The sequence below is a fragment of the Rhinolophus ferrumequinum genome, chromosome 4, assembly GCF_004115265.2.
Source record: "Rhinolophus ferrumequinum isolate MPI-CBG mRhiFer1 chromosome 4, mRhiFer1_v1.p, whole genome shotgun sequence".
Lineage (NCBI taxonomy): Eukaryota > Metazoa > Chordata > Mammalia > Chiroptera > Rhinolophidae > Rhinolophus > Rhinolophus ferrumequinum.
The window spans coordinates 34,007,613-34,079,701 of NC_046287.1; positions in this window are offsets into that span (position 1 = coordinate 34,007,613).

Consider the following 72,089-nt stretch of genomic DNA (forward strand, 5'->3'; position numbering starts at 1 on the left):
AGACTTTTTTTTCCCTAAAAGCCTAATATTTTCCCTGAGAAAGAGATAAACCTGGACGTTTGGAGATCTGATAATGGAGGGATTCCTTTTTTAACCCAATTAATCTGTAGCACAGACCTCAAACATATAGTTAGGAGTAGGCTACTTTTAAATTATTTAAAAGAAAACATAATCAGAAAACCAAAGATTGCTAAACATTCAAACAATGCTACTAAAGTAAAGACAGACACCAAACATTAACGATAAATAAATAAATAAAATAAATAAATAAATAATAAAAATATGTAAAGGTATAGATACAATTTAAAGAGTATAACTAAACTTAAACAAAAATAAATTCTCAGTTATGTAATAAACAATATTGAATTTGAGTCATTTAGGAGAAACTGAATCACACTGTGGAAGGAAAAAGAAAAATACCTCAGTGGCTTAAGAAAATGAAGATAGATGTAATTACTTATCATCATCATCATCATCACCATTTAGCATTGCTGTGGTGTTAGTGGTGGTGGTGGTTATAGTAGTAATAGTAGTAATAGTAGTAATAGCAGTAGTAATAGTAGTAGAAGCAGTAGTAGCAGTAGTAGCAGTATTAGTAGTAGTAATATTGCTTGAATGTTCACTCTAGGTACAGATGACTCTCAGCGCCACACAATATGCAAGTCGATAGAGACTCTAGCATATTATAGGTGTACAACCTGTACACACATAATTTTTCAACTGGTGGGTAATGACATTACTGAAAAGCTTTTACATCAGTAATTAAATGCTCAGAAACAAAGGGAAAGCACATTAGTGCTCACTGAACCCGTTGGGCAGCACTAGTCACATGGCATCATCCATCTTCAAAGAAAATGCAAAAGTAGAATCCTTCCATTGATTTGGAAAGGAAGTATTTGAAGTTTCTAACATAAAATTTTAAATATAAATATGATGCAAGCAACTAAGATATCTAAAATCAAGATAGTTCTTATATGTTGTAATTGTGACAGAAGAAAATAATTCAGTTGTGAGATAAGACAGCAAAAATGTAGAAGTCTCACAGATTGCAGAAAAATACTAAAGAGATTACTGTAATAGAAGATAAGTAGGAAATTAGAAATTTCAGAAAGAATAGAAATAAGAGTACACTCATCAAAGAAATAATTCATGGAAAGATTATCTCGAATCAAACAGCCTCATTTTTATTAATAAATGATGACTAGAAAGACACACTCCAAAATATTTCATTGTAAAATATTAGAAGAGTTACTTCGATAGAGGAACAAAATCATTTTCAAAATAATTGAAATGAAAATGAAATGTCATTAGAATTCTCAAATGTAACATTGGATTCTAGAAGATAATTGAGTAATTTCTTCAAATTTCTGAGAAAAATGAACTTAAAATTATAAACTAGCATCATTTTCTTTTAAAAGTATAATAAAGACATTTATATATTGGTGACAAAGAAGTGAAAATTGCCCAACTATCCCTTTTCCTAGGAAGCCACTAGAACTTGAACTATAACAGGATAGGGAATTAATTTTTGTAAAGAGGAAGATACATGATCAAGAAAGAAAAGAAAATTCAGTTCAGTAAAAAGGAAGTCCCACAGCGAGATTCTGCACACAGAGTAGAGTAAATTTAATCTGGCTCAGAGCGGGAACTAGTATGTTAAAGAAAGGAAAGACATCAGCATTAACAGCAATAATAACAGAAAAAAAAAAAAAAGCACCAAATTTTGGTGAAAAACACAGGGAAACTGATATTGAGAATTTAAAACTGTATTTGATCACTCAGAAAAAAAATGCATATAGAAAACATGAATGGACTGTATATAATAATATAAACATCAAATATTTATTTTATCAAGATTATTATAAACATAGATATGGACAGGCTAAATCATGTGAAGAATTTAAAATAGCTAAATATTAAAACACTGCAAAGAGTGTAAATAGGTAAGTTCAGAATAAATAAATTGCTTAGAAATATAGAAGCAAAATAACAGAGAAATAGGTAAAAGAATTGAAGTTAAATAAATCTGTGTTGTGGAAACATGGGACAGGCACTGCTATATTTCATTATAATTTTTAAAATTGTAGATAGATAGCTTTATACAGTTTGGATAGAAATGAGATTATTAAAAAGGCAAAAAATATGTAGACTTAAAACCTACTTTTCTGACAGTTGCCTTCCATGACTCCTAAAATATAAGTTGCTTTCATCTTATGTTTATGTGGTGAATTTTAAATAAAACAAAGATGATATACTATATTAAAATGAATTTTGGGGGTGGTATTCCGCAAAAGATAAGAAATTTGGTAATTGATTTAGAATTGATTTAGAATTAAATCTCAGGTAACTAGGTGGATGAGAGAAAGAATATTCAGAGACTAGTAAGTGAGTTTTATTAATTGTGGACTATGCTTAACTTCCTGCAGTTTTGTTGTTGTTGTTGTTGTTTTGTTTTTTTAAGTACATGGAAGGAATTGATAGGAAGATGATTTAATTGTCAACTGAAACACACAATTTGGTAACTAAAATCCCTAAGGTACTATTTCCTAATCAATAGATTAATACAGGGATTGTCAAAATACAACCACAGGCCAAATCTGTCTCCAATTTTTGTAAATAAATTTTGTTAGAAGAAAGCTATGGTCACTTATTATTTATTGTCTGTGGCAGCTTTCCAGCTACACAGGGCAAGTTGATTGCTTCTTACAGAAAATGTATGGCCCATAGAGCATAAAATATTCAGCATCCTATGCTTTACAGAAAAAGTTTACCAATCTCTAAACTGGCAGACAATAATTACTTTGCTCTATTTTATTTAGGTTGCTGCATTTTCAGATCAATATGAAATAAGTGTATCTGAAAAAAGGATGCCATAAGTATCCTAACATTTTGGTCAAACTGCAGAGTTCACTTGAATTTGTATGTGGTGCCTGGAATTAACATTTCTTACTAAATCTCACAAAATAACAATTACCAGGTGAGATATATATACATATATATATTTTTGAGCAGAAGTTGTTAGATTGTGTTTTGTCTTTGTCTTGACTTCATTTTTTCAAGAACAAAATGAAAAAAAGTTATAACCTATTAAACTTAAACAAAGAAAATCAGTACTGTTTTTTTTAATATAATTATTTTAAATGCCTCCAAAGAGACCAAAAGATTGATAATGTAAAGAGAAAATTTAAAAATATATAGTGAATGTTTACATATTAGCAAACGTGAATTCTAATTGTATATAAAGTGCTCCCAGTGGAATTTTCTTGAAAATACTCTAGTTCTATGAACATGGCCAGCATACATGCAAAAATGCAAATTCTAATATAATGACATATAAATTGGTTATGTTATTATGCATTTGTTGGAAGTCTAAATTTTTTCATCTATAAGTAACTATACTGAAGTGTTCAGTTCACCTTTTTATACCATCAAAGTTATCCCTACCCTAGTGTGAACAGCAAAATGTATGTGTTCAGGAAAATAATTGTGTATGTGTGTGTGTGCGAGAAAGAGAGAGAGAGAGAGAGAGAGAGAGAGAGAGAGAGAGAGAGAGAGAGAGAAAGGGATTGATTTTAACTGTTTGGCTTTGATATAGCTAATCGCTGTCTAAACTCTCAATTGCAGATAAAACTGGTACAACTCATTCAGTGTTATCAGAAAGCAAAATTGAAGATTTACTTATCTCAGTAAAAATGTGAAGCATTACAACAGTCAGCAAAATCAGGCCCCAAACTGTTTGCATCAAAACTCCAAATATTTCAGAAAATTATGTGTCTACTGGATCTCTTGTTTTAGTGTAGAAACAATATAATTGAGTGAGTTTCTAGGATATGACATAATGACATTTACTGGGTGGAGATCTCATCATTACTAATACAAGAGGTGCCATAGTTAGCCATGGCCTCGGTGATATACACTCATCCTGTATGCCATACAGTATTGGAAATAAGGCATTCCTTTTAGCTTCATTCTTATTTTCAACCTACATGTTATTTTCTTCCACTGTCTGTGTCCATTAATTAATATTTCAAAAACTTAAATCATACCAGATATATATGCCTTTTTAGAACTGAGAATATTAATATAGGACTAAAATCTGTTTGGGAAAACTACTGTTGCTGAGTTTGTCCAAGTCTTTTCTCTAATATTATTTAACTTATGTGAAGCATGTTAATTTGTTGACAAAACACACACATTAAGGAAAAAAAGAGGCTATCTTCTTATTTTAAATATTCACTTAATTGATAAAGCATGAAAAGTGCATATAAACATAAGAACTGGTATACAAAATGTGTGTTCTGATTTTATCCCTGATAATATATTTTGGGAAATGAAGAAAAAGTCACGTAGTGAAAAGTTTCAGTTTGAATTTCCAATTCAGCAAGGTAGAAATAATCCAACCAAAGAAATTAGAGATTAGATGCTATACAAAAATAAAAATAAAAAAAAAATCTGTTAATTTCTCTCTAATATACTATCAAGATTTCTATGATGTTCAGAATAATGGATAATTGCTTCATTGGACCTTTAGTAAACTTAATTCATTTAGCTTAAATTCCAAATTAATAATTATTTGAAAAGCATGGTTTGAGAATAAATTTGTTCTATTTTCATTATTTTCACACAAAAAAGATCAACCTGTATCTCCTGAATATATATATATATATATATATATATATATACACACACACACACATATATATATACCCATATATATATATACATATATATATATACATATATATATATGGGTATATATATATATATGTATATATATAACATGTATATATACACACATATATATATGTATATTTCAAATTTAGAAGAGACTAGTCTAATTAAAAAAAACAAAAAGATGATATAAAAGAGTTATGTTTATCCAGGGAGAGAAATGGAAAGGAAAACTGTTCTCTTATTTTTTGGAAATGTTACTGCACATTTAGAATATTTAGTTTGCATTTTTAAGTGGCTTGTTCTGCTTAAATGTGGCATAAGTTTTTGGAAATGTTATTTCACATTTAGAATATAGTAACTACTTAAAAGTATTATGTGTACTATAATTATTTACAAAAGAGATATATGTGAAACATGTTTTAAAACATCTTTTATGTTTTTGTACATGGGTTTATATGGATATTATCACAGATGAAATAGATTGGTAGCAGTTCTGGCCTTAAATTTCAGATTTCTTCTGGAATAAAAAGTATGCTTTCAAAAAATCTTGAAGACAATTTGTTTTGTCCATGTTTTGTCCAAGGGAGATATACATGATGAATTTTGCAATAAAAATGAATTATTGTTTACATAAAATTTGTAGGATCATTCCTATAAATGACAAGATTTCATAGCCTTTGAAAAAATGATCTTAAATTTAAATTCATTTAGGAATGTATTCATTACATATTGAAAGGGTTGTTTTTGACATGTATTCTTCCTACTTCAATTCTACATGGCACTATGTTATGGGAATAAAATACTTTTTTTTTTTTCAGGAAGTTATTATGGTGCTGATATTCATATCAAAGCCTGCTTCCTTAATTTTCTTTTCCTGATACAACTCAGACTTGTTTTTGATAAAAAAGTGATGATCAAATGTGAGGCTATAATAGTGCCATATTATCTCAGTCATCAGGAAGGAAAAAAAATCCTTTCAAAAATATAATGAGATTGAATCTCACATCCTGCCTAGATCCATTTTTGGAAAAAATTGTCCCACTGTGTTTTTACAATGTAAAGCCTTGTGATGTAAAATGTCTCACTAAATTTCACAGGTCTGTATAATATTTTCTCTTGTAAGGCCCCAGACTCTCTGGAAACATAATAGTTAATAGCTATGGCTAATGGTTTTAAATCATAATATTTCATTTTTTAAAAACTAACATTTTATCAATGACAAAAAATACAAATAGGCAGAATATAACGAGTATATATAAATTAAAATACCCATATGTAAAGCTAACTAAATCTGACCCACTATTCTCAAGCATATAGGATATATATACCTTCAATATAATGGCTATTGATAACTGAATGTAGGACATAATAAATAATCTTAATATAAATGGTTTTAGTATTACTAATCCATTAGTAGCTTTCATTAGGTTTGTGTAACACATTTCCATGAGGTGAAGGCCCTGCTGAAAGCATGGCATAGAAGAAGATTTGCTCTGCCTTACCCTTAAGTGTCATTTTAAATTCATTACAATAGCCAGTGTGCTGTACTTGATGTTTGGAACTGGTTTTGTCTTCAACTCAAGTACAAAAAACAGGTTATAATAATAACATATAAAGAAAACAGAAGGGGCAATCGTTGTTACTAGAACAGGATGCCTTTCAATCCAAAAAATATCTAAACAGCACAAACATGAAATAATTCACTTTGCTTGGCACAAGTTGCCCTACACAAAATTGAATTTTAGGTCAACATGTTTAACTGTACATATATCTGTACCTTCGAGGAAGTAAAAACAGATTTTAAATACTATTTGACTAGGTAGAATCTAGTGTCAACTTGGAGATGCTCTATGACATATATGATCATTTGTTTGTCTTTTTGAACACAGTTTCCCATGATTCCATCTCCCAGTTTGTGGTAAATCCACATTTCGTATATTTCAAAGTGCAACCACTGCTTTTCCTCTTTTCTTTCTATTTGAATTTATTATTTTTTGAAGGAATTACAATTTATCATTCGGAGTTAGCAATTATTTAATGGGAGAAATTGATCTTCCAAATCATTAAGTTATAGCCCAAATTCTCAATTGCATTCAATAGTAATTTGATCTCACACATTTATGATCATTCCCTTTTCATCTCTGAACACCAAGATATAAGCCTAAATTAGTTCAAATTCTAAAAAGATCAGATCTTGCTACCATCCACCAGACCAAGCATCCCCAAAACTATCTGGGTATTACCAATATCACTTTAAAAATTTTTATTGAGTCTAAGTAAATTTTAGTTACTTTCAAATAATAACCACTTAAAATGAAATAGATACAGAATTAAGGGTAACATTATCACCAGTTTTACAGGATATGAAAATGATATTTGATACTTTTTGTGTTTTCTCTTTTTGTAGTTCTATTATTGCAACACATTTATTTATCAGTATATCAATTTAACTTACATGTAAATACAAATATTTTTTTAAATTTTAAAATGCATGTTTGCAAAAAACAAATATAATGTATTTCATATATGTGAAATATATTATAAAACATCTTTTATGTTTCTATACATGGGTTTATATGGATATTATCACAGATGAAATAGATTGGTAGCAGTTCTGGCCTTAAACTTCAGATTACTTCTGGAATAAAAAGTATGCTTTTAAAAAACCATGAAATAGATAATTTGTTTTGTCCAAATCCATTAAAAATTATTAGAATATATGCATATGTATTAAATTTAAAACATTCTTAAAAAAACAGAAAATAAGTAAATATAATTCACCATAATATTCAATTATTTTAAAAAATCAATTTAAAAATAATGCATTGAAATATATATTCAGATTTAATAGTTCTCTAAAATTTTAATGCATTAATGTTACAGATAGACATATAGAACTATTAAAATCAGCTCTACAACTTTCTCTAATCATCTTCCAACCCAATATGGTTTCATCGAGTTCATTCCTTGAGTCAATTTTATTTCGAGTTACACCCAAGAATGTTTTTATTAAATTCCATGATATTATTGTGCTAAAATTAGACAAATTACATATTACATTAATCCTAAGTCTCACTGCATGTCAAATGAGATCATACAATCCTTTGGGATAACTGAATTTGCTCGAAAATAATGAATCTGAAAGTTCACATCAGTCCAAAGTCAATTATCCATTCTTCCCTATGATGAGACACTTTTTGAATAATATATAGTTCATTGTTAATTGTAAGAAATTGCTCTCTGAATTTTTAACTTTTTGGCTTTTTATTGAAGAATAAAAATATAGAGAGATTAAAATCATAAATATATTGTTCTGTTATTTGATTATTTATCCTGTGTTATGAAATATGACAAGTATAATAGTTTTCAAAGCAGAGATTATCTTATTTTAAATTTAGTAGAAAAAAAGGAGAAATATATATTTTGTGAATATACATTTATCATTGTGTTCCATAGTCTAACCACTTATATATGTGTTATTTGTTCATTTATTCATTTAAGATTTTTGTTAAAATATAGCTAACATATAATATTATGTTAGTTTCGGGTGTACATCCCAGTTATTCAACAGTACCCACCTGGCACTATACATAGTTATTACCATATTATTGATTATATTCCTTGTCAAAAATTATCTGTCCATATTTATGTGGTTTTATTTCTGGGTTCTCAATTCTATTCCATTGGTCTATGTGTCTGTTTTTCTGCCAATACCATGCTGTTTTGATTATTGTAGCCCTGTAGTACAAGCTAAAGTCAGGGAGTGTGATAAAGAAGCTAAAAACATACAATGGAGGAAAGACAGCCTCTTCAATAAATGGTGCTGGGAGAATTGGATAGCCACGTGCAAAAGAATAAAACTGGACTGTTATCTGTCACCATGTACCAAAATTAATTCAAAATGGATCAAAGACTTAAGCATAAGAGATGACACAATAAACTGCATAGATTATATTCCTTATACTTTAAATACCCAGGACTATATTATAACTACCAATTTGTATTTCTTAATCCCATCACCTTTTTCACCCTGCCCTCAAAACCTCTGCCATCTATCACCCTGATAGACTGAGTACCCATCTGACTCCATACATAGTTATTACAATATTATTGACTATATGCCATATGCCACACCCTGCATCCCCATGATTACTCTGTAACAACTAATTTGTATTTCTTAATCCCTTCTCCTTTTTCACCTCTCCCATAAGACAACCATCAAAATTTTCTCTGCATCTATAAATTTGTTTCTGTTTCACTTGTTTGTTTATTTTGTTCTTTAGATTCCACTTATAGGTGATTGTGTGACATTTGTCTTTCACTTGTCTGACATATAACATGCAGCACGATACCCTCTAGGTCTATCCATGTTGTTGTGATGGCAAGGTTTTTTTATGGCTGAGTAATATTCCATCGCATATATGTACCACCTCTTTATTCATTCATCCATTCAGGGACACCCAGGTTGCCTTCATATCTTGGCCATTGTAAATAATGCTGCAATGAACAGGTGGATGAGTACATCCCCTTGAAGTAGCATTTTGGGCTTCTTTGAATAAATACCCAGAAATGAGATTACTAGGTCCTTCTTTGTCTCTTGTTATAGTCTTTGTTTTAAAGTCTATTTTGTTTGGGATAAGTATTGCTATCTCAGCTTTTTATTTATTTGTTTCCATTTTCATGAAATCTTTTTCATCCCTTTACTTAAAATCTGTGAGTGTCCTTCAATCTCTAGTGAGTCTCTTGTAGGCAGCGTATATAAGAGTCTTGTTTTCTTATGCATTCAATCTCCTATCTTTTGATTGGAGCATTTAATCCATTTACATTAAAAGTAATTGTTGCTAGGTCTGTAGTTATTGCCATTATACATATACATATATATATATATATATATATATATATATATATATATATATATATATGTATGTATATATATTTCCCCCCCATCTTAAAGAAGTCTCTCTAAGATTCCTTGTAATATGAACTCCTTTTTCTTGTCTGGGAAGCTTTTTATCCTTCGATTCTAAATGATAGCATTGCTGGGTAGACTCGTCTCAGTTGTGGGTCCCTGCTTTTCATCACTTTGAATATTCTGTGCCAGTCTCTTCTGGCCTGCAAAGTTGCTATTGAGAAATCACCTGACAGTCTTATGGAAGCTCCCTTGTAGGTAGCTAACTGCTTTTCTCTTGCTGCTTTTTAAGATTGTTTCTCTTTCTTAACGTGTGGCATTTTAATTATGATGTGTCTTGGTGTTCGCCTTTTTGTGTTCATCTCAGTTGGGTGGGGAAGGTTCTCAGAATCTTCAGGGCAAGGTTTTCTATGCTTCAAAAGGTTTTCAATTTTTGAAAGGTTGCTCTTTTTCTCCTCCTTCTGGTACCCCTACAATGTAATGTTGGTAAACTTGATGTTGTCCTAGAGGCCCCTTAAACTGTTCTAATGTTTTACGGATTATTTTTATTATTTATTTATTTTATTATATATTTTTTTTTCTGTTCTGTTTGGGTGGTTTCTGTTACTTTAATTTCTAAATCACTGATTTGACCCTTAGCTTCATCTAATCTACTGTTGTATTCTTCATTTCAGTTAAAAAAGAAAAAGAAAAAAAAATCTATTTTTTTCTTTTTTTTTTTCTTTTTCTTTCTTTCTTTTTTTTTTTTTCTGACTGGTTCTTTTTTTTATGTTTTCTACCTCCATTTTTATGCTTCCTATCTATTTGTTGAAGTTCACCCTAGGATCACTGAGCATCATTATAGCCAGATGTTTGGAACTCTGTGCCTGTTAGATTGCTTGTCTCCATTTTGTTTAGTTATTTTTCTGGAGCTTTGTTCTGTTCTTTCATCTGGAGCATGTTTCTTTGTCTGCCCATTTGGCTGTCTCAGTGTGTTTGTTTCTATGTATTAGGTAGGGCTGCTGTGTCTCCTGGTCTTAGTAGACTAGCCTTATGTGGTAGGTGTGCTGTGGGACTCAGTGGTGTAGCCTTCCTGGTAACAGAGCCAGATACTCCAGATGTGTCCTTTATGTGGGTTTTGTGTGCCTTTCTGGTGTAGATGAGCCCTGGTTGCTGTTTGCATGTCAGTAGGAGAAAATGACCCACAATCTCATTGTTTGTGAGGACTGGCCATGACTACGTGGAGTCGTTGTACAGGGGCTAATCCTACAGATCAGGATATACTTCAGCAGAGCTCTAGTGCTGGTCCAATCCACCCCTTAGGTGTGGCATCCTTGAAGGCAGCTTGGTGAGTTTTTAGGTCCTTCGAAGCTTGCCACGGGGTGCGCCAGCCCAGGGCCCTCTGGGAGGGCACCGTCTGCAGGTCAAGTTCAGCTGTAGCTCATGATTTACCCAGGGCCACCCAGCAGGAGTCACAAAGTAATCCACTGTTGGCCCTGCCTGCACTATGCTTGGAGGTGCCTTGAGAGGCCAAGCCATGACCAAGTCTTGCTGTCACTAATGCCAGCTTAGGGCTGCTCAGTCAGAGACACAGCAAATACTCAACTAGATGCTTTTTGTCTGGGTTCTGTGAACATTTGAGAGACCCTAGGAAAGTCTAGAGCATGAACCAAAGAAGGCAGTTTGTGAAAAAGCCATCAGAAGTGGCTTGGGTGTGCCCAAAAGTTGGGTGGGGCAGGTTCTCAGAATCATCAGGGCAAGTCCAGTTTGAAGGAGACTCAAATATGACAACTGCCTGCATCTGCACACCAGGTAGAGTGATGGCTCAACAAAGAAAAAACATCTTCTGCCAGCTCCTCTGTCTGGGAGAAAGCTGCCCCTCTAGCTCTCGTCTTGAAGCCAGATACTTCAGTTCTCCACCATATATCTCTGTCACCTCTCTAGCTGCTGCCCCAACACTGGAGCTCAGAGCCAGTGATTTGATTGGTGAATAAGCCCGTGCCTGTTGCCTTTAAGAGGAGTACTTGGGTGTACTTATGTAGTATTCTTGACCATTGTCACGCTAATAAATTTTAATTTAATAAATAAATAAATAAATAAAGAGGAGTGTTTGGGACTCCAGCCACTCTCTGTCTCACTCATCCATAATCTCCGCTGGTTTTCACAACAAGAAGTTAGGGTGACTCCTCTCCCTAGCATTGGAACCCTGGGCTTGGGAGCCTGGTGTGGCACTGGGACCCCTTTTCCCTTTGCTGCTGAAATATCGCTCCTGATTTTTTTAATGGTCACACACAGGTCCACTCTACGTCTCTGCGTCTCCTAACAGTCTCGAGGTGGCCCATTCTGCATGTCCTTAGTTGCAGGTTTTCAGTTAAGTAAGATTTCAGGTGATTCTCAATGAAGGTTGTTTTGTACTTTATTTGTAATTTTGATGTGGTGGTGAGAGAAGGCGAGCAAAACATTTACCTACTCTGCTCTCTTGACCAAAACCTCCCATATGTGTTTTTTTTTTCTTTTTTTTTTTTTCCCCAACTACTGTAATGTTAAAATGAGGTCTTCTAGATATATTTAATATACTGGCTATTTTTAAAAGGGTTTTGGGTTTTTATTTGTTTTTTTCTTACATAGTTATTGTTTGGACATCTGATAAATAAATTGTTCTGGCCCCTGGATGATAATTACTAAGAACTGTTGTTGAATTGATCAATTCAACCTTCAAAATAATGCATTTGCTTTTAATAATGAAGACAGTATACCTCAAAAGTGAAATTCCAGGGGAAAAAGAAACAAACAAACAAAATCTAATTTAGGTACTTGAGTAATCTTCAGTTGAGCCATCCTCCTTAATTTTTACATTTGAGGGAAATAAATGAAGAGAGGTTTGTTGATTAGCAATAGGTGCAAAAAAAGTGTGGTGGAAAACAAAGTTGTAAGTTATTTTAAAATACAGAACTTTCAAACAAAATTTAAACAATAAGCATAAGCTTCTCTGTTAATAGTAACTGAACTTCTCAGCACTGGAAGCATACAACCTGAGCTCTGTGTGAAGCTGAAGTGAACTTGAGGAGACACTTCTTGCACCAGGCAAATATTTGTCATAGGTAACCTCAAACATATCTCTAACACAAATGACTCTGTTTTTAGAGTATAGTTGGGGAATCTCTGCCATTAAGAGTAGTTGGAGCTAAAATTAAAAACGAAGGGTGGTGTTCTAATAACTGATTAATTGTATTAGATGTTTTAATATTGTTTCTCAATGCATCTTTTTATTTTTTTTATCCGTAAGGTAAAATGTATTAAATAAGGAAACAAGTTAAATGTGATCAAGTAACAAAGGGGATGATATAGGATGGTTTAGAAAGTTAAAAGATTGTATGTGGGGCATGATGATGGTAAACCTAAGCACCCAAGAAAGGCATTACGAAGGAGGTAGCCTTGGTCTTAACTTAAATCTTAGATGGGAGGACAGGAGGAGACTTAAGAAAAAGGCTTGTAGTAATATCTATTTGAGTACTGAGGAACAATGAAAAATGAGCTTCATGAAAACAGAGATTCTCATAAGAATACTGGATGATAAACAAATTGAATTAATTTTTGTGCAATTCTATTGTGGAGAATATTAAGTGCTAAAGTTAAGGAGTATGATCTAGAGCCATTATTAATTTCAAAAAAGTGAAAAGATATTTTCTTCCTGGTGTAGATCTATCTGCTAAACCAAATCATATTCAGAAGGTCCCTGGGTGAGCTATCAATGCATCATTTTCTTTTAGCTTGGTACTTACAGACTAACCAATTCTTGTCAAGACTTCACCAACCATTGCTTGGAGCTATGTAGAAAGATTGTACACATGGTACTACATTGAAAGAATTACCACGTCACATGCACTAAGGAACTACCTTGATTATGTCCTGACTTATACCCTCTTTTCACAGTACCCAGTAAATCACCTTTTATATTTCAGTAGAAACAATGCCCATATTTCCCTTCAAGCACTATATCCTTTCCAAAACAGACTATAGATGATGCTGTCTTCTAATCATCGAATACAAAACAGTGGCTGTTATTGGTTGAATGTGCATGAAAAACACCCAGTGAGTCTCTTTTAATATTTATGTTCTCATTCTAACCCCAAAAATTCAAATTCAGAAGGTTTGGACTGTGGCCCCAGACTACTGTAATCAAGTTTGCCTGTAGCATGGATTTGGGGGAGACAGAACACTATTTAGTGTATTCAAAATAAAGTATTGAGTACTTTAAATGTCATGTTTAAGGTGCTGTAAAAAAAAACTGTATCTTCAGAATGTCTGAACCTGGGATATATTCAGTAATTCAGCAATTAAATGACCAGATTAAGAAAAGGTTGCTGCCATATACATAATGGCAAGGTTAAACAAAAACAAAAATGGCAAGGAAAACAAAAAAATCTTTGAGATAATCCAAGTTACATTTTGTAAACTACAGCTTGCTTTATGAGGAAAACATTAAACTTACATCATATTACCAACTTCAAATCTCCATGGTAAATTCTATTTTCATAATTTGACTTCAGGAAACTGACAAAGAGGCCAAGAGCCCAAAGCAAACTATAACTTCATAAATGCCGAAATAATAGCTATAAGCACATTTGATCAGAACATACTTCAAAAGTATTACTATAAAATTCAAAAATTTGTTCAAAGATTCAGAATACCATCTGCTGAAGGGTCCAATTAAAATTTATGCATGGTTTCAGAGACTTAATTTTTTTTTCCTCCACACTTATTTATTAGACATCATCCCATGGAAAAATGTGAATCTTCGGTTTAATATAAGAAAATGTTACAAAAATGTGTCAATCATTCATGAAAAGAGTAAAGTTAATTTAAGGGAAAGCACATCTATGTTTAAATATAATAATTGCATTCTCAATTGTTATTTCTTATTTTTGCATATTCTTCAATTAAATTGGAGAAGTCAATCAAAGAGAGTGGTTTGAGATATAGTTTTTAAATGTTAACTTATAAACGTCTACTTTGAGCTTTCAAGCAAATTTTTCTCAAGCTTTACAGGCTCAGGTTGCCAACATTACACCATTATAGTAGATAGGAAATTTGGGATTGGTAGACATGAAAAAAGAGACAAAAAAAGCCTTGAGATGGGAATGAACTACTAAAAGAAAGTTATTATATATATTATAGTATACATTATAGTATAATATAGTGTACATTATATAATGTATAATATATATATATTATATATATATGTACCTATTTATACCTACATATATCTAGCTTGAGGTATAACTATTTATATATCTATCAATCTATATTTGTGTCAATACATAGTCATAGATAAAGATACATACTCACATATACACACACACACACACACACACACTATATATTTGTTTCATATGCAAAAGCATTATTTTTTTGGATTTGACTATAAACCTGATTTCATACCAAACAAACCCTTGTTTTGTTTTGTGTCATTTTTTAGATACTTTCATAAATGCATACATGAGAATTTCAAAAAAAGGGATATTATTTTAGATTGATTAGTTCAAACGAGGGGCCTATAACTCAATAAATTAATTTTAAAAGAGGTACATATTCTAAGGTGTGGTATTGTATTTTGAGTACATATTTAAAAATGGGTGTGTGTGCTATTCCATGGTAATAAAAATAGTTTAACCACATAAAATTTAACCACAGAGTATTAAAGAAACTTTGTTAATAGTTCTATAATTTTTTGCATCGATGTTCATGTACAAATGTATTGTATTTGATTATTAATGTGTGTTTAATTTATATATTATCTTATGTTTCTAATTTCTTTATTTGCCATGAGACTATTTAAAAAAGTAAAGTAGCATGAGGGAAGCTCTTAAAAAATAGGGAGAAAGATGAATCTGATTAGAGATAATCTAAGGGAACATTGTTTGAAATAGTCACAAAGCTTTTGGGAACATTCAAATGCAACTTTGTGCATTTTAAATATGTTTAAATATTACTGCTGTTCCTGGGGAATATGTTTAATGTCGTTAAATGTTTAAAATGCTGAATAATTTTCTTGATTGACTCTCTACTTCTATGAACACATCCATGTTCATCATCTATTTCTTAAAATCAGTATCAAAGGAAAATCAATAGATTGTCCAAACCCCCAATATACTACTTTAATTTGTTAATCATGGATTTTTGCAAAGTAGAAGCCAAGCCCGTTTGAATTACACTCGTGTTTTTCAGTGAAACAGATCCTGATGAAATTCAATGTAAAGTATTTTAACATAACATCTTTAAATACGTGGGTTTTTTGTCTTTTTGATTGTAATTTAATATTTATTTCCATTCATTTGGAAGTAGTTAAACTATTTTATATTTAATAGTTGCATAATTCAGCATCCCTCCAGGCCACTCTCACTTCTGATACAAGTGCAAGTTCAAATGTCCCAAAGATTACCCTCAGTTTTGATAATCTTCTAGAGTCACTGAATTCTTCAAAGCTGTTATAGTTGTGATGGTATATTACAGTGAAAAGATACTGGTGAATATTTGCCACAAGGAGCGATGCATAGGGCAGGGTCCAGGAGATGCCTAAACATGATCTTCTTGTTCATGGGAGCTCCCAGAGCAATCATGCAAACAGTGCTTGCTTCTCCCCACAGTGATACGTGGTAACACATGTGGAGTATAGCCAGACAGGAGAAGTCACCTGAGCCATGAGTCCTGAGATTTTATTGGTATTCAGTCATGAAGATGTGGTAGACAACCTGTATGACCTTTGTATCCAGCCCCCCTAGAAGTCAAGTGAAATTGCATGGTCAAAGCCCCCAGCATAAATTACATGGTTAGCATAGATCACTCAGTTTGTGCTAAGGCTCCAAGGTAAACAAAGTCACTCATCAAGCAGGACATTCTACTGCTTAAAGATCACCTCCCAAGAGCTGAGGGAAATGGCTGAACCTCTCTTTGGCAAGATTAGTCTTTTACTGCATAGAACCTTACTTTTAATTTATTGAATTGCATATTTGTATACATGGCTGCAGAGCTATGTGAAATAAATAAATAAATAAACAAACAAATAAATATACTTACAAGTATTCATTGAAACCAAAGCATCATTATTTTTTCCTAGAAGTTGCTAAATAAGAAAATCTATGGAGAATCTCACCACTATAATGTTAATTATTTTTCTTCCTCATTAGTTTGTAAATAGATCACCATAATAATAATAAAAAAATGTTGGACTAATACACATCAAATTCTTATGTCTTATCACATGAAATTATGCTATGACCTCTTGCCATATAAAGAAACTGACATAAAGAAAAGAAACAAATAAGTAAATACAACTTTAATTTTAAAATTTCACTGTAAGAATTAGCAGACTAGAACTCTTATCCTGGTTCTGTGACTAATTTGTTAGAGGATTTGGGCAAATAGCTTAACCTTTCTAAAACTCAATTAGCACCTCTATAATTAGTGAATAGATTGAACTAGATTTATTTTAAATCCCTTCACTTCCTTCAAAATTTTGCATATTCATACTCACAGAAAAATAATAAGAGACTTATTTGAGACTTACTTAAGCAAAACAAAGATAAAATGAAGTCATTAAAAGAAGCACTCTTCATGTATTAAAAGGACCCAGAGAAATGTCAGAAATTTGATTTATTTCTATGTTCTCATCACTATGGTTGACCTGATTTTTGTTAAAAAATCTTCCTGATAACCCCCAGGTAAATGAAAACATGGACATTTAAAACAAATCCTCATCAAATTAAATCAGATAATTAATAAACTTATTAATTATGTTCAGGGTCAAAAAATAGACCTTTGCTCACAATGCTTGAAAATTATTGATTTGCCTTAATTTTCAGGTTACTTATATGATTCACAACTTCATTTATAGCTACGGTTAACAAGTTAAAATACTCATTCTTTTATTCAACTTAATTTTCCCTAGCATCAATATACTGCTGAAATATCCACTATCAAATCAATACTATTGAAATGTAGACACATAACACTGATTCTCCATTCTTTATACATATTTATGTTCTGTCTACAATCAGTCTTTTTTTTCTTGTAAGTACCTTGAAATGGCCTATTTACCCTGGCCAAGATTTCTCAAGTTAAATATTTATTTCAGCTAAGAAAATGTTTTATTTGGGTATTTCCTCATAGGCCCGATGTTAGTTTCAGTAGCAAACATTTGTTCTTCCAGAAAATGTTTCCAAAACGGACTATTATTTTCAAGTCTTTTGGCAACTGTGTAGTATGGGCAGTAGGTTTAGCCAACTGTCTTTCCATCTGCTACTCCTGCTTCTCTGCAATTTTTTCCAAATTAGTCAGAAACATTTTAGAGATCCCAGTAGCTCCCTGGAAAAAAATCATATTTGGACATTTGTTCTGATAGGGTAAATCAAACATTTACAACAATCCACACTTAGTGAAATCTTACAAAGAGATATTACCCATTACTTTAATGATTTTTAAGTTAGTGAACTTTCTGTAACATTTCGTTTTTAAGTGAATATGTAACCTTTTAAAAAATAATCTGGTAGAAAAAAATTAAATATTCAAGAGACAATTAGTTCTCTCTCTCTCTCTCTCTCTCTCTCTATATATATATATATATATATATATATATATAGATGGATGGATGGATGGATGGATAGATAGATAATTAAGATCGGATATATATATATCCATATATATATATCCGATCTTAAATTAGAAACAGAATTTGGAAGTTAAAAACTTGCTGGCTGAATTTCCTCGTAAAAATCTAAACTGTAGATTAATATAAACTGGTTTGTATTTACTAACAACACAAATATATATTCACAGATACAAAATAAATATTTTTAATTAAAATTTTAACCATTTCTGGAATAGGAAATCTATTATTTTATATATGTTATTTTATATAATTTTATTTGGATGTCTTATTTGACTAGGTTTTTGTATAAATTAATGTAAAATTTAACAAATTTATTCAATCAATCAATTACACCAAAATAATTATATAGGATGAGGTAGGGAAAGTATATTCAGGGTACATTAATTTTTATGTACGTTATAGAAAGAAGGTGGCAAGTACTGGGTGGAAATGGAATTAGTACCCACATTGTTTTTTTCTGGTCTTTTAAAACAATACTCTTAAAGAAATTTTGGCTACTGCTTCAATCTCAAGCATGTCAACAAGACAGCCCTCTTCTGAATCTCTGTCACGTTGTTTCCCACTCTCATATCCCTGGCTCCTTAATTCATTGCTCCACACTTGTATACCACAAATCCACTTTGGTCCCCTTCTTTCTGTGATCTCTCCTCTCTAACTTAACCAAATTCAAAACTCAGTCTCCAAGATCAAAACCCTAACTTGGTCTAGATTCTTAATCCTGAAGTGCCTCAAGTATTTAATTAAGAGATTTTTCTTTTTTTTTATTCTTTTCTTTTTAAGTACTTATTTCCTCCCTTCCTTCTGCCTGCCCTCCCTTCCTTCCTTTTTTCCTCCCTTCCTTCCTTCCTTCCTTCCTTCCTTCCTCCCTCCCTCCCTCCCTCCCTCCCTCCCTCCCTTCCTTCCTTCCTTTTTTCCTTCCTTTTTTCTTTCTTTCCCTCTCTTAAGAGTTAATGTATAACTTCTATGTGGAAGGATTGGTAATATAATTTAGTTTTACAGCCATTGATTTTAGATGGTTTCCATATTAATATGGAGATGCCATACCCTTACTCAATTGTATGAAATAAATATTCTCTTGATATTATTTAAGAGCTCAACAAATATGACACATCTTCTGCATCTGGGTTCTGAGTTAATTGAGAAACAAAATAATAGAATCAGTAGATGGAACATAAAACATCGTCACAATTACTAATAAATCTAGATTAGACTAGAGCATAGTTAGCATAGACTAACTCCTACACCCACTTCTATCAGAACTGGAATAGAAAACTGAGGGAAATTTTATTTCTGTAGACAGGATGCCTTTACCTATCTCCCTGCCTCTCAATGGGTCAGTGGAGAAGGAAAGAGACAAGTTGTCACATTTGTGATTTTTTTTTAATAGATTAGCTCCATCCAACTGATTGGAATAGACAAAGTATAACCTTTTACTAATCTGGTATTTTGAGGAGTAAGAGGGTAGACAAAATGCTAAAATGCCAGAAGTTTAAAGCAATTCCTTCTTTTTTTATAACTCAATAATGGGAAAAACAAATTCCTAGGTTGTCTTCTCTTACCTTCCTGAGCTGCGGTTTTAAATCTGTGATTAACCATTAGTGCAGTTCTGCCTCACAGGGTAAGAGCGTCAGTCTATCAGGGCAATACTGCTTCCACATTCATGAAGAGCTCCTTCTTTCAGCATTGACCTGGGACTACTAGTAAACAAACAAACAAACAAACAAAAATCTGCTAGTGAAAATGTTCCCCCAATGCTCAGAAATGAATCAGAAGAATGCATAAATAAAATTGATTCAATAGGATCTTTTTTACTCCCTATTTGCCTTACCACTTATTTGTAGAAGGTAGTTTCCAAGTTTTGCATCTCAACAACTTGGTCATTTCTTCAAATCCTATACATGGTAAGAATTAATTCTGTCTGGTTCCTTAGTACTGTTATCCCAGAACTCCACTCTTTTTTTCTAAATGACCACAGATTTTATCTCTATTTTAATAGTTATGTGCTTAGAAAGGTTATATCAGGTTATATAATGGTCCAGAATATTGATGACATCCTGTTTATATCTACCTTAAAGGAGGGAAAAAAGTAATGGATAAGTCAAGACTCAAACATTAAAGTAAGCTGCACACATTGTAAACTTTGTCCAAAAATGCTTTTCTGTAGTGAAACACTCTTTAATACGTACTGGCCAGAATTCATTGGCTTCATCTAAGACTGCAAAATTTCTTGCCAAAGATGCCTTTGAAGCAAATTATGACCATATATACTAGATTAGCTCTCCACTCTACCATGTAGATAACTGATATTGCCACAATGAAGAGATCCAGAACTGCCTTTTCTTATTATTCTCATTTTTTTCCTAACCAGCCTCAGCTTTCTAATTAAAGTAGTGTATGTTATGGTTATAACATATGGCAATATGTTGGCGAAATTCATAACTTTACAACTTGGATGACAACAGTCACATGTTCTCCAAACAAGCCCTGGATCTCATTAGAGCATGGACAGTTGATTTCAATTTCCTGAGGCCCCTAAAATGTTATCAACCGCATTCTGCCTATGACTGTACTCAAGATTTTGTTTTCCTATTATTTTTCTTCATTATCCTTCTGTTCTACATATCTATTTCTTAAAAATCTTGAGCATTCACCTGTGCTTTCTCTCTTTCTATGAATTATTATGTTTGTTGTCAAATCCTTCAAATATAAACATATAGTTTAAATGCCAGTAAAAAAAATATATAACTTCTTAGGTTCTGGGTAATTCAGGAGTATCCATTGCTTAGAATTTCCAAATAATTTCCTACTATGAATATTTCACCTATAGCTTGAGACATTCTAATTGTGTCTAATTTCATTGAGGTTTTGATTTTTAATCCATTGTCTGTAATCTTGAATTATTTCTATTCTGGCCCTCCTAAAGCTTGAGTTATTCTGATGATATCTTCTATTTTTCCTAATTTCACAAATTTTATAAATATGTTTTCTCAATGCCCACATCTCTGTCCTCAATAAAAAATAAAAATAAAAAAATAATAAAATTACCTTGAAGATGATCCAGAAAAGTCTAGTGTTAAAGCCAATCATATAGTCCTCCCTTTCATATCTATTCACATCTTGCATAACCATTTGGTAGAGTTATTTTAGTCTTCAAGGAAGGCTAGTCTTGCCCAATGACTCTTACTGTGAAAATAATGTAATTTTAAGAGGAAATTCTGTGGTTACCTACATCCCAGTTTCCTCTGAGAAAGTTGTTGAGTTGCTTTTCTTCAGATCTTTCCATTGCTTTTCCCAGAATTTCTGTTGACTACTGGTAGTTTTCCTTAGATAGAAACACCTATAACCTCTTTCTTGGGTTTATCTTTAGCAGTATACAATTTGAACATATTTTAATTCAGTCTCTCTCTGTCTCTCTGTCTCTCTGTCTCCTCCTCCTCCTCCTCCTCCTCCTCCTCCTTTTACCCCTCCCTCCCTCCCTTTCACTCTCTCCATTTCTATAAATATCCAAAAAATATTAAAAGCTTAAGACTGTTTGAAATAAGATTTTTTTCTCCTTCATCCTTAGGTATTTCTTTAGTACATAATTCATCTATTATCCATCTTCTGTCATGTATAGAACCAAGTTTATTACATAATATGTCATAGTAGGCATATACAGTATTTTGTATTATTTCTCTCTAAGTGATAGTTATATTGCCATGGTAGATATTTCTAGTTTTAATATATATATATTTAATATATATATTATATATATATATATATATTTTAATTTATAAAGATAATCACATATCTGTGAAAGTAATTGTTATCTGTCTCCTCTAAATTCATAAACGTATTTACCACATCCCAGAGAAGTATATCCTTAGAGGAAATAGGAAGGAGATAAGCCATAATATTTTCCTAGTAATAAGACATACTATGGCCTCCTTATGCATTGTAAGCATTAGTCGCAAAATATAATCTAATAGTTTAGAAAAAACCTAAAGTGTAAAACTAATAAATATATCGAATCCTCATTAGGTATACTCAGAAAAACAGAACCAATAGGAGATTATATATATATATATATATATATATATATATATATATATATATATATACACACACACACACATACACATAGCTTCTTAGCTTCCATAATTATATACATCAAGTCCAATAATGAATATATACATCAAGTCCAATAATGAATATATATATATATGAATATATATATATGAATATATATTCATTATTGGACTTGATGTATATAATTATGGAAGCTAAGAAGTTCCAAGGCATGCTGCCTACAAGCTGCAGAACCAGGAAAGCCAAGGGTGAGATTCAGTCTGAATCTGAAGGCCTGAGACACAGGAGCTCTGATGTTTGAGAGCAGGTGAAAATGGAATGTCCCAGTTCAAGAAGAGAGACTTTCCCTGCCTCCAATATTTTAGTCGGTCGGGGCCCTAAATGGACTGGATAATGCCCCCTCACCTTGGTGAGTGTGGATCATCTTTACTCAGTCTACTGATTCAAATGCTCTTCTCCTCCATAAAAACCCTCACAGAAACATACAGAAATTACATCTTACCAGCTATCTGGGCATCCCTAAGCTCAGTCAAGTTAACACACAAAATTAATCACTATGCTAATAGATTTTGTCAACCAAGAAAAACTTTAGAAGAACAAGCAGAGAGCAAGTATCCAGAGTTTTCATAAGCTATTTACACTGTATACAGGGAATAAAACCCACCAATTTCTCTAAATGATACCAGATCACCTCCCTCTATCTTCTCAGTCTACACCTCTCTTTTTCTATTCCCTCCCATAGTTCCTAAAACAATTTGCATCAAGATTCTCTTGGATAATCTTCCAGTATTTCTACAACTTCCCCCCCCCCCAATTTGTAATCTTCATCTGAAGCATCGATTTCATCTCTTTGTAAAAAGTTGGAATGACTTTTTATACCAGTTTCAGTAGTATTACTTCATAAATTAGAAAAATCTTGATACCAGTTTTTTTTAATAAAGTGGATATTAAAATGCTACTTAAGTGTACTGTTTAAATCTTGAGTATCCTTCCTCTCTTGAGTCATTTTTGCTTCTTTTATATGGTAACTTTATTCTAGGACCAGAAATTCAAAATATAACTGAATAATTATGGTCTGTCTTAGATATCTACAGGAAGTAATACTTAAATTCTTAACCTTTGGGATTACTGATATGCCAATTGTCATCTTCACTCTATTTTCTTTTATATTTAAAATATTAAAATGGTTTGTACCATGTCCAGAGTCTCTTTAGAATCATAAATATACTGCAATAGCTTTGGCCATTATTCAACCTCATGTTGAAAAATAAAATTTTGAAGCAGAAAAAATAATTGCTGCTTACTGTGCCTTTAGTTATATATGTGTAAAAAACATATTGAAAAGAAAACTAATAGTACACATTAACACAGCATTCTCCATCTGTTTGTTTTTCAGGCAGTTTTGTTTTTCATAGTATCCATCATTCAAAATGTAGTGGATAATGTAAGTCGAATAATAGCTCTTTTAGAGAAGGTACATAGGTAAACATTTCTATCATGACCTTCTTTCTGGGTTCACTTCTAGTGTACCTGAATCTATATACATATATTCTGCTGAATATATCACAGTCTTGATTAAGTCTGGGGGCACAAGGCGCTCTGAAGTCCTGCTTGAAAATCTGCTCTTAGCACTATATTGTCTGTGTGATGTTCAGAATTCTGTTTCTTCTGAAATTTGCTTGTGATGAAGTAGGTCAGGTCATAGCAAGAAAATACAGACCTCTTAGATGACATACAGCTCTGTAGGATCACAGTGAGAGCCTTTAAATTCTCCTGTGGGCAGTGTTACAGCAGGAAAAATGTGAAGTTATATCAGGAAACTATTCAGTTCTGTGGGACTTTTTGAATCTTGGTGAATATGGTGGAGAAAATCCAATACAATATATAGATGATGTATTATTGAAATGTACATATAAAACCTATATAATTTTACTAACCAATGTCACCCCAATAAATTTAATGAAGAGAAAATGAAATACAGTGGCACACATTTCATAAACGTATATATATTTATATGAATATATGTATATATATGTACGTATATACGTGTGTGCATATATATACATATATATATCCGACATCTGAAAGTAGTAAATGTATGCTGCATATTCCCATTTTTTCGTGGGTCTTAATTTTTTAAAATATTTTTATGGTCATATTTTTAATTTTAGATAATTTCATCAGATTTATGTTCTAGTTTTCTAATTCTTTCTTCAACTGTATATTATCTGCACTTACAAATCAGCCTTCTTAAAATTTTCTCAGCAAGATATGCACAAGAGGTAATTTTAAAGTGAGAACACATAAAGAAATTGGCAGTTCGCCCCGAGGTATGCCATGGAAAAGACCTTATGAGTATTACAACGTGTCCGTTAGGATGAGACACAGCATGCATCACCTCTGCAGAGCTTAGTCAAAGACCAGTTGTTAACCAGTCAGGGTCTGCATAAAACCTCTTGATTATGGGAAAACAAAAGAAAACAACAACAACAACAAAAAGTAAAATAAAAGCAGTCCTGGTGGACACAAAAACAAGATGTAGAAAGACGTCCTGAGAAGGTTTTTAAATGAGATGCTGGGAAATATTTGTCTAAAGGATACGTTTCCGAGCTTTCCTTTGTTGTGAAAAATCTTTTCAGTTTGATGTAGTCCCACGTGTTTTTTTTTTTTTCCTTTTGCTTTCCTTTCCCGAGGGCATATATCAGAAAAAATATTACTAAGAGTAATGTCTGCTAGTTTACTTCCTATATTTTCTTCTAGAAGTTTATGGTTTCGGGTCTTACATTTACATCTTTAATCCATTTTGAATTTATTCTTGTATGTGATGTAAGAAGGTGGTCCAGGTTTCATTTTTTTGCATGTATCTGTCCAGTTTTCACAGAACCTTTTATTAAATAGACTCTCTTTACCCCAGTGTAAATTATTTCTTCCATTGTCATAGATTAAAGGACCATATAGGCATGTGGGGAAGAAAAGCGAGAACACAGTTTCCAGAAGGGACTGATATTAGGAATAAGATACCATTATATCCTTTCCAACAAAGTTACAAAAATAGTTATTTGCCAACTTACCTCCAACAGAAGTCTAAATTACATGGTTTTTCAAAACTACCGTGCTTTACTATTCCCCACTTACTGTATTCATTATAAATTTGGAAAAAAAATTGGAAACTTGAATTAGCCAAAGTTTTGATCTTTAAACTACTCACGGATGTGTATTCTAATTGTATGCATGAAAATATATGTGTATATCCTCTTACATAGTTCATTGAGACTGCTGTAACAGAATACCAAAGACTGGGTGACTTATAAGCAACAGAAATTTATTTATTTCGTTTTGAAGGCTGGGAAGTCCAAGATCAAGGTGCCTGCAGATTTTGTGTCTGGCAAGGACAACTTCTTGATTCATAGACTGCTGTTTTCTTGTGTCCTCACATGGCAGAAGGGGCGAAAGAGATCTCTGGGGTCTCTTTATAAGAATACTATTTCGACTCATAAGGGCTAAGTCAACTCTCCTTATACCATCACATTGGAAGCTAGCATTTCAACATATTAATTTTAGGGGGACAAAAACATTCAGTCTAACACCCATGTATGTTATATGTGTGTGTTATTTTCATGAAGAATTATAATGCACCACATTGTGATAAGAATGCATTGTTATAATATAATATTGATTTTACTAGTAATAATGAAAAGGTTTCAGAATAACTATCAATGAACTTCTATTTTAAAAAAAAATATTATTTATTTTAATGGAAAAAAAATCTCAAGATCCATCCATGTTGTCACAAGTAGTACAATTTCATCTTTTCTTATGGCAGAATAGTATTACATTGTGTATATATAGCACATCTTCTTTATCCAATCTATGGAAGGACACTTTGGTTGTTTCCATGTCTTGGCCACCGTAAATAAAGCTTCACTGAATATTGGAGCACATATATCTTTACAGATAAATGTTTTCAGATTTCATTAGGATTAATTCTATGTGATTCTTAGAATAGCCAAAGATGACTTAGCATATTTTATAATTAATTTATCTTGCTTTGGAACCTACATTTTACTTTGTGATTTCAGAATAATTACAACTCCTATAGTCTATTGTTTTGGTGTAAAAATGGATCATAAAGTGATTGTGTGATAGAAAATAGCTTATACTGTTATATTTCTGCCCAACTGAAACTTCAATTTAATATAGTTTATGCCTTGATTAATGTGCCATCATAGTAGAAGTCACATTGTTAGTGATTTCTGTGTTTGATAACATGAATCATGTTCATAATAAATGTAAACTTTCAGAACATTTTCTATTTGTTATGCCTGGTTAGGTGGGGGACGCTAAGTTGCTTAACCGTGAAATAAATCTTTTCTGTATTTAGTACAAAACTACCTTGAACTAAAGTTGTGATGATAATAATAGTTGTTGAAAGAATATAAATAGTATGATTTGCCTGTCCAGTGATTTAGATGCCATTCTTTCAACAGTCTTTACGTAACATATAAACCTTTTCTAAAAGGTTCCTTGATTCCAGTACTTTGTTTTCAGATTTTTTTCCAAGTTATCCTAAATCACTATATTGATTTTTATTTAAGATTACATTTTATTTGATTTACTTTCTACATTTAAAAATAATTATACCTTCTAATAGAAGTGGGTTATTATTATCATCTCTGGGAAGAGATGGAAAAATGAAAGTCAAAAGCTATGAGATTATCACACTGATAATAGTTTATAGTTGACCCTTGAATGAAATTGTTTTAACTGTGCAAGTCCACTTATATACTTGTACATATTTCAATAAATATGTACATTATTGAAAATGTATTTTATTTTATAATATTCTTAATAATATTTCATTATCTCTATCTTATACTTTATTGTAATAATATATTATATAATATATGTAACATACAAAATGTGTGTTAATCAACTGTTTATGTTATCAGTTAGTCTTCCAGTCAACAGTAGGTAATTAGTGGTCAAGTTTTTAGGGAGTCAAAAGTTATATTTCAACTTTTCACATTTTTGACTGAACTGGGGGTTGGTACTACTAACTTCCTCATTGTCCATGGGTCAACTCATTGTTCTATTCCATTCATTCTATTCTATACTATTCTATTCTATTCTATTCTATTCTATTCTATTCTATTCTATTCTATTCTATTCCATTCCATTCCATTCCATTCCATTCTATTCTAGCCCAGCCCAGCCCAGCCCAGCCCAGCCCATCCTATCCTATCCTATCCTATCCTATCCTATCCTATCCTATCCTATAATTTTATTCCTGGAAAATATTTTGTTCTTTTTTTTGATATTTGTGCATTAAATTTTTTGTGAATTCAGAAAATGTCTTGGTAAAGTTCTTACTTGAATTGGGAAGAAGAAATGGTCAGAAAAGCTGGCCTCTCATAACTCTTCTTCAGTGTCTTTCTACTAAGTTAGTATAAATGATTAAACAAAACCTGGAATGTATCAGCCCTTGCCAATCTAACCGTTCTAGTGCTAGGCAATTCTATTTTGTGTCGTCATATTGTTTATGAACCACTGCTTGCTTGCAATTTTTCACATTCTTCCCCACTTCCAGATGTTCACATGGCCTGTTCACTTTATTTAACCACCATCCTTTCCAATTCACCTAAATCCAGTTTATCCTTACTATTAATTTAGAGTACTTCATCAGATTCCATACTTCAAATATTTTCACCTAGATTTAAAAAAAAAAAAAAAAAAAAAAAACAAGAAAAAGAAAAAGGAATATTCTACCAAGCATATATTATCAAAACACTTCTTCATTCTTCATTCTTTTTTTAATTAAAGTTTATTGGGGAAAAAAAAGATATATTAGAAAATTAGTGACATACAAAAAAAAGTTTATTGGGGACAATTGTTAGTAAAGTTGCATAGATTCAGGTGTACGATTCTGTAACACATCATCTGTATCTCACTTTATGTGTTCACCACCCAGAGTCAGTTCTCCTTCTATCACTATATATTTGACCCCATTTATCCCCTTCTAGAACCTCTCTTCCCCCTTACCCTCTGGTAACCATGAAACTATTGTCTTTGTCTATGAGATTTTATTTCTTCATTTGTTTGTCTGTTCTTTTGTTGTTTTCAGTTTTCAGTGAAATCATATGGTTCTCAGCTTTTTCTGTCTGACTCTTCACTTAGCGTTATAATCTCAAGACCCATCCATGTTGTCAAAAAATGGCACCTCACAGCAGTTAGGATGACTATCATCAATAAGACAAATAACAAGTGTTGGAGAGGCTGTGGAGAACAAAGAACCCTCATACAATTGTTCTTTCTTGCCCATTACTTATAGCAAACATTTTAAAAAAGTTAAAGGATATTTATTTTTCTAATGTTAATCTTCCAACCTGTGGTAGGCAGTATTCTACATGTCTAAGATTCTAAGATAACCCAAGAGTCCCCATCCTAATCTCTCGATTAGGTTATATGATCTGACTCCCTTGACCTTTACTGATTGATTATATGAGTGAGCCAAACCTAATCATGTGAGTTCTTTAAAGTAGAAAGTTTTCTCCAATTGGTCGCAGAGAGATAAATCTAAGATAATTGGAGTGTGAGAGGGCTTTGCATGTCCTTTACTGCTGAGTTTGAGCAGCACAGTGGAGAGGATATGAGGGCTGCCTCTAGAAGCCTAAAGCCACCAACAGGTAGAAGCAAGTAGGATCTCAGTCCCACATCTACAAGAAATACCCGATGCCTCATTAATGTTGTCATTCCCTCCACCTTTTCTCATCTTTGAGACTAAAAAAAGAAAAAAGGAAGGATGAGGGCTATATTTCCTTTTTGATATAGTAGGTGCCAAACATCAAAGTGGCCCATGTTTTAATTAGTCTAGCCTAGTATTAATATTTAAGCAAAAAATAAAGAAAAAGGAAAGCACCTCAGAATATTTAGATGAAATAAAAAGTAGAAAATAATTGGCCTGGCTATAAAACTCTATACTAGTAGGATGAGTTATCACTGCAGTTCAGTAACACATCTACCTGTTTACTTGCTGTGTATTTGAACGCAGCCATGTTACGTGGCCTGATAGATTAATAATTGCATGAGTCCATGAATGATGCTCCTTGGATTTATGCAACACACAACTTGTATACTGTTCATAAATATAGAGGACATATCTTACTTCAATTTCATTAAAAAGTATCAATCTACTCTTTTTGCATTTGCTTTTAGAATATGAGAATGACCTGGATCCCTCTGTTGACAATAAAAATTGAAATACTCATCATTATGAATATTTTTAATACTTGAATTAGAACTGTTTTTGAAAAACAAAATGTCAAAGAAAGCCAAATGATCTTCTGAGTATGTGGTCAGTCTGAAACTGATATAAATTAAGATAGAAAAAAGCTGATTTCTGTACCTGCAGATATCCCAGTCTTAACCACTTTTCCTTCTACATTGCCTCTGTCTCCTCAGTATAAAATATCCTAGTTTCAATTATTTCTTGAAAATTGTTCCCCATTACAAATCTGATAAATTTATTTATGTAAAAGTTTTAGAAAGTGTTATAATTTAATGTGCTTCTTACTGAGGAGCACAGTATTAGTACTAGAAAAAAGAGAGGACATATTCATATTCATATAAAAAGGTGTTCAGATTATACCTGAAATCGCTGAAGAATCCTAGAATAAAAAACAAGTATTTAGTTGAAGTCAATAATATTAGATAAATACTGTAACTAAATTTAAAAACACAGGATCAAGAGATTCATTATGCAGAAGTTAGATTATGAACTATTGGAAAGTAATACTACCTAATTTAGAGCATATGACATAATATTACTTTATGTGAATCATTTCTTCATAATATTGTGTCTATCCAGTCAGTATAGCGTCAAAATGTGATTAAATTTATTTAAGGGAAATATATTTCAGTCAAAATTTAATTTCTAGTTTATATTTCTGGAGAATCTGGTTTTAACATCCATACTCTAATTAAATATGCTATTTTAATAAAATAAAAGTGAACATGAAAAATCTAGTTCTCTAAGCACCAATTTATTAGTTGATTTCACCAGGTTTATTATCAAATTATAGCTGTGAAGAATATATGGGTTTTAGCACTGCCTGTGCCACATTCTAGTTATGTGACCCTGAGCAAGTGACTGAAATTGTCAAGAGATTTCTAAATGTCTAACGTTCAGTTCTTCAAGAGATATGAGTTTTTATTAAAGTTATTTTTAATTATCAAGATGAGCTATACCAAGAAATAGACACAATGGGCTGAATGTGTCAGCTATACCTTTTTAAAGGGCATCCTTATATTTTCTTGAAAAATTATATGATTTACTGAGTGTTAATGAAATCAAATGATGTTCTTCTCTATGTGATGTGTGCTAAATTGATTAAAAATCTAAGAATAAGAAAACCAGAATTAGACGTTATATTTCTCTCCAGACTACTGTCAATTTTGAAGGAAACAATTCATCACAGAGATAAAGAAATGTTCTCTGAAGATTTAATTTAGGGAAGATATGTACTGCATCATATTGTGATGACCCCAGGGAGCTGATAGGAAGATTAGAACTTGCAGATGGAAATAGTACACAAAGCTTTTCTTGGTTTTTCTTTTCACTTTCCAGTAATTTTATATAGATGTATTAAGTAGTAAATGAATGTGTAGCTGTCAAGTTATGCATCTAGTTGGGAACACTGGAGGGGAGGGTAACAATATGGCAATATTTTGAAAACATGACTATTCTTTGTATACATAGTTGAAACTATTTTGCTTTTATCATCATATGAATTCAAAAGTATAGATAAAGGTATTTGAATGAAAGGTCAAGTTTAGGTAAATGATGATGCATCATGGCTCATCCTCACATAGGTGTTCAGGATCCAAAATTGTGTATACAACCTTTTCAGTGTTGCATGCATGTCTATAAATCCTGAGAGAAACAATCATCCCTGAACTGTTAAATGGAATGAACACTATTCTAAGAGTCAAGTGCATGTGAGTTTTAGTACAGCCTATGCCACATTCTAGCTTTGTAACCTTGAGGAAATAATTGAGACTGAGATACAACATTCTAATTTAAAATTTTGAAATAGAGTATACAAATACACGCAAAACCTCACAAGTTGTTTTTTACACTTAGTCATTTTCCATAGTGGGATATTAGGCCCAAAAAACACAGTTTTTACAAACATCTTTATTGAGGTATAATTTACATCAATAACCGTACATAATTCAAGTATACAAGTTAATGGTTTTGACATACATGCATATACATATACCCAAGAAATCATCACTATAATCATGGTCATAAGCATACGCATATCATGAGGTGGAAGGTGAGGGGATTAGAAAGCATAATCAGTAACAACCGGGTTTCCATGGGGATACAAAAGACAATTTGAGGAATATAATCAATAATGTTGTGAAAATTTTATAGGTTATCTGATGGACACTTGTCTTATTAGGGAGACTACCTAATGGACTGTATAGATGTCTGACCTCTGCAGGTACACCTGAAGCGGAATAATAATGAATGTCAACTACAATTTTATATATTATACACACACACACACACACACACACACACACACACACACATATGTTCACACGATTTGGAATACAACATAGGGAATCGAGTCAATGGAATTGTAACAGCTATATATGATGTCAGAGGGATAGCAGATTGGGGGAAGGGAGTTATCACTTTGTGAAGGGTATAAATGTCTAACTATTACATTGTTTTGTACACCTGAAACTAATTTAAAAAAAATATGCATATCTACCATTCCCAAAATTTCCTTGTGCTTTTTTGTAATCTCTCTCTTTCATTCCTAAATAACAACTCCACTCCTAAGCACTTCCTGATCTGCACTGATGCTATAGATTAATTTGTATTTTCAAGAATTTTATGTAAATGGAATCATACAGTATGTGTGCTTTTTGTCTGACTTCTTCATTCAACATAATTATTTTGAGATTCAGCCATGATGTTTCATGTATTTATTTCTGAACAGCACTCCATTGTACGAGTATGACTATAATACAACTTATTGGTCCACTTACCTATAATGGACATTCATGTTGTTTCCGGTGAGTTATAACAAATAAAGATCCTATGATCTTAGCCATTTTAGTGGGGGTGTAGTAATATCTCATTGTGGTTTTAATTTCATTTCCCTAATAATTAATGATGTTGAGCATCTTTTCATGGGCCTATTTCCTATCTATGTATCATCTTGTGAGGGGCTGCTTTTTATTATCCTTGTACACGCTGAAGACATATTATAGTGGCTTGAATATAGTAAGCACAAACAAAATATTTGTGAAGATGAATTGTGCTAGTTTTTTTTAAAATGATGTGTTTTTCATATATTGTCTTTGTTTTTTAAAATAGACATTTTATTTCAGATTTACAGAAAAAATGAGGAGATACTATAGAAACTATACATATACCAACACCTACATTTCTGTACTCTTAACATCTAACGTCAGAATGTTACATTTGTCATGATACATGAATAAGTGTTGATACTATATTTTATTCAGATCATCTCAATTTTTACCAAATGCCATTTTTCCATTTCAGGATTCACAAGATACCAAATTACATTGAATTATCATGTTGTAATAGGCCCCTCTTCCTTGTTGGTATCTCACACTTTCCTTGTTTTTGATAACCTTTACAGTTTTGAGGGGCACTTGACTACAAAGGTTAAACACCAGGTTCATCACATTACGTTATATCAAGAGTATGCACTATCCATATGACTTATCAGTGTTGTTGTGCTGGTTTTTAGAATACATATTATGAGATTTTTTTTTTTTTTACAGACGAGTACTTAATTTTTTTTAATTTACATAATTTAAATTAACAAGCTTAAATTTTCTCACAAGCTTAAATTTAAAAGAAAACTATTAGTCTCATTAAAATTGGTAACTTTCGGGATGAAAAATAATATATCTTCTCACAACAGAGTAAAGTACTTGAATGGCTAGAATATCAATGTACAAACATAGAGTATAATTTTTATATCTTAAATAAGTAACTCAATCTATCAATTATGAGAAGGATACACTAAATTCCATTACTTTAATGAAAATTTGCAATCAGCCCCAAGTGTCCTGTGGGGGACAGATTGTTATAGGTTGCAATGGGAGACACGATGGCATAGTGTAATGCTACGTGGTGCAACAGAAAAGGCACATCTGGAAAACAATTGTCCTAAATGTGAGTTCTATAAAAAACACCAACAAATTAGTTGATCATTAGAAAGATTCAACTCTTGTGAGTCCCGTTTATCCATAAAAATGTGTAGTAATGGCTATGCTGAGATGACTATGAAGTTTTGTTTTGTTTTGTTTTTCATATTATATCCTGTAGAATCATACCCAGGAATCACCAAGTAAATCTATTCCAACATAATTCAGGGTTGGGAATCAATGTAACAATATTACTTACAATTCCAATTACCCACTTCCCCTCCACTTGAGCACTTTTAGAGACAGAAACTCGAATGTTCAATCAATTTCCATATCATCTAAATGCTATTTATATACTGACAACTTCAAATTTATCAACTGCCTATTCATATGACCAGTTCTACTTTTAATCAATATCTCCAATTTAACATGGGTAGGTATAGATTCTGACTTTTTTCCCCAAAAACTACTTTATCTGTATTGTGACCCATGACCTACCTAAGTTAATGGCAAGTCCATCCTTATAGATGCTCACATCAGTTTATTAATTATGATGTTTTACTAACTCACTAATATCAAATCCATCAGCTGGTATTGCTTTCTTTACCTTCAAAACACATCAAGTATTTAACGTTTTCTCACCGACTCCATCTCACAGCAATATCATTCCAACCTCTTACTACTGGCCCTCCCTGCGTCTTCCTTACTCTTTTCAATGTGTTCTCAATTGAATAGATAAATATTTTTAAGAAGGTTAATCATGTCACTTCTCCACCGAAAACCCTCCATTATTTTCCCCTTTCCCTCATATTAAAGCCAAAAATTTGTACAAAGTCTACAGAGTTCTGTAATAATTTGGCCTCCTCTTCCTTCCCTGAACACATCCTCTAATATTTGCACCCATGTCTACTAACTTCAACTTTATGTTATTCTTGTTATTTTTCAAAAGCACCAGAAAATACCCAGTTTCGGGTTTTGAAATATAGTCACAGATACTCTCTAGACTAATTAACTTACATAATTTATTTTCATTGCTTAAGGAAATCGCCAAGGGACCTACCACCCTAGTTTGATGTACAAGCCACAAATCACCCTCTCCTTGCACACTCAACATCTTACTGTGGATTATGGGAAATTTTAAATAGAATCAACAACCAAAGAGGCAAAATAATAATAATAATAATAATAATAATAATAATAATACCAGTGATATGTTCAAATATAATTTATTAAAGTTGCATATTTGCCCTATATACTGTGCTAGACACTTTAAGTATATTAATCAACTCCAGTCCTCCCAATTACTTCTGAATGGGCCATATTTAAATATACAGCTCAGAGGTTAAAGGTTATTTGGTGTCAGATAATATAAGTACTGAGGCTATATATATATTTATATATGGAAGGAGAACTGACTCTGGGTGGTAAGCACACAATGTGATATATAGAGGAGGAATTACAGAATTGTATACCTGAAACCTATTTAACTTTACTAACGACTGTTACCCCAATAAAATTTATTTAAATATATATATATATATATATATATATATATATATATATATATATATATTATGTGTGTAGATAAATACCCAAAATTTTATATATATATACATATATATATATATATGTGTGTATATATATATATAATATAGGTTTTCCATTTATTTAAAACTCTTTGTGTATATTTTTGTAAATATATTTCATTGTGAAATACCAACCAAATATTTCTAAACATGTGAGAAAGGGTTATTTGATCATGCTTCTGCATATTTTCCTTTAAAATTTTCAAAAATATATTCAACAAAGTCTAAGCATTAAATAACTTATATTCTTACAATACTTAAGTTATATGAACATTTTATTCCCCAGTATCAATATGACAAACATCAATTCCCACTATTTCCCCTAATTTGAAAGCAAAATCTGTAAGGTGACTGATTATTTTTTGCTACTTTTAAAATGCTCATTTCTTTTACCCTTCCAAATATTTTAGATGATATTTCCTTAAAAAAATTCAATTTATTTCATAACTTCCTTTATTTATGATTTATAATTGCATCAAAATTGTTATCTTATATAACCTCTATAAATATAAACTTACATATATACACCCACATATTTTTGTGAAATATCATATAGGTTTAAGATTATTAGTTTTATCCCAATCCAGAAGAATTGTGAATCATAAATTTATTGAAAACCATTATCTTATTTCCTCTTCCTTTTTTAATTCTATGTTTTGATGATTTTATATCACCTTGATTTTCTTCCATAAAATAAATTCGACTGACTAAAACTTTTTTCGAGGGACAGATATCACAAACTCAGCTAATCTAGGTTTAAGGATTAAGAATCTTAATTACTTATGGATATTTGTCAACGTCTGATTAATCAAAAGATTTAGCAAATGCACCTCATTGTCTTTATTAAAAGCAATCAGATAATTGAGGTTTGTCAAATGACTTATGGAAAAAAAAAGGATATTCTAAATGAGACTACATGTTTCCAATTGGAAATAGAGCAGAATGTGTGACATCTTCATTAGGACCTTCTTATAAACCACTTTTAGTAACAACAGAAATTAACATGCCCAACAAACCTGAATCGTGAGAAAAATGCTACTGGACAACCTTGCTTTTATTTTCCTCCTTCTGTCTAAATAACATCACGGAAGTTCCTTACTGTGTAGCTAAATACGTTTATGTACCAAGATGTTATGTTGAGAAACCTCTCCTTTTAAGTAATGTGAGTATTGAAATTGTATCACTTTCCTTTTATCAGAAAAAATGGATATGTTAAACTTCTTTTTGGTGAAATAATTTTGATTTAGGATAAGAATCAACAATACTTTTGTGGCCATGCAATGTTCAAATGAAAATTATGTTTCAGACAATGGTGATATAGCTTTAGAAATTCAAAATTTCCTTTTAAAATCATCTATCAATAGTGTTTCAGAATGGCTGATGTAAGAGTTTAGGAATGGTCAAAACATTTTTCAATTCTGCCAACTTCATTTTTATAAATATTTAATATTATTTTAATTAATTGATAGTTTTGTTTTTTAGCACTGATATGAATATAAAAATGGGACATTTTATGAAATTGGGACATTACAATATACAGTTTCATTCTGTATTTATGTGTTCTATATTTAGTTTTTAAATCCAATTAAAGTATTTTGAGATAATTTTTCTGACAGAAATTCAGTAGCTTTTATATGAGCTGAGTCTCATTTTTAAATTGAATTAATAATACACTGTGGGAAAAATCCATTCAATAGAAATACCGAGGCAGTTTAGAATAAGAGGATAAATCAAAAAGAAAAATCAGTAATGGCACTGAAACAAAAATGGAATTGAGAACATGATTGCTAGGAATGACCTAATCTTTACCCAGTCTCCTTCGGTTGTTTCTGTCGCATGCCAGAAAGGTCACATTTAAGCTTGAAATAAGCAAAGAAAAATGGGATTGCCCAACCGACTAAGTTTCATTTTCCAAGTAAGCATTTCCTCCATAAAATTGTAGCATTTCATTACTATTTCCAATATATTTTATAAAAAACTATAATTTTATATGCATATATACATGTGTGTGTATATATATATATATATATACACACACAGGAATATATATATATATATATATATACACACACGTATAAGCAATTCTTTCTAATGTTTATCATATTTTAATATATATATTTTTTACATTTCTATCTGAGTATTTTTATCATTCTTATTTAATTATGAAAGGTAGGCTTCATGCTGTACATGAATCACATGCACAAGAATGTGTATGTATATATAATATACATGAGTATATATGTATTTAATTATGTGCCTTTGTGTGTATTTAAAATATATCAGATGAGTTTTAAGGATTTAAATTGTAGGCAGATATTTAAATCAATTAAAATATTAGCAGACTTCTGAAATGTCTGTGAACTCTCCAACACGTTAAGAAGGAATTTAATTCAGTTCCTTTATTGTGCTTATTCCTCTTCCATGTATATAAATATACATTCTTTTCATTTATGTCCATGTACATAAAGCTCCCATATTTCCATATCACATTTGAAAAAAAAATAGGCCAAATAATATCAAATCCAAATTTTCATTGATTTTTCACTTAAACTTACATATTCTACTTCTATATTTAGTTTTATACAAAAATCTGAATAATACATGGAAGTGTTAGACATGTAAGCTTGAACAGATGAAAAATATAATTATGATGTGGACTGCTATGAGATATGCTAAATTTCCTATCACTTGAGCTCAGTAATAGAGCTGAATATTATATACAACATTTATGGGTTGGATGTGAAAAATAGCATATATGGCTTGTAAGGAATTGATGAAGCATTTCTGTCTTCATGCAGCTACTCCCCATACACTCCCTCATAACACGGAGATCTTAGGGTAGCTGTCCTTCTTACATGGTGTCCTGCTTCCCTGAAAGTCAAGTTCCACATAACTAAGGGGGAGGTTTTTTATACTCAGAAATATCAAAGCCACTTTCACTGGGCTATGTTGTTTATACAGAGGCAGCCCAGATTTAAACAGTGAAGGGGCTATCCAAGGACTTGAATACCAGTAAGTGTGATGTTGGGTTTGGAGGGTTATCTTTTAGACTAATTATCATGGTGGCAACCAAATAAAGACAATTTAGAAAAAGCTGATTTTTTAAAAAGTTGTTTGATATTAGAAGGACTACCAGTCCAGCAAGATGTGATTATATTAGATTGAATTTATCAAAATTCCAGTGGACATCAAAATGTAAGCTCATCCGAAAAGCATATCCAATGATATATTCATTTTGTTGTTTATTCATCCTGCTGAATCCATAGGGTTGCTACTAAAATGAGATATTTCTCAGTAGACACAATAAATCTGTTTTACAGTTAAAACAGCTAGCTGATGACTTACAGCTCTTGATCTAGTATATGTCAGGAAACCCTAGGACATCAGTCAATCACTTGCCAAGAGAATTCAAAATGTTCCAAGCTATGTTTTCTGAAAAATATGACTCTGCCAATAAAAGTTGCTATGGTTTCTTTATGAGATGAAGGGAAATCCTCTTTTTGGACAAGCTTACTTAAATTTTAAGACAAACAGTGGTCCTACTTCCAATATATTTTGTTCTTTTTTCAATTAATTATACAAAATCATTGTATTCCAACCATTCTTGAGATTATTCAGTCTGGATTTTTTTTTTAATTTTTTTTAAATTTATTGGGGTGACAATTGTTAGTAAAATTACATAGATTTCAGGTGTGCAATTCTGTATCACATCATCCATAAATTACACTGTGTGTTCACCACCCAGAGTCAGTTCCCCTTCCATCACCATATATTTGATCCCCCTTACCCTCATCTCCCACCCCCCAACCCCCTTACCCTCTTGTAACCACTAAATTACGTTCCCCAGATTAATTTTCAAACCCCGTGGCCATCCTGTGGTCACCGACTGCCCTCCAATCCCCTCACCCTCCCCCCCACCCCCCACCCCTCCCGCCCATCTAGCAACCCTCAGTTTTTCCTCTTTGTCAGTCTAGATTTTAGCATTGATTTTCTCCTGCCATAATGATTGTTACAAAAACTGATGATAGGGGAATTTTCTAAAGGAAATCATAACTATACTCAAATTATTTCTCCATTGATACTGTTAAAGGGAAAAAAAGATTCTTATTACAGATGGTAAAGCAGACTTTATTATTTATTATTAAATAATAATGGTCCTTTATTATTCAGGACCATCATGATAGGTACAGGGAACACTGCAACAATGGGATTTTACAGTGGGCAAGAGAGATTGGGTTCAATTGAACTTAGTATGGGCAACTGGGAATTTATAGCCTAGGACCACGGTGAGGGTGGGTATGTGCAAAATTACTCAGAGAAAATACAGGAAATAAAGGAAATTGTAGCTACACTGACTGAGAATGGTTTTTGCTGAAGATAGGCCACGGTGAGTAGACATCACCTGGGTGATGGTAGAGGATGAGAAACCTGGTCAGATGCTGAGGGGGATCAGATATGAGAGGTGCAGATTCAGGTTAAATTGACTTAGCAGGGTTCTTGCTAAAACTAGCTTTTACACAAAATGCACAAATGGGCCTAAAAGAAGGTTTAAGAGCATGACTAAAGCTCAGTCAAGCAAAGAATATTTGCCGGTAGTGACTGAGAATCACATTTTGTCCAATGCATGAGTTAGCCGATCTTTGAAAGAGGATTACAGATCTAGTTACTGCTGCTCTAATTTGGCCCTAATGAGTTTACCCACCTAACTACCGGGTATATCTTGCCACCAGAAACCACAATCCAGATTTGGGGCAAGAATATTCAGCGGTATTATTTGATGCATATTTATTCATCTTGTGGATTTCCTAGAGTATTTCACTCTATAGCTAATATTCTTCCTGAAACTTTAAAGCTCGATTTGTATGAGATTTCTTTTAAGAATGATAAGGTTTTATATTATATGTACACTAGACCTTCATGATTGTATCTAGTATATTTACCTCCCCATAGCAGAGATGTTGTATTCAGCAATTTTTACTAAAATTAGTACTCTACCAAATTTTTAAGGGTCATATTTCGTCCAGATTTATAACACATATATGTTTCACAAATTCCAAATCTAGATTATCCAACTGATGGCTTTGCTTAGGAAAAGACAGATTTTAGACACATATGCCAAAAAATGAAAGGGATTTTATTAGAATATTTTCAATTTTTATTGACTTGTCTTGGAATTTGCATTTACACAAATTAGTTAAATGTCGAAGTTTAACATATCAAAGGATAGACGCAATGATCTGTGGTCATTCACTATCTATGTCTTAGAACTCACAGGCAAAACAAAGCAGGAGGGAATAATCTTCTTATAAATGCATGAAATGTCTTGTTTTGGTCAAATTAACATTTTCTTTAGGTACAGGTTATTTTTCATGTTTGTTAAATATCTGAAATTGTAGTTAGATGAGTGGCATAGAAACAACTATCATTAAAAATACCAGATGACTGTGTATTTTAGATGAGAACAGGCTAATGTTGCTGCTAAACAATCACTGTAAATAAAGTATCTAAAATTACTCTTTTAGAAGTAAAACTATTGTTTTAGGTAGGCATGTTGCAACTTTAAAATAATTTTAAATGATAACAATATAATATAAAATGTCCTATGATATTTAAAGAGGTAATATCATATAATTAATTCACCGATTTTAAGTGTGTAAGTGAATTTTTATTTATTTTTATTTTTTTTTTAGTAATTTTCTAAGTTGTGCAAGCCTCATGATAAGTCAGTTTTAGAACATTTCTATTACCCTAATATATTCCCTCATGTTCATTTACTGGTAATCCCTGTGCCAACCAACCAATAATCTACTTTTTGTCTATAGATTTCGGTTTTCATGATATTTCTTATAAAAGGAACTATGTAATAGGTGGTATTTTATGCTTCACTTTCTTTTAGCATACTAATTTTGAAGTTCATTCATGGCTATTATAAATAACACTGCAAACCACATTGATGTACTATCTTCATGTGAATGTATATTTCAATTTCTTGAGTATATATCTGTGAGTGGAATTGCTGCATCATATGGTAAACTTATGTGTAACCTTTTAAGAATAGGGTTTCCTATATGATTTCACCATTTTACTCTCTCACCAGAAAAGAATGAGAGTTTCCCTTTTGCCCTATCCTTGTCAACATTTTTTTTATCCTTTTTTTTATCCTTACCAACTATCATTTTTTTTCAGTCATTTTAGTGGGTGTGAAATGGTATATCATTGTAGTTTTAGTTTGCTCTTGGAGAAAGAGTAACATTGTTGTCAATCTTTTCATGTGATTATTAACTGTCAGTATATGATGCATAAACATTTTGAGGATATTTTATTTTCGGGGCTCACTACATCATTTTATTGATTGCCTTATTGAGGCAATTTTGAGCACACTATATTTGAATCCTCATATCATAATTTTTGGGGGGATGGGTAAAAGTGTGAAAGTAAACTTGCAGGGCTTTACTTGACATTCCTTCTACGATATGAATTTCATGCATAACAATTCTCTACAGAACATGCTAGCTTATTCAGTGTATAGTGCCTTAGTTCAACTGAGACCCAAATAGAATAGGCTTATGCTCAGCTAGATTTGCTAGTCAGGCTCCTCAAAAACAAAAATAACGTTAACCTTGTTCTTAGCTGGATAATTAAACCATCTGATTATTATTCAACTGGCAATGTAAACTAATTTTCAAGGCATTGACTCCCATAATCAGTCTTGGAGTAATAATTACTCAATGTTTGTCAAAATATTACCTGAAACTTTCACCCCGAGAGATATGGTGGTAGGGATCCTTTGAAAATCTTCCTGTTGAGTCGTATATATGATGAATAAATTACAATGAGCATAATTTTATACTCATAGCAGATCTTATAAGAGTATGATTAAAATTCCAAATGCTCCTCCAGCCCTGAATAAAAGATCGTGGTAGGAAGCTGATACAGGAACAGATTAGTAAGCAAACATGCAAAATATTACAATGTAGCACTTTGGACACAAAGTCAAAATAGCTTGGCTTTGGGCCCATGTCAGTGGGGTGACAACAAACTTGAGCCCACAGAAAGCCTGCATTCTCAGTGAATGAAAATGTAGATTAAAACAAAATTCAATTTACCAAGGAAAGGAGCCTATGAAGAAAGTATTTGTTTCTACCATGACCTCAACAAAGAATTATTAACTATAACAAGCTAATAATAATACCAGTGACAAAAAAAAAAAGCCCACCTTTAAGTGATCTTGAAATTTGAATTTCTATTACATTTATGGTCAGGAAAACTGCCATGTGGGAAATTATTTCAAAGTGGTCATAGTTTGATAGTGTCCCTGTCACCGAGAAGAAACAAATACAACATTTATCTAGGGCAAGCATGTTCTTAAGGATTTCCACAGCTAATATTCAGCCAACTGTTACCTACACATTAAAAACAACAAAAAAGTCACAAGTTACATGAGCAACAGACAACAGAAATTTAAAGGAGAAAAAAGAAAGGAAGGAAGGAAAGAAGGAAGGAAGGAAGAAGGAAGGAAGGAAGGAAGGAAGCAAGGAAGGAAGGAAGGAAGGAAGGAAGGAAGAGGAAATGCTTTAGCCTCCATGGCTTTGGTTTTTTGGAATTATGAAATACAGAATATAAAAGAAATGCTTAATGTATTTCAAGCAATTTAACAAAATGGAATGTTATCAATAGAAAAGAAATGATGAAAAATAGCTAAAATAAAAATCCATTTAAAAAAGAACAAAATAGAACTTCTATCTATATTCCAAAGCTGAGTAAGCCTCTTTCCCTCCATTTTGCTCCAAAATGCTAGGCTGCTTTGGATTCCATTTTTTCTTACCACTCTATTGTGGCTTTAGTTTCTTGTCTCCCTGTTTTATTTGCAACCAGGGAGAGCTCTTAGAGATTTCCTAAGTCTCTTGAAAGTTTGTCAGTATATGTATATACAACTATATTTACTGTGATTTATAAAGCATCTAGGTGATACAGCAAAGGCTCTTTAAGAATATCTCATCCACCATATTTCTAGAAGTGGAAGCCTCAAGTAATATTTTGACAGACACTGAGTAATTTTATAATACCTTCTAAGAAATGACATTCTTTTCATTTTCCTTTGACATTTGTAAAAATAAAATTTATTTTATTTTTCATACAGTGAAATTGCTCAAATTTTGTATTGAGCATAATATTCTGTTACCATATACTTGTGGATATTATACCAATTCTACACAAATTTTGCTATGTCACTTGTAAAAAATAGAGTTTTATTCCTTTCTTCTTTCCTTATGTCTTTCTTTTTTCTATCTTATTTCACTGGTTTTGTTTTCTTTCTTATTTCAATGTAACCACTTTAAAGATCTGTGTCTGTATGGTATGATCTATGGGTTGGATTTATCCATATCCTACAACAGTGCAATTCCATTTCTAGTACAGACTGAAAGGAATGAATAATGTCTACCAAAGTCATTCACTAACTAGAGCAGTGCATAATTTATCTGAAAGTCAGTGCCAGTTCTGGTAGCAGTCTAAAAAGAGGTAAAAAGAGAAACATATAAAGCATGTTAATATTGTTGCAACATTCAATTGAAAGCACAAATAAAGTGCTTAGTAATCTAGTCAAAATTCAGAATAACATACTCTAATGTATTAAGTTCAAGATTCTTCTAATCTACTGGTAGATATGATTGCTCATTATCTAAAAAAATTTCTTTCAATATATAATTGTGAGAAGTGCATTTTATTAATGTACATTGTACCTCAATAAACATATTTTTGAGTTATCATAATCTACAGCATCAAATAATGTAAAGTAACCGGAATATATCCAGGAGAAGGTGGAGAAATATGTAGGTGAAAAAACATATATACATTTAGTGAAATACATTATAAAGGACGTAAATAAATAGATCATTTCTACTCATATGCCATTGACTAAAACTCAGCAGCATGATATATGTGTTAGCAAGGCAGGCTGAGAAATGAAACTTTGCATGTCCCAGGAGAAAAACAAAACAAAACAAATTTGCTAAACATCTAGTAGGTGCTCTCAGAATAGATAAATAACTGAAATAATCAATAGAAAAGAAAAATAATTACCCATAAAAATAATAGCTGAGAAATCCATAAAAGCATTTCAAAGAAATGTAACAGAACTGTGAATAAACTCATGGTAAGTTCAATATCATCAATAATTAAGGATACACATAACTAAACCAAAAGTAAGAAATCTTTTATACATTGTGGTCACAAATTAAAAAGAATACTACTACCAACTGAGGATATGCTGCTGGGTAGACTATAAATTATGTTGTAAATTGGTTCAGACAGAGAAAAATCTAGAAATGTATGATAGAAAATTAGAGATAAGTTGATGGGTATGCAACCATATTCAGGGCCTGTAATGCCATTTGACATTACATTTTTTCTGCTCTTTTATAGCCTTTTAAATGTTTTTTATAGAAATTCTTAATGCTCTGTTGACACATAAATCTTACAGATGAGATAATACAATTTTTCTATCACTGTGCTTTATTCTTTGCTCTTTCACATTGTATGTTTTTTTGTTGTGAATATATATACATATATAGTTTGTTTCTGCATATATGTTCTTCTATATACTAGGAAATACAAGAATGTTTAAACATATTTCATATATGCAGCCATACTAAAAATATGACCATGATACAACAATATAATTTTTTCATAATTTTAAGCATTTTGCTCTTACATTTCAAAGAGTAGTTTAATAAAAATTATTAATGGATTAATACTGTTAAAATGGTTAACACGTTTTCAACATGTAAAACTTTAATAAACCTGTTCATGCCTACGAAGTTGCTGCTAAAAGTACCTCCTTATTTATTTCATTCTTAGACAGTTTAAGTGATTGAGTTAGTGTGGAACAGGGACATAGAAAGGAAGGAAGAGAGCAGGAGTCAGGAAAACAATCAGCAGAATCTGATAGAGTGTAATTTCACTTGCTGAGTGGATTATGTCAGACAGACAAAGACAGATGCAATGTGATTTTGCTTATATATGGAATCTAAAGGATGATTATGTACAAATAGTTTGGTGCAAAAGTAATTGCGATTTTTGCAATTATTTTTAACCTTTTAAACCGCAATAAGTTTTGCACCAACCTAATACAAAGTAGTCATGGGGATGTAGGATATAGAATAAGGAATAAAGTCATTAATATTTTAATAACTAAGTGTGGTATCAGATGGTTGCTAGATTTATCAGGGTGATAGATGGGAGATGGGTTGCAGACAGGGTAAAGAACTTAAAGGGATTAAGAAGTACAAATTGGTAGTTACAAAAATAGTCATGGGGATGTAAAGTAAAGCATAGGGAATATAGTCAATAATGTTGTGATAACTGTGTATAGTGCCAGGTAGGTACTAGTTTAATCAGAAGTATCAATTTTTAAATTATATAAATGTCTAAACACTATGCTGCACACCTGAAATTAATATAAAATATTGAATGCCAACTGTAATCGAAAAATTAAAAAAAGGGGGGGAAGTGAAGCACAATAAGGGGTCCAAATGTACAGGTATAAAACAAATCATGGGGATGTTATGTACAGCATAGGGAATGTAGTCAATAATATTGTGATAGCATAGTACGGTGTCAGATGGTGGCTGGACTTATCACTTCTTTAGGTATATAAATGTTGAATAACTATGGTGTACACCTGTTACCAATATAATATTGTATGTTAGTTATTTTTTTAAAAAAATACTTAATAAAACCATAATGACTGTTTCTTTGATTTAAAAAAAAGTAACTCACCGCCGAAAATTATATTTGAAGATAAAGCAGTTGTCAGTCTTTAATGATCAGTATTATAATAGTTTTGAATGAGATGTGTAATAATAGTGCCTTGCATTGTTAATTCCATTCTTGAGATTAGATAGAGCCTGTCTCATGAATCTTTTTATATCTAACAATACTTTGCACAGGCATGTGTGTGATCTAATAAAATATGTGTATTTAGTGTATGATATATATGTTACATTCCATTGGGAATTAAACTTTGGAATTAAGTTTCCTAAATGTGATCCCAGTAAAGCATGCTGGCTAGACATGTAGGCAGATCACATAGCTACCTTAGCTACCTGTTTTCTATGAACTGATATAACATCTCTTCCCAGATCTTTTGCTTTTTCTGACCAGAAAATTATTATTATTAAAGTCATCCTTATAAAAACGACAGAGATAACTAATAAATCACATGTCTTTTATGAAATTAATTGTTTTGAACATAGAACGATGAGAACCCAAAATAGAAAAATTTTATTAGCTGAGTATGATAGAAGAGTAAGCCTGATGTTTGAAATCAGTGAGCAAGATTGAGCAATGAAAATGTTTGTTAAACTAAGTTCTACTTCACTGTATGTCTATAACTAGTCTTGCGTGAGGCAGATTAATGTACAGCACTGTACCAGCGCTCTGCTGAGGGACAGATCCATTTCTGTCTTTTTCTCTAGTTGTCTATGCTTTCAGGATTTTTTTTTCTCCTTTTTAAGATGGAAAGTTTCATGAGATCATACATTTCATTTAATTTTATTTTATCTCCTTGGCCTGGAGCATAAACAAAAAGCCTTGATGTTAGACATCGTCAGTCCCGGGGATACTGCAAGGGTCTAGGAAAAGCTCTGCATTTAGTTCTGTGCTCCTTCTAAATTCTGGCCCCGCGGCACTATAATTGTATAGCATTGTCAATACCAAATTGTCTGAGGGGACTCTCCAGAATCCCCATGGTCAAGGCATGGTATTAGAGGGATCCAGAAATTTACTCAGGCCCCGGTGATGAGACCATACTAGCTCCTGAAAAGTTGGTCAACCAACAGAGGTCAGGGAATGGAACATAAATACAACTAATTCAAGAACTTTTAGAAGAAAAGGAAATACTGGGATCCACAGACTCAGCCAACACAGTAGATTCACTGGGTCATTTGGACCAGCTGCACTGGTGTGCTAATTCCCAGATCAGACCAGGTCACCTAGCTGCCGACCTCAAGGGTAGCAAAAAAACCTGCACATGTGTATCCAAAGAAAGCCTCACCCCTTTCTGTCAGGTACCATTAGACAATCTTCAGACACGCACCAGGTATGTCATCTTGGTCAGGACGGCAAGAGAAGAAACCTGAAAAATTGAGCATTGATCCAAGAAAAATTGGGTCATTCAAAAATGAGTTGCTAGTTAAAAAAAAAATATTAAAATGGTGTTAATTCACACTGTTATGCCTCCCTGAACCTGATAATTTTGGTCAGTGACAGAATTTGAAAAGGAACTTTTGTCATTTGCATATTTGATTTGTGCCATGCCTAAATCTGTTTGCTGTCCTATTATACTAGCAAAGATAATTTAATATAATTATTGAACAAAAGAAAATTGTTTTTAATGAGATTAAGAAAAGTTAGTAAAAAGAGCCCTTGAATGGCAAATATAAATTATTTTTCTTATTTACAGTTAAACCTGTGAAAAATGACAGCAGCCATCTTCTAAATTCTAGATATTTTTGTGAAAATATAAAATCCATATTCACTGTCTAGAAAATTGAAATAAAGAATGAGGGTAGTACCCATAAGGGCATTTTATATCTATTTATAATGACATGTTGATGAATTGTCTATACTTTCAGAATCATTAACCAGGGATTATGTTTACAATGTATTAATGGGATAATATAGCATTTAATATTTACTATCACCTGCAAATATATGTGCTATGAACATTTTCTGTTATCCAAATTGTCTTGATTAATGTTCGTTTTTTCCTCTTGTGTCATAGAAAGTTAGCATATGCATATAACATATCCTACTTCACAAAGCAAATCAAAGCCACAGGAAATGATTTCCCTCAAAGACGTGTACTTTTTCTACTTTATTAACTCCCATTCACTTCTTAATTCATTGTAACTGACCTTTTACATTTCTTACTCCAGTGAAAGTACTTAGGAAATTGTCAAAACCACAATGTCTTCCTTATTTCTCTGTGGTTTTTGGTTGTATTGGTCAATCTCTTTCATCCCATTGCTTGTGAGACAACACACTGCCTTTTAAGCTTCACACTCTAAAATACACAGTTTTGCTATTTTTCTGTTATAATTATTTCTTCTCATTAGTTCATATTTGTTAATGTGCTTCCATTAACAAATGTGCTTCCATTTTGCCTCTATTTGTGATGAATTTCTAATCAACTTACCAAATCAAACCTCTTCCTGTTCTCCAGAATGGTACATGCAATTGATTGTTGGACATTTTCACTTTGTGTCTCATATAAGCACTGATGATACTGTATATTATATAATATGTGATGGCTCCTAAAATACACAACTCTATAGTATATTTCCCCTTCTCTATCCTCACTATTCTCATATTAATTTGGTACTTGATATTACTAATTATAATAACTCATAATGATGATAATGACAATGGTTATAGCCACTCACAATTGTGAATCAACATTTCCCCATATCTCCTTTTATATCTCCTTTAATTGAAAGAAGATATAAAATATTCAACTCTGTAGTATATCTTCCTTTCTCTATCTTTACTATTATCGTATTAACACAGTACTTGATATTATTAGTTATAATAACTCATAATGATAATAATGACGAGGGTTATAACCATTCACAATTGTGAATCAACGTTTCCCCTTTCATATTTTCTTCTATTGAAATTCTTGTTTCTTTCATTGGAATTCACTTTGCATCCTTCCCCCTTCTCTAATAAGACAATTCCTACTTAACATTCAAATTCAAGTTAAATATGATTTTTTTCCCATAATTTTACATTAGGAAAAATTAACATATTTCAAAATATTTTGTTTGTTCGACGGTGTAAATTTATTGGGCTATAACTCTTTGTCTGGGACCATAAGAGGACATTGAAGAGGGCATTGTAAAAAAATCCCTTCCTCCAAGAGTTTACAATCTAACATATTCCTGCTACTTTGTAATGCTTAAGATATACCAGATGTTGAGATACATTGTTTAAATATATCATTTAACCTTCCAGAAAAGCGCATTTACAAAAAGCTGGGTAAAAATTTTTGCACATTGATTTTTATTTATTTATTTTTAAATTGGTATGTCAGAGAGCATGACAAAATCCCTGAGATCCACATTATTTAATTAAGTAAGCCTTATAGAGTATCAAACCTCTGGACATTTTTTATTCAATGAAGCCCATAGCCTAGCAAGACAGAAATACGCAAGGGAAAGAAGGAAACAAATAAAAAAACTGCAATGTAATTTTGACCATATTACTCTTCCTAATAATATATATATATATATGGTGGGAACAAAGAAGAAGGTGAAATGAAATCACTCTAGTAAGTCAGGCAACATTCTCCCGAATGAGTGTCTTTAGATACTGGTCTGATAGGTAAATGAGGATTGTGCAAAGCAGTTAAAAAAATATTTCACACTGAGGAAAACATGAAAATGTGAAAACTAAAACTGTATGTTTAGAAATATCAAGGAAACACGAATATATTTATGATAGACTGGGGATGACAGTGGTGTGTTATGAAGCAAAAATTGGGCTTTAACTCGGCAGTGAATGTCCTTGTGTGCTAGAATAAGAAATTTAAAGTTCATTCTTCATGAACTGGGTGGTTTCTTGACATCGTGTCAGAAAATGGTATGCTTTTCAAATGTATTTAAATATATCCCTGACTAACCTGCAGCTCCCAAAGAGAGAAATGCACAGACTGTAGCTTCTACCAGAAAAACTGATATATAGCTGGATATTGTCAGTACTTTGAGCCGCAAATATAATTCATTAAATTCTGCCTCAAGGGTTTAAATTGTGTCTAAAGATGTTAAAGAAACTCAGTATGCTAAAGCAAGTGAATTCAGTTCACAATTTTAAAATGTCCAAATACTATTCAAGTCAATGAGAAAAATACAATTGCATAAGCAGAAATTATACTAAATTAACAATAATGATGATGATAATAAGGGCACACGTTTTATACGTACAGGTAATTCTACCACCTTCTTCCTCTGAATTTGAGTCAATTCCCTTAACATCTGGAAGCCTTCTGTAACGTGGGTGACACATTTTTGTACTTACCATAAAATGTTGCTTTTAACCATTAGATGGAATAAGTATATAAAGGACTGACTACAGTGTTAGGCATAGCGTATTATTTTATTAATTATAGAAAAAGTAAGCATATTTAGTACTATAACAACTAGTAATGTAAATTTACTCTGAGGCTAGATTTCATCAATTGGTTTTAATTGACGTTTATAATTGTTCTTCTCTTGGTGAAAAGAGAATGAGTGAGGTGGGGTGAGGTGTCTGGAGCTGGGAAATTAAGGTCTGACTGGAAAAGTGCTATCCTAAAACTGGTGGTAGAAGGGAGGGCTAAGAGACTATATCTGTAGTCAGTACACAAGCGTGTCATTTAGAATACCGAAAAGTCTGCATATCCAGTGTGAAAATTTGTTTTGAAAGTTTTCTTTAAAGTTATACATATCCTGCTCTTTCAGCTTTATATGAGTTATGTTTGCCAATGTAGGTTGTAAACTCTAATTTCACAACCACTGAAAGAATAATGTACCTGAAAAGAAAATTGAATTACTTTCAGTTTATGTACATGCATAAACTCAGAGTATAAGTTTTCTGCATTATAACCTAAAACTATGTTTCCAAGTTCAAACTATAATTAAAACTAAAATTTGCTTGATTGGACAAAATCTAAATGCTTCTTCTTCAGCAATTGTTATATACATAAGGACATATTCTGCAATGACATTACAGAAAAGTATGAAGTTCTGTTAACATGAGGTTCCCTCCATTCCTCATGTCAGAAACACTTTACTTTCTCTTAACGATGACTAAGCCAATAGTGTAGGAATCTCTCTTTGGTTTCAGTTTTACCTGTTATGTGCTAATCTCAGATACAACCTATTCATGCAAGATCCATTTTTCCCATAAAAGCTTGTTTGGTGCTATGTGGTGGTGAGAGATTGTGTGTTATCGTGTAAACCATATATTTCTGAAAATGAGTTTATTAGCTAATGCTATGTCTTAGAAAGGATACAGAATGTTTTCCAGTTATGCACAGCTAACTTAAAAGTGTTGTTGGAATAGACTTAGGCCTGTAACCTCAGGCATACTAGATAGGTGAAGTGTTTGCATGGAGCTCTCAGTCCAAGGCCTTTGCTGTGCTGCTTCCAGTTATGCCACACTTGTCTGTGTGCAGGAGTGTCAGAAGCGTGGCTAGCACCACATTTCCTGAGGTGACTCACGTTATACCTGCTACAGGGGTCCATGTACCCCATTTTTGGAGCTGGCTAATGCCATACACTCTACCTTAGATACCTGAGTGTGGAGAGTGTTGTCTCGGTCATTATCCAAATCTGTGATTTGCAATGCTTCATCTGCTTGCACTCATCTGCTTGCACTCATATACACAGCCCTCTACCATCAGCAACATTTCTCATACACTTTTATTCAAAATGGGAGATGGCAGAACTGTTCCTCAGAAAAGAAGGAGGAAAGGAGAAGGATGAATATGTGTAATTTGAAAAAGACCCTCTGGAGATTCTCATACACTGAATGGCCAGTGAGCTCCTCATGAGAATGATGGTTACTATTTTTAGCATAACAACAACGATCTTTAAAACTTCAAAATATACTCCGAATAGAAACTTTCCGAATGAAAAGAAAATAAATGGTGTGAAATGTTTAGAATAGTAAGCATAATGATATTAAGAAAATTGTGAAATACACATACATAAAAAAACAGAATTCTGGGAACATAACATACTTTGACTTTTCTCCCCCTTTCTTTCACTTTTAAATTATTGAGACTACTCTTTGCAAAACCATACACTCCCACAGAGGAAGATGAATGGAGCTTGACAGAAGCTTAGGAAATCATTTCTGGGCATCCTGCCTCTGGGCAACACACGTCTAAACCATCTAGGATGGCTCACTGTGCTTCTCTACGGTACCTTGGTGCACAGACAGCAGAACTTACACTAGGAGTTTCTCACCCTGACTGTCCAAAGTTTCTCAGTCAAACAACAGAAATCTGTTAGGAATTAACAGAATTTTAACCCATTCTTTTTCTTTTAAAATTTTGAAACCTGCAAACAGACACACACACACACACACACACACACACACACACGTACACACACGTTCTTTAGTGTAAATTATTAGAAAATATTGATCATTCCCAAAAGGGAATTAATAATTCAGGCCACAAGGATACTTTTAGGTAATTGGATGGTAGAATTTGGGATTTTTATTTACAAACTGAATGTCTCACTACCATAACATTTCTCTTTAAACATCCTGAAATTGGCCTTGTTTGAATTATTTACAGTCTTTGAATAGCACAGTCTTTGTATATATTTTTAATACATGTTGGTGGATCTTTATTTAGCATCTTATAGAAAATGGAACATTTCATTTAACACTGTTAAGAAAAATATAATTTTAATCAGCTGTATAAGAGAGTTATTTTTGCATATATATTATTATTTTACAAAGTTCTGTGAGATTAGTTGGAATCCTTTGTGTTTTTTATTATCTTATTGAACTAGGACACTAGTTTATGTTTCTGAAGGTAGAAATAGACATTCTCAATAAGGTTATTTCTCTGGCAAAAATGCAGTGTGCAAATAAGAAATTAATTGTTCAGCTGTTACCTTTGCTTTGGCAGTCTGGGTACTTTGCTTTTAATCTGTGAAAGGGCCTTGAATTGTCCATCTGGCAGCGTATAGGCTATGCTGTGATGAGATAATAGTAGCCTGAAATATATCTTTTGTTTTCATTCCGCTGTTGATTTTCCATTTTCAGAGGTCAGCTACAGCTATGACGATCATGTATAGTTGGAACTAAAGGAAACTTTTATAAAAGCAGCTGTTGTTTAAACATATCGAGCTGAGAGATGATGATAGCATTGAATCCGCCTTGCAAATAACTACCAAATATTTACTGGTCCCTAAAAGGTTACAGTCTTTTCCTTTCTAGAGAGAAAGAAACTATAAAATAAAAAGCATCCACATTTGGAAGCTAATCAGCCAGTATAAATTATTCTGTGGATAGATTTCCAGGAAAAGGTGAAAATGAATTTGATTATAAAATTCATATAAAAATATTTTGAAGACTAATCTGTGTGACAGATATAATAAAGTCTTTTTCTGAGTGGCAGTTTAGTTTATGTCCATGATGAATAACAGGTTTCCATCTTTTCTGGTTATAAAATCATAGAACTAAAAATGTTCAGTTTCTATATGATATGTCTCAGTTAAAAATGAGGTTAAATTTCCTGACAGCACTTGTTAAAATAATATGGTTTCCAGGAAAACTGTTAAATTGCCTTTGAAGATATTTTAAGATTTCTGGTGCATGTGATTTCACACACATGTTCCTATATTCTAGAAAAAGTTTCCTATCTTTTTTTTCCTATCACTGAACATTCGTCCTAAACTTTTAACTCTCTCGATACCATACAAAGGTATGTAACCTTTTCATTATTATAATATTTGCATAATGGTACTAAATATTTGGAATAGAAGTTAATACTATGTGAAATTATCACTATGTGAACTTCTCTTCAGATCTAGTTACTTACCAGAAGGATGGACTATTAGACATAAAAGGGACCTGAGAGGTTATCTAAGCTAGTGTTTCCTAATGCGTGCTCCATGAACCATTGACATCAGAATGACCCGGGAAACTTGGTTAAGACATGCCTACATAGGCATACTAATTAGCGTGTCTTGAGGTAGATCTTATGAATCTAGATTTCTAGAATAAGTACTTCAGCTGAATTGCAGTTTTGCTAAGTTTAAGAATCACTTAAGGATCACTGGCACATTGCTGAGAGTCTAGATGCCACACACAGCAGATTCTGAGAAAACAAAGGTGAATAAGGTACCCAATGAAAACATAATCTTCATTGTCTCACATAAACAATTGCAATGAGATATATGAAAACAAAAAATTAAAGAAATGTTTCTAACACAGTCTGTATTGAGTAGGAAGGCACCAGAAATACATCAAAGTAAAGCTTCCTAGAAGTATTAATGCCAGTTCAAAGTGGGAGCATCATAGGAAAATCATGAAGGGAGGTGAACTGGAGAAAGAAAACTATTAACAAAAGGGCCAACAAGGTGTGTGTGGGAACTTTTAAGACAATATTATATTGTTGAACCATGAATTTTGAGGGACAAGTGATAAAGATAGAGGAGTAAGCAGAAACAAATCAAGAGGCAAAAATTCCTGTTATAGTACCTGAACTTATCTAGAGGTAATGGGAATTTAAGCAAGAGAGTGATATTGACAGATGTGTATTCGAGATAGATTCTTCTGGAAGTTCTGTAAGAAAAGGATTTGGATGGACAAGTCTTGTTAAAAGGAAAATGGGATAACATTAAATTTTTCATAAGTTAATTTAAACTGACATCAATTTGACTCAGGCAACACCGAAGCAAAGGTGGTTCAGATGTGCCCTACTGATAGGACCTAAGGGATAGGTTTTTATGGAGAAGGCATGGAAGCATAGCAAAGAACATTGTTGATGGACTACAGCTTAAGCAGTTGCCTTATTTGAGAAAGGCTAGTAGCTGTTTGTGACTGGTAGTTTTTAAGTTTCATTGACTCTGGCTTAGATTTTGTTTTGCCTGCATAGGCTACCAAGGCCACTTGAGTCAAATGGCCTCAGGTTTAATTACTTAACACAAGCTATAGATTTGAAAACTCATTAAGTTGTAGTTGTACAGGTTTAAATGAGAAATAGAGGTCACAGGGTGAAAAAAATAGAAATTAAAGTATAAAACTGAACATAAGAAAGCCATAAAACACCAGAACTTTATGATAACCAGAATGTGTAAGGTGACATAGAGCAACAAATGGCATAAATGTACAACATTTTCCCTCCGTGTGCTTTCTTTGCTATAGAAATAGATTAACATTTTAATTCCTCTGTGAAATGTTCCTTGTCAGGTTGGAAGATTATATCTTTAAATGGCCAATATAGCAAAAATGAGCATAGTATGATGGTGATCTTTTTGTATTCTAAATTTGCTTTTCTCAGGATTATTTACATGTAAAAAATAACACCAGGCATTGAAAAGTCAATCAAATGAGTAAGGAAAGGTTAAAATAGTAACTACTATGAAATATTGCTTTGGTGTCAAAATGACTACTGTCATTTTTATATCTCGTTCCTTAGATGATAAATAACAAATGCCACTACATGATTCATGTTTAGGAAAGGAGAAAATGATCGATGAACTTTCCCATTCACTGACACTTACGTCAGTAAATTATAAGTTTTAAAAAAATCAGTTTTTCTCCTTTTGGATGCCATTGTTTACTAGCTTAGACTGTTAGAAGTATTTAAAAATCACTAAAATCTCTCATGCAGATGATCCAATAGTGACTCCAGAAAGAGTTAAAAAGATAGGAACGCTAATACACACCTCCTATGGGACATGCCACAAATGAAGCACACAATATCTAGAGGGCATGCCTAGCTGTCCCATTTTATACTCTCCAACTCTTGAAAGCATAACTGGATTAACTGAGAAGGATGCCACTGCAGAGATACGGTACTGTGGTTCTTAAAGCAAGTCATTATAAATGTCTGCATTTTATTATTAATAAGTCACTTCTAACAAAACAGACATTTACATAACACTTAGAAGAAAATACTCAGGCCTCAACATTTATAACGCCAGTATGATTATTTGACCTTTCCCTTTTCTCTGGAACCATATAAAGGGGATTTTAAAAGTCTAGGGCAATCAAAATGGAAATTTTATGCAAAATTCTGGTCTTGGCCTTCTCTTTATTTCTTCCAGGATGACCAGCTTTTCAAAGGCCTTCAAAGAGCAGGTTTTAAAACGCAGCTCAAAGTTGTGACCCTGGTTATTATCATCCTTGTTAGAGTTAATGATCTATCAATCATTTTGGAAACTGTGTCTTAGAAAAATTGGGTAATGAGAAAATACCTATTTGCAAAGTATCCATTTGAAGAAAAGAAAACAAAACAAAACAAAAATTGTGAAATTCTAAGGGAAATTGTTTTATCTGCTTATTTTAAAACAGCACAGTTCTGTGAATATGAAACATTCAATTACCAGTGATTACAGCAGATATTTAAAGCAGTCAAGATTCATCTAGCACATGTATTTTATAAATAAACACACATTTTAATTTCTATCCTCTCAACCTGTGACCTTACCATGTCTCATTTTTAACTACACCTATACCCTACCAATTTCCAAATCTATAGTCTGTTAAATAATTGAAAAGGAGGCCTGCTTATTAATATATTCAGTTGTATTAAAAAATGTTGCTACAATACCAAAAATATATTAATGTTTGAAGAAAATTAATCTGTAAGTTTCTTTACCTTCAATTTTATATTCTCTAGGAAATAATACAAGAGTGAAGATCGACCTATAGTCCGTGCACTCAAAACTCTAGTTGGGTGAGGCAGTCATGGAGAAGTACTGCTCAGATCACTCTTCAAAAAATATTATAACTAGGCAATCATCTGTAAACAGTGTAGCTGTCATCCTCCGTCTGTTCGTGTCATCAGCATCTGTCTCAGTTTTGTTCAGAAAGAGCATTCTTTCTGCTCGTTCCATGCAGGCCCTAACCAATGAGTGATATAGGCAGAGGAAAATGTTCCCACCATGGAAATTGATGGGTAGTCCAAATTTGGCAGAATAATAAGGAGATACTAGTGTTGTTAAAATGTCTATAATTTACTCCAAAATTCTTCAGAATATTGAACTCATTCTGCAAAAGCTAAGTAGTATCCCAAACAACGCAAGGATCAATCAATTGCCCTGATTGAGGATAACCACTCCAGGGTGGTCAGCTTGCAATATATCATAAGTCCAAGCACGCTAGAAGCAACTTTGGAAGTACTTCATATATCTATACCTCAATCAACACATAAGGTTTTATTTAGCATGTAAAACACACGCAAAAAAATATAGTTTTATTGGCAAAATTGGCAACTTGTTATTTTAGTAGATGAATGGGCTCTTCTTTGGTGAAATTAAACATATCATGAAAGCATTCTAGATAAAGTAGTTTAGAGCTACTGCCCATCATTTATGCATATGGCATTAAAGCCCAGAGAGGCCTGCACCCTATTTGTTAAGAGAGGGCTCTGAAGTCATGATTCTCAAATAGGCCTTTAATGAGCTCTTTGTTTAGTAGTATTTTTGATTACTGAAAATATGGGACATAGGCTCTTGCTTCTGGATCACTGTTGTGTCTACCAAATGTGGACTTTTTATAAAATGTGATGAGAGCCCCTTAAGAACAGAGTTGGCCCTTCACAGTGATTATGGAATAGATTGCATGACTGCTTTTGTGCTTCCTGAAAAAAAAAAAATCTGATTAATAAATGCCTCTATATGTGTGGAAGAATTTGCTTCAATATTTAGGTTTATATACTCTCAAGAAAGAAAAAAAATAGCCCTGGTATCAAAGGAATATCCTGAAATGGGCTGAATGTGTGTATCCCCCCAAATTCATATGTTGAAATACTAATCTTTGAAATGACAGTAATAGAAGGTGGGGCTTTTGGTAAGTGATTAGAACATGAAGGTGGAGCTCATATGAACGTGATTAGTGTCCTTACAAAAGGGCACCTCAGAGGATTTTTTTCACCCTTTCTGCCATGCGAGGACACAGTGAGAAAATATCAATCTGCTACCCAAAAGAGGGTCCTCACTCGACCCTGACCCTGCTGATACCCTGATCTCAGATTTCCAGCCTCCAGAACTGTGAGAAATACATTTCTGTTGTTTATAAGTCATCCAGTGTATGGTAGTTTGCTACCAAATAGACTATGACAGCATTCAATCCAGAACAAAACCTCACTTTCTTACACCCTCCCCAAACTCACCTTTCATAAACCCTAGTCCTGTAACAAGTCCTGTGTAATACCTTCCTCCTGAGACATCCTGATTATACAGGGGGGTGTGTCCTCCCCCGTCCTGCAACTGGTAATCAGCACAAGCTGTTTGACTATAAGTGTGTTCTGCATGGTGTTTTCTGGAGGGCATTAATGTCCAGATCAATTATTTATTTATAATTACAATTCTTATACCCACCCCCCTCGTTCTATGGTAGGAACTGTTTAGTTAAATATAACACTAAGCTGTTAGCTGATAAAATTTAAAGTGAGGTTATCTAACAAGACTGGGAGGTCACTGAAGTATCATTTCTATATTCAAGGATGTGTAATAGTAATCAGTAATTTTTTTATGAAAAGGGAGATATATTATTTAGTGAAAAAGAAAGGGGGGAAGAAGGAGGGTAGTGCAGCCAAAAGATCTGGGTTGCAGGACCATTTTGCCTCTTACAGACCGTGACACCTTGAATGTATCATTTAATCTCTGTGTGCTACAACAAAACAAAACACACAAAGCCAAAACTCATTTTATTAACTTCCCAAATAAGAGTGTGAAGGTGAACATAGTTTGAAGCCCTCAATATTCTAGAAAAGATACGTTCTGTTCTAGTAATGGTAAATCATCTTGCCTGTTTCCTCATGTCTTTCCCAAGATCTCTTCTATTTCAATCTCTATTCTAAGGTACATGAAGGGGCAATTTCTAGCTTTTCTCTGTAAATCAGCCAACTAAAATGATTTAGTGCTCAGCCTTCCATTAGCAGGAACAACAGAAGTTATTTTTGCTCTTCTAAGGGACAAGTTTTCTCATTATAATGAAAACGAAAATATGTGTATTTGCTTCCCCAAGATTAAACTAAAATTTTTGGTAAGCAGAAAATTGTGTTTTGAGCATATGAAGTCATTTATATATTAAAGAAAAAAAATAAAATAAATATATTTTAGGAAAAAAATATGATTCAATTCAAACAAAACCATGTGGAATACAATTTTTCTCTTATAGTTGTAGCATGTTAACTTCCACTTACATTTATATACATAGCAACTCCACAGCATTAAGTCTTGTTTTTGATTCAAGACATTTTTACTAAGTTCTCAAAATGTACTAGATGTTCTTCTCAGCCCTTAGCATAGATAAATGCAAGACAAAGTCCTTTTCGTAAGGAAGGTTTAAAAATGCACATAAATGTATCATGACTTGAGACAATTATTTGTGCAATGAAGAAAAAAAAATTAAGTCAGGTAGGGTAAGGGCTTGGGACAAGGGTTTCCAAACTTTTTTCAACAGTTTTTACCAAGAGCCATATGCGGTAAAATACACAAACAGCCGGGCCACTTACTCCAGGTGAAGTACGTATTGCCTCACCTGGTTTATTTAATTAAGCTAAACATATTTTTGGAATTTGCTGCGGGCCAATAAAAAATGGATTGCGGGCCACAGTTGGCCCGCGGGCCGCAGTTTGGACACCCCTGGCTTAGGAAGTGATAGTGTGAGCAGAGGACATGTTATATTTAGCAGACAAGGAAGGTTTTTCTGAAGAGGTGACATTTGCTAAGCGACCTGAGTGAAGTGAGAAACATTCATAGATTTAAGTCAGAAAATTTCTGACAAGAAAAACATAGCATTTGCAAATGCCATGATATATGAAAATTGTGCTGTGGCAGAGGAGCCCATTAAAATAAGTTCGTGTGTGGAATAAACTCGGGCCATATGTTAAATCTTATTTAAAGATAATCCAGTATAATTACTAAAGTACTGGTGAATACCGTAGCTTTACTTTGCTATGATATGTGTAGTATGTGTAGTATACACACAGAGACATGTACATGTGATAATGTAATGTTGTGCTGATGTTCAAAGTCACTTTAAAAGCAATTAAATTATGCGGGGTGTGATATTGAATACGGATCTGTGCCTCCCCATGCCCTATCTACCCCCATCTGGATTTAAAACAATTGATAAAGGAAGAGTAAATCATGTAGAGATAGTAATGCCACCTTAATTATTCACAATAACATGATGTGAAGATTATAACATAACTGTGGACAAGTGAGTTTATTAATTTGACACCCTTTAGGCAGATATAACCGTCTAGTCCTTGGCAAAGGAGAAAAATACAAAACAGTGTTTACCATGCGCAGAGGGCATGTATACTCTGGTATACATGCTTTCTACAGATTTGTAACCAAAATTAAGGCCCCCAAGAGTTTTATGCCCAGAAGAATCTCATTCACATCCAATTTCCTTCCATCAAAGACCAAGGTTGTTACTCTAGGAAATTTCTCAGAAAGGAAACATAAAGCGTGGAATACAGTGAAGGTGGCTTTATATTTTAGTTAAACGAGGACAGACCCAGTTAGCACTGGCTGTACCAGCAAAATCGTTCATAGTGTCCACTTCCTCTACCTAAACTGTCTTGGTGACTCTGGGAGCATGTGTGCCTCTTAATATAGTAATACTATTTATCTTTGTTTTTGGAAAGATTTTTTGTTTTATTTTTTCTCACATGCATAAAAAAGAACTTAAAATAATTAGCAATTTCTGTATTTTCAACACACATTTGACTCATGCAGGAGAATGATTTCAGTACCAATTTAAAATATAAGTTGTATGATCTTTTTAAAATGGTTTCAATTATTGTAAAACTATAGACCAATTCAATTTCTGGAGTAAAACGTTTTAATGCAGAGAGGAATTTGTAAAAAAGACTAGGCAATACTGACAGTACCATTACTCACTATTATTTTTACAAAGTAGTTTCCCAAACAGTATGTATTTTTCCCTGCCTGCTCAGCTGTACTACCCAAATTTCCTTTTTCGTTCTCATTTTATCATGGGATATTATCCCCAATATCTCTTTTTCTAAGTTCTATAAAATTGCCTAAATCCCACAAATCAGCATTATATTTGATCACTTTGCTATATATGTAGAAAAATAAGTTCAGTAGTGATCAAATTCAAATTGTGAGAAATTACAATGTTTATAAAATTGACCACATTAGATTCAAATTTTGTATCTGATCTCTTCACGTGAGCAAAATTAGTTATTAGGTATTTTTATGAATTATTTCGGTTGACTTATTATTCAATTCATTTGACTTGGTTGTTAAATTGCTTTCATAGAAATGTTTCTTTTTTTGTTGTTTAATACAAAAAGCTTTCTAAAACAGGAAAATCATTTTTACCTGTGTACGTAATTATCAGCTCCTACTGAAAAGCATTTTTTTTTTTACAGCGCAGAAAAGCTCTGATAAACAGGACTTAATTTCCTTTCAGACTAACTCATTTACGTTTTTATACATAGTAATGCATCACTTCATTCTTGAGTGATGCATTTTATATTTTACTATAATTGTAAGTATAGTATTATAATTATAATATAAAAATATACCTACTGTTGTCTCCATTTTAACCATTTTTGTTACATGGAATTTGGTCAGGTTTCTTCAAACTATGGATCATTTTTTATTTTTTTGGGTAAAATGCAGTATAGTTTAAGATTTTTTAGTATTTAAAAGATATTCATCATCTCAAAGACATACACATATTTCCAGGAATATAAATTTTATTGGAACACAGTACAATGATCAAAATAAGACATAATAATTATTTCATGTTTGTAATAATATATTTCCTAGAAAATGTACTATACCTCTGAATTATATGCAAAAAGGAAATTGAAAAGAACTACTCATTAAAAAAAATCACATTTACTTATTTTAATATTTTACCATTAAGTAGAAATGACATTATTTCATCAAGCATATAACATAAAATACCATGCCCAGATCTCTTAGTGTCCACTCCGTAAGAAAAATAGGATTAATACTTGTTTTCTAACTGAATTTTTAAATGCAAAATTATCGTGGCACACAATGTTAATTGCTTCCCCATATTGATTTTTCCTTTCTTCATTAGTATTAGAACCTTCAAATTTTAGCTGATCTCATGGCCTCCAGAATAAATAATACATTTTACACTCTACCGGAAGAATAACCATAGGACTAGTTCTGACCCACAAGAATGACTAAAAAGATATTGAGGTACCAGAGTCTTGTCTTCAAAGGGAATAGGCATACTCTCTACGTTTCTTTAATGAGAAACGATGTCATGTGGGAGCTAAATAGCCATTCTACATCAAAAGGTAAAAGCCAATCTTGAATATGTTCATATTAAATGTCTACTATGTGTCAGGCGCTGTTCTAGATATAGGTGACAGAGTTGTAAACAAAATGACAAAAATTTAATTCATTCAAGCAGCAGATATATACATAGACTCCCTTAAGAAACATCAATGCTCATATTCTCAATCATCTCTTAAAAATGTGCTGTTTTTCAAAGGGGAGGAAATCCTTGCCATGAGGACCAGTTTCTTGCAAAAGCATCTCAGTATTCTTTTCTTTGCCCTTGTTCTATGGAACCAAGTTTCTCCCTTCCCAATGTATGGAGTAAACCAGGGAGAATGGTTATGTGGGTTGATGACTAACCTCTAGCCTAAATTTCAAATCATATGTTTGCATTTGCTATCTCCCCAGGGTCTCCTATCCTATCCTCTAAATATTGCAGGTACCAGTCACCACATAACACAAATTGAGAATTGATGAGTACTGTGTAGAACCTAGAAAATCAGCATCAAAATGGAAGAGTTCCTCTCTGACATCCATCTTGATTCTACCATAACAGAATTTGAACACTTAGAACATTATGAAAGATGGAAATTAACTTAATTCCTTGTATGAGTCTATATTATAGCAGCCAAAGAAAGACAAAGCAATATAATAATAGCCAATATCAAATATGTATAAGCTTGCAGTTGTTATTCCTGAAAATATTATATATTCATGCATATGTACAGTCATGAGCTGCTTATATGGCAGGGATAAATAGAGATATAGAACTCCATATATTCTCTGCAAAAGAAGCAATTGTTTAGCCCTCAAAACATTGCTGAACTAAGGTGATGAACAGAAAAATATTTGTTTGATATTTATTTTGAAGTACAACACTTTTATGCCTCAATTAAGTATAATCACAATGCTAAAAACTATTATCTAAGTGCTTGGAACAACGTGTTGTTCCAAGTAATAAAGTAATAGTAATGATCCAGTAATTCAGCCAACTACACCATGAATGAAGAGTTGTTCTTATTCCCCTGGTTTCAAACAGAAAACCTGGCACAAATGTTTCCACAATTTCCCAAAGCCATTCACGCATTCAAACTCAAGCAACACACCCTTGGATCACCATTCTTGGATGATAAATTATATTAGTGTCTTTAGCACGTAGTTTTGCAAGACGCATAAATTAAGTTGTCATTAATTATGTCTTAATTGCTTTGTATTATAAAACCATTGGCATCAAATTTCAATAGGGTTATTTTTAAGCTAATGAGATATTGAAATGCTTTGTAGAATACCTTCACTCTCTTCAGCCTTCAAACAAATCCATACATCACCACTGATAGACTATAAGCCTAACCTCTTCATACTAAGTAATATTTTGTCTTTATGCTGACATCTTGGTTGTAACCGTTCTGGACTGAAATCCCTTTCCAGCTCTAAGTGTCCAATGGCCGCTCCTACCTCAAAGCACTGACATCAGCAGCGTGCGTGCCCCCTGTCAATCACAGTGTATTCTGCCCTGCTTCTTGAAATATATTACGTGCCGGGGGGAATGTGGTAGCAAATTCTTATCTAAAAGAAGAGCACATATTAAATGTTTGTGGCTCTGCGGGTCAATGAATTAGTGCTAAAGTAGCCATAGACAATAAGTAATCAATAAGGAAACCTATAACGTTGGCTGTGTTCCCATATACGTTTATGTACAAAAATACACAGCAGTCCTGTTTTGCTCAATAGACCAGTGTTTGTTGGCCCCTGTTCATACATCGCATGCCTTACATGTCATTGATATTCATGTATTATTAAGATGTCCTGGTCACTTTTAATTTCTAAAACGAATCCCCATGTCCCTGAGGCCTTTCTAGGTCTCCTCTCTGTCTGCTCTGCCATACCAATCTCTTCCCTACCCTATGGAAATATATTTTACTTTTAATTTCAGAAATCACCATAGTCCAATAACATCAGTTATTTGTGCCTGTGTGTGATTTTTATTTTCAACTATGGCTGTTCAGCATATCTCCTAAAGTACTGAACATAATGTGTTATCCCTGTGAAGAATTTAATACACATATATACACATATATTACATTTAAGTGGATTTTTTTTTTACCCATCTACCATTGTGCAGATCTGGGAATTTTGTAAGGGAATTTACATGCTGAGGTTGCATCAACACAATGCCAAAACATCTAGATTAAAACTAAAACATTCAGTCAACCATGACATTGTTTCCAAGTATCTACATGCTTGGCATTGGGCAAGGAAAATGTTTAGATGATGGATGTTACTTTTCATTTCCCATCTGGCTGTTTTGGCTTCATGTAGACAGAGCCTCTGACAGTCAACATCGATGACAAAACAATTTCAGGTTTTAGATTTGGTTTTAAGCCCACCCACATGGAAGTAAACAGATTAGTTTGAAGAAGAGAAACTGTTGAATGTCTAATCACATCTATGCTTTCAGCCAAGCGAAATCTCTGAGGAATGATGATCAGCATTTACATCTCCCCAGAATGTAATTCTACCCTGTTTCATAGCTGAGAGTTTGCCTGGAAAGATCCCCAGCTCAATTACCCAGACATATCAGGAATCTCCTCTAAGATTCATGTCAGTCTGGGGCCCCACATCCAGTGGGAAGGAGGTAATGATTATTCCCACTGTGGTCCAAACTAAGAATTAACTGGCTGGGATTCTCTACATTTTATTTTATTTTTTTTAATAAAGGCTTTAGTATTTAATTGGGAGTAACATGGTAATGATGGAATATAAAGAGAAATATGTTTTGCTTCATTTTAGAAGGGTTTTGGATTCTACTTTGTGTAGAATCTGATAGAGATAAGAAGTAAAACATCAAGAGTGCTACATATTAATTAATAACCACATCCACCTAAAATATCTATGAAACAATAAAACAAAAGTTTCGATTGGCTTCAGAATGACTCTATGGACTCTATGTAGCAGAGAATTACCAGACAGTATGGAACACTGTGAACTGTCAGTCAATTATATGGCATTTTTAAAAGATAAAATATCTCCCACGCAGTCCCACACACACCACACACAGCAAACACACACAAAACACACACACTTGCACTTACACACAAGAGAGAAGAGTCATACATACTGGGATATTTGTATATACACAAGCAAAACCGTTATGCACACACAGATCAAAATATCACAATTGGGCTATTGCAAATGAGGAAAAAATTTAATCCTCTCTATCAATGTTTGTTTATAGTCTCCTATCAATAGCAGAAACATCTTTGATAGGATACTGATCTTAAAACCGCATTTATCTTCAAACAATAATTTAACAGTAAAATGCTTTGAAATTAGTGATTTGATCATTTGTGCTGGATATTGAAAATATGCAGTTTTCATCCCTGCAGATAAAAATATAGGATTCATCTAGTTTTAACCTCCCTAACAGTCTTAATGTTTTGTCTCATACTTCCACAGAATCACAAACAAGAAGCTCTTATCTTGATTTTTATCACCAAACTTACAATCTTACTAAATAATGGATGTGGTTAACTTGACATTGTAACAGTGCTAATGATATCTTACAAGTATGTGTTACTGGCTCCAATAAATAGTAATAAATTTCCATTCTAATGTAGGCAATTTGGACTACGCAAAGACCAGTGGATGTTATATGAAAGGGCTCTAAAACGTTATTTATTCATCTTATTTACAGTGTGTTATTTCATATAGATAGATGATAGATAGGTAGATAGATATGAGGCTTTGCATATATTTGCATAACATAAATAATAAGGCTACTCAAAAACCTTAACATAAATACTCAGAACTATTTTGAAATTCAGGGTTGGCTCTAACCTCTATCATCTACTGTAGATACAATATCTAAGTTCAGAACAATACTAAACCACTTGGTTTATAAGGTAACTTACAAGTCTAAGGTTTTATTATTCTTAATACAATAAATTGTGTATTATTCTTAATACATTGAAAAGTGCAAAAACTGATAACTGATAACTGAAACTGATCAGTTGTCAGTTTTTGCACGGGATGACACTGGATGTTATATTGTCTTCCTGATAATATGCTTGTGATGGTAACATAGAACACAACTAATAGTGACTTAAGTTCTACAGGGATTCATTATCTCATATAACAAGAGGATGTGGGATAGGACAAGGGATTAATCCAGCAGCTTGGAGACGCAGTCAAGGACCTTGGTTTCTTACAGGCTCCTTATGTCTTTCTGTCATCCATGCTCGTAGTTGGCTAGCTCCTCTTATGAGCTACAGACTCTAGATAGCACTTCATCACATTCAATACCCAGAGTTTATGAAGGCTATTCAGGGTTAGACAACAAGGCTTCCTATGTTTGACCTTGATACAGAAAGCATCATTACTTTATCCACCACTCTTATCCACCAGTCAGTGCTACATTGAGGGAATACCTAGGCCATACAGATTGACCATGCTTCTGTTTTCTTTTTCTAAGGTTTCACATTGTTGAATGTTTTTGTTTGTTTGTTTGTTTCAGTTTTTGCATAGATAAGATTAAAATGAGTGACTAACATTTCATTTCTGGGAGTTTTCTTATTTTCTCTTTTCCATGACTACCTGTATGTCTACCTTTTTCTCTTTCCATTTTCATCTCAGGTAACCACTACTTTTTTCTCTTTTGCCATTCTTTCTAAGGGATTATTTCTATAGTAGATTCCTGCCAAAACTTTTTGATATTCAACAGATATTACATAATACTATTTAAAATTGTGCTCTTACTTTTCATTGGTCTTTGCATCTCACTGTACGTGTGTATTTTTTATAAACTATTGTACAATACTACTCTTCGAATTGAACAAGAAAGCTGGACATGTCTGCATGGGTCAGAAGTATGTATGGTCCATTAGAGTTGACCCCTGGAACTGTGGGTCTCCCTTATAGAACACACTTCTGGTCTGGAATTTCCTACCTAACGCCCCAAACCAACTTCAGGACCTACAGATGTCTTTTTCCTACATCCATCTTCCTGAAGTCAGATGGAACCTCTAGTGTGTGAAACTTTAGTGCTAAGTGTTGATCAACGGGGAGATCTTTCCAGCGGTTATGGATAGAGCTAATATGCTTGAGACAGGGTAATCATCTGTACTTAAGCTTCTTGCACTAATAGAAATGGCCATGGGGTGGAGATAACAAGGGCAATAAATCTCAGGCAGAGATCTAGGAGTTTTGGGGTGGATTTTCCCAGGACACACATTTCAGGCATGAAACTTCAATTTGAGAATTCTACATTTGAACATGGCCTCCCGTGTCATTTAACGGTACATTTTGAAGATTATAGATTGGAAATTATTTTCTTTAGCATTTTGCTATCTTGATTTAGAACTCTTAAATATTGAGATAGCAATATGTGAATTTGCCTTTACATAATTTTTTGGGCTCATGCAGACCTGCTTGTATGCTGATTCCATTTGCTTATAACGATTTGTAAATTGTAATGAGTATGTCCTACTTTTACCTATATATAACATATTATCTTTCCCATGGGGCATCATTGTGTCATTCTGGACACTAGAGCCAGACTGCCTGTGTCCAAACCCAGTTGTGTGAGGTATGCACATACCCTAATCACTCTGTTTCATTTTCCCATCTATAAAATGTGACAATAATTGTATCTATTACATAGAATTCCTTCAAGGACAAATGGGATAATATATATCACTTACTTACAGTTAATACTTCAGATATGGTAAACTCTATACATTTCAGTCATTCTTATTGGGAGATTTATACCTTAACTTCAAGTACCGGTGTCCTTAAATGAATGTCAGAGGGCATGATTAACTGGATTCATTTCTACAGTTGTTTGGGTCTGAAGTTTTGTTTGCCTATCTTTTTTCTTTTATTGAATAAATTAACATAATCATATTTGAAGGAGATTAAAAAAAATGTTAAGACTTCATTCTGTCTCCAGGAAGATTAAAATGTCAGACAAACAGAAGTGACACTCATGGGACTACGGCAACCATAGAAGAAAGTAAACAACAGGGGAAGATATCTAACGAAAGCTCTAAGAGCTAGAATCATTAGGAGAAAAGCAAGAGTTCAGAGGATATATGTGCTTTCTTTGTAAGACATGTGGGCAGGAAAGATGAGAGAATGACGAGACAGAGATAAGGAAGGAAAAGGAGAAAAGCAAATGAAAAAGGCTCTGCTTAGTTTTTTGAGTGACTAACTAGATGCAGCCCCAATTACTGGAAACATCATCCACATCTTAGCCTCAGGTTTCCTTTACTTCTTCATTGCTTGTCCTTACCCATTTGTCTCTCCAAAGAAAAGACAGAATTTCCAGGTCTACTTCACTGAAATATATACAAGACATGGAGTTTGGCTAATTGTCACAATTTCTCAGAAGTTCCATCAGACCCTATTAAATTATTACTAGTTGGCAGAGTACAGCAATTGCCTTTTCAAGTATGGTGGCATGTAAATAGGAAACTTGAAAGAAAGGGCAGAAATATGTTTTTCTACATAAAAGCAAACCATGGAGATGGACTTGGTCTACAGATTTAACTATATCTCTGTAGATGTAATAAAGAGGACCCCCATTCTGGAAGGAAGTAAATCTTTATAATAAATGTGAACAGATATGTGTTGCCTGTGAACTTGTGTTAAACAATTTAAGTTGTCAAAATAAATAAATAAACTGACCTCTATTAAATAGAGACTATATCTCTAACGGTGTCTTAGAGAAAAGTCTGACTAAAATTTCTGATATTTGGTGACCTTATTAATAGACTAAATATATGAACATTTTCTCAAAAGTTTCTTCCATGTAAGAGTGCGTTATTAATTGTTGAAGTAGGTAGATATGGGGAGATAAATTTCCAATAAGACTAAAAAGCAGAATTTAAATATCACAATTCAAAATTGGGGGAAAATCTGAGACCATGAAGTCTAATGTTAGATTATTTTCATGTACTGACATTTTAAAGTTATTTACTACTCGTAAAATCCATCACTTCATTTTTTTCAGGTTTGAGTTTCATGGCCTTGGATTCCAAACAGCCCTTCATCCTCATTTTACATTAAAGATATAACATTATAAAATATGCTTAAAATATCTTCAAGTTAATCTTATTAGTTTCAGTAAGAAACATAGTGTGTATAAAGTACATAGGGATTTGTTCTATTTACTTATGTTTAACCCAAAGTTTGTTTAGCATGCCCTGGAAAAGTGGTTCAGTTTTGTTTTATTTTAGTCTTTATGAAATTACTCTGGTGTATGAGTAATAGGAAATGTAATATTAAGCATGCATACATTAAAGTACTCAAATTATGCTGATATATAATCAGTTTGAATTGATAAATGGATACTTTCTGGGAATGAATTATATGGTTGGTAACCTTTAAATCTTTCTACCTATTCGCAAGCAATTTATGTTTCTTCTAAAGAAATCCCTCTTGGATCTTCTGTTCTCTTTCTGATGAGTGGAATGTAAACATAATAACTGTAAAGCAGTGTCCAGAATTAAACATGTACCAGGATATTCAGGTAACCCAAATCAGTTTAAGTATGTGAAGTGGAGATTGAGAAAATATACCTTTGTTAAAAGTGGGATGCACTTTTCAGCTCCAGGTGTTTGCCTTTTGAAAATTCCAAATACTTGAGGCTTCTCCAGGGAAACCAGAAAACCAGAGTGACACTCAAGTTTGACTCTACTCCTGAGTAGTGTTAAAGCACCTCACATGATATGAAATATATGGTGTTTGTGAAAATCCTTTTTCTCTATTATGGACTTTTTTTTATGAGCTCAACTGTTTTTATTCTATCCAAATAATTAAATAGTTAAATATCTGCATGCCCCAAGATAATACAGAACTTTCTTACCAATCCACTTTGTCTCTAATTGTATTGTTTTAATTGGATTTCATGTCTACAAACATAATACTTTCATATTATATAACAGTTAGAAGTATATTTAACTAATAACTTTACCTAATCCATGGCTTGCTTAAAGACACATGGCATATTATATATATATATATATATATATATATATATATATATACTTTATCCTGATGTTTCCCAAATATATCTGATGATGAGAATCACCCGTGTTGCTTATTATAAATCTTTATTCAAAAGGTCCCTGGACTGATTCACTTGGTCTAGAACAGGTTTGGCAAACTGCAGCTTTCTAGCTAATTCCAGGCCACAACCTGTTTTTATACATAAAGCTTTATGGAAACACAACCACACTCATCTTCCCTATTATCTGTGGCTGCTTTCCTATTACAATGGCTATGTGCAATGTTTGCAAAAGAGATCACATGGCCCACAACATAGAAAATATTTCTTATTTAATACTTTATAGAAAATGTTTGCTCACCCCTGGTCCAGAGCAAGACCCAGGGATTTGAATATCTTAAGAAAGTTCTTTCTAAGTGACTATTATAATCAAACTAGTTTGTTTCTTTCTGTTTATTTCCTATGCCAAGTTATTTATCACTGTCCATTGCACACAATAGGTTGCTGCTGATTGATATAAGTATGATATAGATCAAATTTCAAAATATTTACCTAATTAATAACCCCACTTAAGGAATTAATCCCCCTCCATGACATTTTAAGAGAAGTCTATTAAAGTCTTCTAGAATCCGTAAACTATATCATTCACTTCATGTACAAATTATAGTATTTATCTAGCTTCTATTCATTCTCATTTACATCCAGTTGTGTGAGAAAAAAATGGTAAAACATGGACATTGCCCTGTGTACATATGTGTGAAAAAGTACAATATCACTTTTTATACATAGCTCAAAATTTCAGTCATAGGCTTTAAGATAACTTATTTTTTTGTTTGTTGTTATTTCCAAGAAAGACATGATTGTAGGGAAAAATAAAGATGTAAAAAATATTAAAAGTCCAGAAGAGATATTTTAAAAGTATTATACTTTTAAATGCAATTATAAATAAAATTATAGAATATAAAATTGTGATAACTTTTTAATGTTTATTTTAACTGCATTCAATGAAAGGCATAGTTTCTATTATCTCTTTTTATAATTTTGTAATTGATTTTTAAATATCTTTATTAAAATATGGTTTCAGAAACATTTGCATCAGTTTTATTCAACTTTCCTTTCTCACAGCAACAAAATAATAATAATGGCTAGTATGCGTTAAGTCTATACTATGTGTCTGGCACCTTTCTAAAATTTTCTCATGAAACAATCCATTTTATTTTTTACCAAAAGCCCTATTAGTTAGATTTTGTTATTATGCCCATTTAACAGATGTGGTAATTGAGGCTTAGGAAAATTTTATTATTAATACTTGTCCAGAGTTACAGTAATTAATTTTGATTGAAGAAAGTTTGACTTCAGAAGGTTTGTTCTTACTCTGAATGAGGAACCTTCTGTTGAATCACTCTTTCTGTGCTTTTCATCAGACTAGAATATGGACATGCTCTTAGTGATATCTGTGAAATCTATTTTCTGGACTGTCTCTATTCTTGTGCCTACTTACAGAATTAAACATTTTAGGTCATAAGCCCACCTCACTAAAACAGTAATGCCTAAGTCCTTCAGGTTTCCATGAACATAAGGCAGCAGAAAAAGCTAATTTTCCAAGTAGTTCATAATTAAATGATGTTTAAATAAATTTTTAAAATAATTATTTTACACATGTAATTAAAGATGTTACTGGTTATTAGAAACATCTGTATTCTTTGTAGAAGATATTTATGATATTCTACTAAACGCCCTTACACTAACCTTAGTTTATCAACCAGACACAACACAGGAGAAGCCATACTATGGCAGGATTTTAACCGTTCAGCTCCAATTAATTAATTTATATATGCATATCAGACAAATATTAGACCATTTAAATATCTTCTATACTTATGATTTGTAATCTCAATAAGGGAATAATAATATTTATCTTAAAATTTTAATATATAAAATTTGGTTGCTAATAGTGGCCATA